Source organism: Pristiophorus japonicus, chromosome 2, assembly GCF_044704955.1.
Source record: "Pristiophorus japonicus isolate sPriJap1 chromosome 2, sPriJap1.hap1, whole genome shotgun sequence".
Classification (NCBI taxonomy): Eukaryota; Metazoa; Chordata; class Chondrichthyes; family Pristiophoridae; genus Pristiophorus; species Pristiophorus japonicus.
In genome coordinates, this window is record NC_091978.1 from 174,771,677 (window position 1) to 174,832,624 (window position 60,948).

Here is a 60,948-nt window from a genome sequence, read left to right on the forward strand (position 1 = left end):
GGTTCGTCTGTGTGCCGCAGCTTTGTCAGGTCCATATGTTTCCTGCATGTTTGCCCATTTTTGAGCTTGACAATAAATACTCTGTTACCCTCCTTGGCCATGACAGTACCAGCGATCCACTTGGGACCCTGACCATAATTCAGAACATATACAGGATCATTTACAGAAATATCGCGTGACACAGCTACGCAATCGTGATACCCTTGCTGACTTTGTCTTCTATATTCAACATGATTATTCAAGTCAGGGTGTACAAGAGATAGCTTGGTTTTAAAACCTCTCTTCATCATTAGTTCAGCAGGCGAGACCCCGGTAAGTGTGTGTGGTCTTGTCCTGTAACTCGGCAGTATACATGACAGGCGGGTCTGCAGTGACCCTTGGGTTACTCGCTTCATACTCTGCTTTATGATTTGGACAGCAAGTTCTGCTTGCCCATTGGATGCAGGTTTGAATGGTGCTGACCTTACATGTTTGATACCATTGAGTTTCATGAACTCCTGACTGGTGAAGCACGATCCGTTGTCGCTAACAACGATGTCAGGCAGACCATGTGTCGCGAACATGACACTGAGATTCTCAATGGCAGCTGTGGATGTGCTGGATGACATGATTATACACTCTATCCACTTCAAATATGCATCCACCACAACTAAAAACATTTTCCTCAGGAAGGGGCCTGTAAAGTCTATGTGGATCCTGAACCATGGTTTAGACGGCCACGACCACAGACTCAGCGGCGATTCCGCTGGTGCTTTGCTGAGCCGCATGCAAGTGTTGCATTGATGCACACATGATTCCAGCTCAGAGTCAATTCCCAGTCACCATACATGAGACCTGGCAATGGCTCATTACAATGCCGGGATGTGTGCTATGTAGCTCACGTACAAATTTCTCTCTCCCTTTCTTGGGCATAACAACACAATTGCCCCACAGTATATAATCCGAATGAATAGACAATTTGTCTTTACAACGAATGTAAGGTTTGGTCTCCTTGTATATTTGCTTGGGTATGGCAGACCAATCACCTTTGAGGATGCAACTCTTCACCACCGATAAAATTGGGTCCTGGCTCATCCTAACTTGTTGAGCCGTGACAGGGGTTCCTTCACTCTCAAAAGCATCCATAACTAACAATAGGTTTCCCGGTTGTGGCGTTTCCACCTCCGGTGTGGGCAACGACAGACGGCTCAAAGCATCAGCACAATTCTCGGTGCCAAGTCCATGGTGAATTATATAATCTTAAGCGGATAATGTCAGCACCCACCTTTGGATGCGGGATGAAGCACTGGTATTGATACCTTTGTTTTCAGAGAACAGTGAAATGAGCGGCTTGTGATCTGTCTCCAGTTCAAACTGAAGACCAAACAGATACTGATGCATCTTTTTAAGACCATACACACAGGCTAGTGCTGCTTTCTCCACCATGTTGTAGGCTCGTTCCGCTTTAGACAAACTTTTTGAAGCATACGCGACTGGTTGAAGTTTACCCGACTCATTAGCTTGTTGGAGTACACAATCAATTCCATGTGACAAAGCATCACAGGCCAATACTAAACATTTACATGGTTCATAATGTACCAGCAGCTTGTTAAAGCAAAGCAGATTAGTGGCTTTCTCAAAAGCTCTGTCTTGAGACGCACTCCAGACCCAGTTGTCGTCTTTTCTTAGCAGCATGTGCAGTGGTTCTAATAAGGTGCTCAATTTAGGTAGGAAGTTACCGAAGTAGTTGAGTAGACCCAGGAAAGAAAACAGCTCCATCACATTCTGCGGCTTGGGTGCATTCTTGATGGCCTTGGTTTTCGCGTCCGTGGGCCTGATGCCATCAGCAGCAATATTCCTCCCCAGGAATTCGACCTCTGGTGCCATGAAGACGTACTTCGAGCGTTTCAGTTTGAGTCCCACTTTGTCCAGACGATGTAAAACCTCTTCCAGGTTGTTCAGATGTTCCTCGGAGTCACGACCTGTGATCTTGGAACATGAAGGTTCTGGGAACGGACTTCAGTAGACTCTCCATGTTCCTCTGAAATATTGCTGCAGCCGAGCGAATTCCCAGTCCTTTATGCGTGTTAATGCACGTAAGTCTCTTCGACGTCTCGACCAGCTCCTGTGTCATGTAGGCCGACGTCGTCCAGTTTGGTGAACGACTTCCCCTTGGCTAGCGTTGCAAACAAGTCATCAGCCTTCAGTAACGGGTACTGATCCTATTTCAAAACCCTGTTGCTCGTAGCCTTGTAGTCTCCACAGATTCTGACTGTGCCATCACTTTTCAGCACAGGAACAATGGGGCTGGCCCATTCAATAAATTCAACCGGTGATATGATCCTTTCACGCTGGAGTCTGTCCAGTTCAATTTCGACCTTCTCCCTCATCTTATACGGAACTGCCCGAGCTTTATGATGGATGGGTCTTGCATCCGAGTCCACGTGGATCTGCACCTTGGCTCCCGTGAAGTTGCCGAACAACGAGGGGAACTTGCTCAGTATTTGGGCACATGTATATTTCTCCGACTACAATGCCTTGATGTCATTCCAATCACATCTGATTTTTTCAAGCCAGTTCCTGCCGAACAGTGTTGGGCCATTGCCTGGGACAATCCATAGCAGTAACTCATGAACTGCACCGTCATACGATACTTTAATTGTGGCACTACCAATCACCGTTATGAGTTCTTTGGTATACGTGCGCAACTTGGCATTGACTGGATTCCGCCTGGGCCTCATAGCCTTAGTGTCCCACAGTTTGTCGAATGCCACCTGGCTCATTATCGATTGATTCGCCCCCGTGTCCAGTTCCATCGATACCGGCACCCCATTAAATTTCACGTTGATCATTATTAGTTTGCTCTTAGTTAGGAATGAGTACAGTCCATACACTTCCTCCTCTGGTATTTCAGATTGCATATCTGGATCCGCGCTAGTCTGACCATCATCCTCCATGTGGTGTGTCGCAGCACGCTTGCTCATCTGCGAACACTTACGCTGGAGTTGGCCCACTCTCAGACAGCCTTTGCAACTATATTGCTTAAATCGGCACTGCTGGTGCCAGTGATTTCCCCCACAATGCCAACACGGAGAAATCGGATGCATTCCCGCTGGCGGACCTTTTTAGGCAGCCACAGGTTCAGTGTACGCAGTCGGGTAGGCGCTGCCATATGCCACACTGCCGAATGCCGAATCAATCATATTTACAATACTTGCCGAGTTTCTATTTTTCACTGATATCTGCTTTAGACTTCCATACGTCGTCATGCATAACTGAGCGATCGTGATGGCCCTGTTCAAGTCCAACGTCTCAGGTCGGCAATGAATTCCACCGCATTCTGGCCCTCTGAGCGAACGTGATGATGATGCCTTTGTCTGGCTTAAGCTGGTCCTGACACACGTGCGTGCAGCCCAATGGCCTCCAACAGTGACGCCATCTAGTGGCTAGCGATCCCAAAAGTACATACATGACACCGTGGCCGCAGCTTTCAGGCGACCACAGCTCTTATTGAAAGGGGAAATTTTGGCCCCTTAGAGTACTGTGCACAGTCCTGGCCTCCATATTATAATAAGGATATAGAGGCATTGGAGAAGGTGCAAATGAGATTCACAAGGATGATAGCAGAACTGAGAGGATATACTAATCAGGAAAGGCTGAATAGGCTGGGGCTCTTTTCTCTAGAAAAGAAAAGGCTGTACGCTGGGGAAGATATGAATGGAATGAAATGGTGCTGTGCTGTGGAGATGGACCACAGATGAAAGGCAGTGGACTGATCAACCACGTTGAAAATGATAGAGAAGTTGTGGATGACAAGGAGAAATAGCCCACAGCCCGATTTACAGAGAATATTATTGGTGACTTTGACAATCTTAATGCTGTGATTGGGTTAAAAGCAAACAGAAGGGTTGCAAACGTAGGAATAAGAACATTGGAACAGGAGTAGGCCATTCATCCCCTCAAGCCTGTTCCTCCAATCAATTAGTTCATGGCTGATCTGTATCCTAACTCCATTTACCGACCTTAGCTCCATATATCTCAATACCCTTGGCTAGCAAATATCTAACAATCCCATATTTAAAATTAATTGAACAAACATCTACTGCTTTTTGTGGGAGAGAGTTCTACACTTTTACCACCATTTGCATGAGAAGTGTTTCTTAAGTTCTTTTCTAAAAGACCTGGTTCTGATTTTAAGGATATGTCCCTTTTCCTAGACTACGTCCAGTAGAAAAAGTTACTCGTTATCTACTCTATCAATTTCTTCAAAAATCAAAAAAACCTCAATCAAAAATCCTTTTAACTTCGACATTGAAACCTAGTTTATATAATCTCTCCTCATAATCTAACTTATGGAGTCTTGGTAACATTCTGGTCAATCTGTGTTGCACTCCCTCCAAGTCCAATATATACCTTCTTAGGTGTAGTGCCCAGAGCTGTACACACTGCAGCAGAATTTCCTCCCCTTCATATTCTAGCTCTCTAGTTAATATTTCAATAATTTCAATAGAAACATAGAAACTTACAGCACAGAAGGAGGCCATCTCAGCCCATCGTGTCCACGCCTGCCAACAAAGAGCCGCACGGCCCCTGGTCAGCAGCCCTAAAGGTTACATATAAACCCATGAATAATGACGGAAAGGCAAAGAGCACCCAGTCCAACCAGTCCGCCTTACACAACTGCGACACCCCTTATACTGAAACATTCTACACTTCACCCCAACCGGAGCCATGTGATCTCCTGGGAGAGGCAAAAAACAGATAAAAACCCAGGCCAATTTAGGGAGAAAATATTCCAGGAAAATTCCTCTCCGACCCATCCAGACGATCGAAACTAGTCCAGGAGATCACCCAGACCGTATTCTATTCCCTGCAGAACTTACCATTATATCGACGCCGTCCAACAAAAGGTCATCCCAATTACCAGCTCTAGGTCCGTAACCCTGCAGGTTACTGCACTTTAAGTGCCCATCCAACTATCTCTTAAAAGTGGTGAGGGTTTCTGCATCCACCACTCTTCCAGGCAGCGAGTTCCAGATCCACACAACCCTCTGCATAAAGAAGCCCCCCCGTCAAATCCCCTCTAAACCTTCCACCAACCACCTTAAAACTATGCCCCCTCGTAATAGACCTCTCCACCAATGGAAATAGATCCTTACTATCCACTATGCCTAGGCCTCTCAATATTTTGTACACCTCAATGAGGTCTCCTCTCGACCTCCTCTGTTCCAATGAGAACAAACCCAGCCTATCCAATCTGTCCTCATAACGAAGATTCTCCATTCCAGGCAGCTTCCTAGTGAATCTCCTCTGCACTCTCTCCAGTGCAATCACTTCCTTTCTATAATACAGCGACCAGAACTGCATGCAGTACTCCAACTGTGGCCTAACCAAAGTATTATACAATTTAAGCATAACCTCCCTGCTCTTATATTCTATGCCTTGGCCAATAAAGGCAAGCATTTCATATGCCTTCTTAACCACCTTATCCACCTGGCCTGCTACTTTCAGGGAACTGTGGACAAGCACTCCAAGGTCCCTTTGTTCATACACACTATTAAGTGGCCGACCACTTAATGTGTATACCCTTTCCTTATTAGCCCTGCCAAAGTGCATCACTTCACACTTCTCTGAATTAAATTCTGAATTTGCCACTGCTCTGCCCACCTGACTAGTAGATTGATATCCTCCTGCAGCCCATGACTTTCCTCTTCATTATCAACCACACAGCCAATTTTAGTGTCGTCTGCAAACTTCTTAATCATACTCCCTATATTCAAATCTAAATCGTTGATATATACCACAAAAAGAAAGAGACCCAGTACTGAGCCCTGCGGAACTCCACTGGAAACATCCTTCGAGTCACAAAAACATCCATCAATCATTACCCTTTGCTTCCTACCTCCAAGCCAATTTTGGATCCAACTTGCCACTTTGCCCTGTATCCCATGGACTTTAACCTTCATGACCCATCTACCATGTGGGACCTTATCAAAAGCCTTGCTAAAGTCCATATATACTACATCGTATGCACTACCCTCATCGATCCTCTTGGTTACCTCCTCAAAAAATTCGATCAGATTAGTCAAACACGATCTTCCCTTAACAAATCCGTGCTGACTGTCCCTAATTAATCCTTGCCTTTCCAAATGTAGATTTATCCTGTCTTTCAGGATTTTTTCCAATAATTTTCCCACCACTGAGGGTAGGCTGACAAGCCTGTAATTACTTGGTCTTTTCCTTTCTCCCTTCTTAAACAAGGGTACTACATTAGCAGTCCGCCAATCCTCCGGCACCATGCCCAGATCCAAAGAGGACTGGAAAATGATGGTCAAGGCCTCTGCTATTTCCTCTTTTACTTCGTTCAACAGCATGGGATGAATTTCATCCGGGCCTGGGGACTTATCTACTTTTAAAGCTACTAAACCTTTGAATACTTCCTCTCTCACTATATTTATTTCATCCAGAATATCACACTCCTCCTCAATAGTAGTATCTGCATTGCCCCTTTCCTTTGTGAAAACAGATGCAAAGTATTCATTGAGAACCATACCAACATCTTCCACCTCTACACAAAGATTACCCTCATGGTCTCTAATAAGCCCTACCCTTTCTTTAGTTACTCTCTTACTCTTAATATATTTATCGAACATCTTAGGGGTTTCCTTAATTTTACTGGCCAAGAATTTCTCGTGCTCTCTCTTAGCATTCCTAATATCCTTTTTAATTTTGCCTCTTAACTTTCTATATTCCTCTAAAGATTCTATAGTATTTAGCCATTGGTAAATGCATTAGCGTCCCTTTTTTTCTTAATCCTCCCCTGTAAGTCCCTAGACATCCAGGGGGCTCTAGAATTATTTTTCCCAGCCTTTTTCTTTAAGGGCACATGTTTGGCCTGAGCCTTCCGGATCTCCTCCTTGAATGCCTCCCACTGTTCTGACACTGATTTACCCACAAGTAGCTGTTTCCAGTCCACTATGGCCAAATCACTCCTTAACTTAACAAAATTATCTTCTCCCCAATTCGGAACTTTTATTCCAGGCTTATCCTTGTCCTTATCCATAACCAACTTGAATTTGACTGAATTATAGTCACTGGCATCCAAGTGCACTCCCACTAATATTCCTTCAATCTGCCCAGCTTGATTCCCCAAAACTAAATGCAAGACCGTCTCCTCTTGTGTTGGGCTTGCTACATACTGACTAAAAAAGTTCTCTTGAATGCATTTCAAGAATTCCGCACCCTCTATACCCTTCACACTAAATTTGTCCCAATCAATATTTGGATAGTTAAAATCCCCTAGAAACATAGAAAAGAGGTGCAGGAGTAGGCCATTCGGCACCTTCGAGCCTGCACCACCATTCAATAAGATCATGGCTGATCATTCACTTCAGTATCCCTTTCCTGCTTTCTCTCCATACCCCTTGATCCCTTTAGCCGTAAGGGCCAAATCTAACTGTCTCTTGAATATTACTACCCTATGGTTTTTGGACTTCACAGCAATTTGCCTACATATTTGCTCCTCTATCTCCCTCCCACTGTTTGAGGGTCTATAATACATGCCCAGTAGTGTGATCGCCCCTTTTTTATTTTTCAATTCGACCCATATGGCCTCATTTGATGATTCCTCTCACCGCTGTAATAGTTTCTTTGATCAATACCGTGACCCCCGTCCCCCTTTTTAAACCCCTCTCTATCTTGTCTACAAATCCTGTAACCAGGAATATTGACCTGCCAAACCTGCCCCATGTTTTTGTAATGGCTATAATGTCATGCTCCCAAGTGTCTACCTGTGCTTTTAGCTCATCCGCCTTATTTGCTATACTCCTTGCATTAAAGTATATACCATTCAGCACAGGAAGACCTCTTTGCTTACTACTTACTAAGCCCTGTTTCCTCTGTCTTACAGATTCACTATCTAGATTCTTGCTATCCAATTTCTGCTTTACTTCCTTCCCTTTTGAATTCATTCTCAGGTTCCCATCCCCCTGCCAAGCTAATTTAAACTCTCCCCAACAGCACTAGCAAAATTCCACGCGAGGATATTGGTCCCGGCGCTGTTGAGGTGCAACCCGTCCGGTTTGTACAGGTCCCATCTCCCCCAGAAGTGGTCCCAATGCCTCAAAGAATTTAAAGCCCTCCCTCCTACACCAACTTTCCAGCCACGTGTTCATCCTCTCAATCCTTCTATTTTTATACTCATTAGCACATAGCACCGGTAGTAACCTGGAGATTACTACCTTTGAGGTCCTACCCTTTAATTTTCTTCCTAGTCCCTGAATTCTTCCTGTAGGACTTCATCCCTCATTTTACCTATGTTGTTGGTCCTGATATGGACCATGACCTCTAGCTGTTTACCCTCCCCCCGCAGGATGCCCTGCGTCCACTCTGTGACATCCTTGACCCTGGCACCAGGGAAGGATGACAGTAATTATTGTGTTTCTAACACAGACGAGACTGCACACAGGGAGGTTAAAGTAACAGTGACCTCAATCTTTATTAAGACACTCCAGAGTGAGGAACAGGCCTCAGGGGCCGGTTTATATACAGTGCTCCCAAGGAATGCTGGGATCCCTTGGGACTTCAGGGGATGCGCTCCCTGGTGGTGGAACATAGGAGTGCATGCTTTACAGATACACAACAGTAATATACACATGAACGACAACGATAAGGGGATAGTATGCAGGTACAGCAAGTAATCAGGAAGGCAAATGGAATGTTGGCCTTTATTGCAAGGGGGATGGAGTATAAAAGCAGGTAAGTCCTGAGACCACACTTGCGAGTACTGCGTACAGTTTTGGTCTCCTTATTTAAGGAGGGATATACTTGCATTGGAGGTAGATCAGAGAAGGTTCACGAGGTTCATTCCTGAGATGAAAGGGTTGTCATATAAAGAAAGATTGAGCAGGTTTGGCTTATACTCATTGGAGTTTAGAAGACTGAAAGGTGATCTATTGAATCGTATAAGATTCTGAGGGGGCTTGACAGGGTAGATGCAGAGAGGCTGTTTCTCCTCGTGGGAGAATCTAGAACTAGGGGGCATAGTTTCAGAATAAGGGGCCACCCATTTAAAACGGAAATGAGTTAGAATTTCTTCTCTCAGAGGGTCATGAATCTTTGGAATTCTCTACCCTAGCGAGCTGTGGAGGTTGGGGTCATTGAATATATTTAAGGTGGAGATAGACAGATTTTTGAAAGTTAAGGGAGTCCAGGGTTATGGGGAGAGGGCAGGGAATGGAGTTGAGGCCAAAATCAGATCAGCCGTGATCTTATTGAATGGGGAGCAGGCTCAATGGGCCAGATGGCCTACTCATGCTCCTATTTCTTACGTTCTTATGGTAGTCGGAGTGAATGAAAGGGTTCAGGGTGGGTCTGAGGAAAGGGAGAATAGTTACTGAACTTCATGTTCAACTTCACAATCTGGGTCAGTCCAAAGTCATAAACCGTTCTCAACGTCATTCGTATCCTTAAGTGGATCAGTTTCTGTGCACCACAGCAGCTCCAAGAGTTGTTGAACTTTGGGGAGGCGGGCCTGACTCCGTGGACGTCAGAGGGCTGGGCTGTGCTTTATCGCTTGTCAGATCATTATTATTCATTTCATACAGAAGCTTCAGGTCAAAAGTCGGCCAATCACCGTAAAACACGGAAGAGGCATTCGGCGGGGGGGGGAGCATGAAAGACCAGAATACGAACTTGAGAGATATTCCCCAACTCGGAGCTGACAGAAGGTAAACTTTGCTTCCACACTTCCCCGTTGCCTTGATATTCCTGACTTCCTTCTCAATCCAGGTATTTCCACGGGCGAGGCTCTGTGTCTGAGGGACTTTTACCGAACATCCCACAAGTAGTCTGGTCCTGGGTGGGTTGGCGCAACCCCTCTCCAGTGCACCAATTACATGCGGAAAGTTCATTTTGTTTTTCTATTTCGCTTGAGTGCACATTTCTAATCACGCTATTTTTATGCTTTTACAAGCATGAACCGTTCTGACGATCAAACCCACCCGCTTCTAGTTTAAAGATGCGTTTTGGTTTCTCTCGGAATAAATAGCTTGCTAAGAACGAACTTCTGTGGGAGGCCAGTAGAAATATGATTGATCCCTTTGAGGCAGTCCGAAGTATATATATTTTTTAAAGGGAGTATGGTTTTAACAATAATCACCGATTGCCATGAATTGTTCTGCTAGATTTGGGTGGGGCATGCCGAGATTTGGAATATTTGAACTGTACCCTAGAATCATAGAATCTTACAGCACAGAAGGATACCATTCAGGCCGTCGAGCCCATGCCGGCTCTTTGCAAGAACTGTCCAATTTAGTCCCAGCTCTTTCCCCATAACCGTGCAAATTAGTCATCTTCCAGTAAAAGTCCAATTGCCTTTTGAAAATCTGATTCCACCACACTTTCAGTTAGTGTGTTCGACATTTTAACAACCCTCTGTGTGAATAAATTTCTAATTTCCCCCTCTAGTTCTTTTGGTAATGACTTTAAATCTATGACCTTTGGTTACCAACCCACTTGGCAGAAGAAACAGTTTTTCCCTACTTCTGTCATAATTCTGAATACTTCTATTGGGTCTCCCCTTAACCTTCTCTGCCCCAAGGAAAATAATCCCAGCTTCTCCAAAGTCCCTTATCTCGCGTAAACTGCCTTTGTACCCTCTCCAAGTCCTTGACATCCTTCCTAAAGTGTGGTGTCCAGAATTAGACACCATACTCCAGCAGAGGCCTAATCAGAGTTATGTAAAGGTTTCCTTGATTTCCTTGCTTTGTATTCAATGCCAAGTATCCCATACACTTCCCTAACCACCTTAGGAACTTGCACTGCCACCTTCAAAGACTTGTGAATAAGTACCCCCACGTCCCTCTGCTCTTGCTCTACCCCGCCCTCAAAATAGCACCATTTAGATTATACTGCCTTACCATGTTGTTTCTCCCAAAGTGCATCACTTCACACTTATCCGCATTAAATTGCATCTGCCAAGCATCTGCCCATTTCACCAGTCTCTCTATGACCACCTGATGTCTGCTACTATCCTGCTCACTTTTTACTATGTTGCCAAATTTTGTATCATCCACAAACTTCAAAATTGTACTCCCTATACCCAAGTCCAGATCATTTTATATATAACAAGAAAAGCAATGGTCTTAATACTGACCCCTAAGGAACCCCACTGCATACTTCTCTCCAGTCAGAAAAAAATATCCGTTCACCCCTGTAAAGTCCTGTCCCCTCAGTACAGATTCACACGAGGCATGTAGTGAAGTCAAGGTCACTCTGGACCTGCACCTTTATTTCACAGCTCTGGAATGCTGCACTTGCCTGAGACCTGTCCTTATATACCTGTCTCTTGCAAGTGCACCCCTGGTGGTAAGGTATGTTGGTGGTTACAGGTCATATCTTATTACAGTCATGTATAGCATGTTAGGATACAGTTATATATAATAATGTAAGATACATGACAACCCCTACTCTCTGCCTCCTATCCCATAGCCAATTATGTACCCAAGTTACCACTGTGCTTTTTCGAATAAGTCTGTTATGTGCTATGTTATCAAATGTCTTTTGAAAGTCTATATATACATCTACTACACTACCGTCACCAGCCCTCTCTGTTATTCCATCAAAGAGCTCAATCAGATTAGTCAGACACAATTTTCCTTTCCAATCCATGCTGGGTGTCCCTTATTAACCCATGCTTCTGCAAGTGAGAATTAATTTTGCGCTTGACAGCGGCCTCTAGTAGTTTCCCCACCACTGATGTTGGGCTGATTGGCCTGCAGTTACCACGTTTATCCCTCTCCCATATTTTGAACATGGATGTAACATTTGCAATCTTCCAGTCCTCTGGCACCACTCCCATATCCAAGGAGGATTGAAAGATTGTCATCCGAGCTTCTGCTGTCTCCACCCTTGCTTCCCTCAGCAAACCAGGATGTATTCCATCTAGACCAGCTGATTTGTTAACTTTGAGGTATGCCAACCTATTTAGCACTTACTTTCTATCTATTTTTATCCTATCCAATATGCCTACTCCACCTATCTCTACTATGACATTACCTTCATCCTCTTCTTTGGTGAAGACAGATCACCATCCAGGACAAAGGAGCCAGCTTGATTAGTATACCCATCCACCACCTTAAACATTCACTCCCTCCATCACCGGCACACCGTGGCTGCAGTGTGTACCATCTACAAGATGCACTGCAGCAACTTGCCAAGGCTTTTTCGACAGCACCTCCCAAACCCACGACCTCTACCTCCTAAAAGGACAAGGGCAGCAGGTGCATGGGAACACCATCACCTCCAAGTTCCCCTCCAAGTCACACACCAGACTTGGAAATATATCGCCGTTCCTTCGTCGTCGCTGGGTCAAAATCCTGGAACTCCCTTCCTAACAGCACTATGGGAGTATGTTCATCATGTGGACTGCAGTGGTTCAAGAAGGCGGCTCACCACTACTTTCTCAAGGGCAATTAGGGATGAGCAATGAAATGATGGCGTTGCCTGTAATGGCCACACCCCAGGAACGAATGGGAAAAAAAAATGCAAAGTACTCATTCAGTAATAAGGGAAGTAAAAAGAACTCCGCAAGAATGGATTATCCATCTACTTGGTACATTTAAATCAAATTTTTGACAGTCTATAAAATGTCCATCAGGCTTTAAACTAAATAGTGGTGGGGAGAGATCAGGTGAGTGGAAATTTAAAAAGTCAAAGAGAAAGGAGAAGGAAATAGTGCAGGTTAGCGATAGGGGTAATGATAGCTAGAGTGTGACAGGAAGGGACAGAGCATATAAACATAAGAGTGCATCAGAAAGTGGGTCAGAGGAGGAAAACATGGTAAAAAGACAACATTAAAAGCTCTTTGTCTGAATGCACGCAGCATTCATAACAAGACAGAGGAGTTGACGGCACAAATAGAAATAAATGGGTATGATCTGATAGCAATTACAGAGATGTGGTTGCAAGGTTGGGAACTGAATATTCTGGGGTGTTTGACATTTCGGAAGGATAGGCAGAAATGAAAAGGAGGTGGGGTAGCTCTGTTAATGAAAGATGAAATCAGTGCAGTAGTCAGAAGATCAAGATGTAGAATCAGTTTGTGGAGATAAGAAATAATAAGGGAAATAAAAAGAAGTCACTGGTGGGAGTAGTCTATAGACTCCCTAACAGTAGCTGCACTGTAGGACAGAGTATAAATCAATAAATAATGGAGGCTTGTAAGAAAGGTATGCAATAATCATGGGGGATTTTAATCTTCATATTGATTGGACAAATCAAATTGGCAAAGGTAGCCCTGAGGAAGAGTTCATAGAGTGTATTTGGGATGGTTTCTTAAAACAATACGTTGTGGAACCAACCAGGGAGCAGATTAATTTAGATCTGGTAATGTGTAATGAGACTGGATTCATTAATGATCTCATAGTAAAGGATTCTCTTGGGACAAGTGATCAGAGCATGGTAGAATTTCATATTCAGTTTGAGGGTCAGAAAGTTAGGTCTCAAACTAGTGTCCTGAACTTAAATAAAGACAATTATTGTTGGGGTAAAAAGAAAGCTTCTCTTCTTCAAGGTGGATTCCCTGAAATAAGGAATTGACACCTGCCCTTATAACGACCACGGAATCAAACAAATGAAACCTTGGATTCTCTTTTAAGATCTTTATTCAAGCATATGCAGGGGAAGCTCACAGCCTTAGCCGCCTAAGACAGGATCTTCCCCGGGTGATGGTTTTACACACAGTTATACATTTTCTGAGGCGAGAAACCCTCATGCAAAGTCTTCTATGACCACCGGTTGGCCTACATTGATTCGTTAACCCTTATCAGACGGCTGCTGAATGGTTCCACAGATCTCCATCTCCCAGCTCAGTCTGCAGTTTCAACCTTGCTCTGAATTTTTAAGCTTGTTCTGCAGTTTTTAAAGATAAGCATACAGGCACGAGCTATGCCCTTTTAATCTGATTTCGTACCATATCCTTATTTTGATTTTAAGTATACTTTTTACCCCCTTACAATCCCCCCCTTATGGCCAACTTTCAATGACTGATGTACCATGACACGCAGGTCTTGTTGCACCTACCCTTTTCCTAATCTGTCACCATTCAGATAACATTCTGCCTTCCTGTTTTTGCCACCAAAGTGGATAACCTCGCATTTATCTACATTATACTGCATCTGCCATGCATTTGCCCACTCATCTAACCTGTCCAAGTCACCCTGCAGCCTCTTAGCATCCTCCTCACAGCTCACACTGCCACCCAGCTTAGTGTCATCTGCAAACTTGGAGATATTACATTCAATTCCTTTGTCTAAATTATTAATGTATATTGTAAATAGCTAGGGTCCCAGCACTGAACCTTGCGGTACCCCACTAGTCATTGCATGCCATTCTGAAAAGGACCTGTTTATCCTTACTCTCTGCTTCCTGTCTGCCAACCAGTTCTCTATCCACGTCAATACATTACCCCCAATACCATGTGCTTTAATTTTGCACACTAATCTCTTGTGTGGGACCTTGTTAAAAGCCTTTTGAAAGTCCAAATACACCACATCCACTGGTTCTCCCTTGTCCACTCTACCAGTTACATCCTCAAAAAACTCTAGAAGATTTGTCAAGCATGATTTCCCTTTCGTAAATCCATGCTGACTTGGACCGATCCTGTCACTGCTTTCCAAATGCGCTGCTCTTACATCTTTAATAATTGATTCAACATTTTCCCCACTGCCGATGTCAGGCTAACCGGTCTATAATTCCTTGTTTACTCTCTCCCTCCTTTTTAAAAAAAGTGGTGTTACATTAGCTACCCTCCAATCCATAGGAACTGATCCAGAGTCTACAGAATGTTGGAAAATGACTACCAATACATCCACTATTTCTAGGGCCACTTCCTTAAGTACTCTGGGATGCAGACTATCAGACCCTGGGGATTTATTGGCCTTCAATCCCATCAATTTCCCTAACACAATTTCCTGACTAATAAGGACTTCTTTCAATTATTCCTTCTCGCTAGACCCTCGGTCCCCTAGTATTTCCAGAAGGTTATTTGTGTCTTCCTTAGTGAAGACAGAACCAAAGTATTTGTTCAATTGGTCTGCCATTTCTTTATTCCCCATTATAAATTCACCTGATTCTGACTGCAAGGGACCTACATTTCTCTTCACTAATCTTTTTCTCTTCACTAATCTTTTTCTCTTCACTAATCTTTTTCTCTTCACAGATCTAGAGAACTTTTGCAGTCAGTTTTTATGTTCCCTGCTAGCTTACTTTCCTACTCTATTTCCCCCCTCTTAATTAAACTCTTTGTCCTCTTCTGCAGAATTCTAAATTTCTCTCAGTCCTCAGGTTTGCTGCTTTTTGTGGTCAATTTATATGCCTCTTCCTTGGCATATAAATTGGCCAAAATCCTAGCCAATTCACGTCTCATACCATCGAAGTTACCTTTCTTTAAGTTCAGGACCCTAGTCTCCGAATTAACTGTGTCACTCTCCATCTTAATGAAGAATTCTACCATATTATGGTCACTCTTCCCCCAAGGGGCCTCGCACAACAAGATTGCTAATTAATCCTCTCTCGTTACACAGCACCCAGTCTAGGATGGCCAGCTCTCTAGTTGGTTCCTTGACATATTGGTTGAGAAAACCATCCCTTATACACTCCAGGAAATCCTCCTCCACCATGTTGCTACCAATTTGGTTAGCCCAATCTATCTGTCCCGTTGATATATCGCTGGAACACATCTACGTATAGATCCATGTCCGCTTCCTCAAGCGGGGTTTCGCTATACCTTAGTTCTTTACACAGATTACCTCCTTCCCCGGCAATGTTTCAGCTCTAACTTGTAGGTGGTATTTAAAAGGAACTCACCCCAATAGCTGCCACATTGTCCGTGTTGGAGAGTCTGTAACCTGTTCGTGACGCCAATTGTTGGGGTAAAAAGAAGGCTTCTCTTCTTCAAGGTGGATTCCCTGAAATAAGGAATCGACACCTGTCCTTATAACGACCACGGAATCAAACACACGAAACCTTGGATTCACTTTTACGATCTTTATTCAAGCATGTGCAGGGGAAGCTCACAGTCTTAGCCACCTAAGAAAGGATCTTCCCTGAGTAATGGTTCTACACACAGTTATACATTTTATGAGGTGTGAGACCCTCATGCAAAGCCTTCTACGACCACCGGTTGGCCTGCAGCTTATCAGCGGAGCTACATTGATTCGTTAACCCTTATCAGACTGGCTGTTGAATGGTTCCACAACATCTCCATCTCCCAGCTCATGCAGAGCTGACCTCAGTCTATTGGAATGTGTTGTTCTGCAGTTTCAACCTTGCTCTGGATTTTTAAGCTTGTTCTGCAGTTTTTAAAAATAAGCACACTGGTACAAACTATGCTGTTTAACCTGATTTCGTATCATACCCTTATTTTGGTTTTAAATATACTTTTTACCCCCTTACAATTACAAAGGTATGAAGGCAGAGTTGGCTAAATTGGACTGGGAAAAAAGATTCAAGGATAAGATGGTAGTGACAGACATTTAAGGAAATATTTCATAACTCTCACCAAAGATATATTCCAGTGAGAAAAAAAGATGCTAAGAGAAGGATGAATCATCCGTGGCTAACTAAGGAAGTAAAGGATGGTATCAAATTGAAAACAAAGGCATACAATGCAAAGAACAGTGGAAGGCCAGAGGATTGGGACATTTTTAGAAACTAGCAAAAGGAAAACTAAAAAAAAATAGAGGATAGATTATGAGAGTAATCTAGAAAGAAATATAAAAACAGACAGTAAGAGCTTCTACAGGTATATAAAAAGGAAGCGAGTAGCTAAAGTAAACATTGGTCCCTTAGAGGATGAGACTGGGGAATTAATGGGGAACAGGGAAATGGCAGAGACTTTGAACAAGTATTTTGTATCGGTCTTCACGGTGGAAGACATTAAATGCATCCCGATAATTGATAATCAAGGGGCCACAGGGAGGGGGGAACTTAAAACAATCACTATCACTAGAGGAAAAGTACTAGGCAAACTTATGGGACTAAAGGTGGACAAGTCTCCTGGATCTGATGGCCTGCATCCTAGGGTCTTAAAATAAGTGGCTGCAGAGATAGTGGATGCCTTGGTTGTAATCTACCAAAATTCCCTGGATTCTGGAGAGGTCCCAGTAGATTGGAAAACTGCAAATGTAACGCTCCTATTTAAAAAAGGAGGGAGACAGAAAGCAGTAAACTATAGACTAGTTAGCCCAACATCTGTCAATGGGGAAAATGCTGGAGTCCATTATTAAGGAAGTAGTAACAGGACATTTAGAAAATCATAATACAGTCAAGCAGAGTCAGCATGATTTTATGAAAGAGAAATCATGTTTGACAAATTTGTTGGAGTTCTTTTGAGGATGCAACGAGCAGGGTGAATAAAGGGGAACCAGTAGATGTCGTGTGTTTGGATTTCCAGAAGGCATTCGATAAGGTTTCATATAAAAGGTTATTGCACAAGATAAGGGAAATGTGAAGTTATCCACTTTGGTAGGAAAAATAAAAAAGCAAATTATTATTTAAATGGGGAGAGATTACAAAATGCTACAGTACAGAGGGATCTGGGGGTCATTGTACATGAAACACAAAAAGTTAACATGCAGGTACAGCAAGTTAATTAGGAAGGCAAATAGAATGTGGCCTTTATTACAAAGGGGTTGGAATATAAAAGTAGGAAAGACTTGCTACAACTGTACAGGGCGTTGATGAAACCACACCTAAAATATTGCGCACAGTTTTGGTCTCCTTATTTAAGGAGGGATATACTTGCATTGGGGCAGTTCAGGGAAGGTTCACGAGGTTGATTCCTGCGATGAAGGAGTTGTCTTATGAAGAAAGGTTGAGCAGGTTGGGCCTATACTCATTGGAGTTTAGAAGAATGAGAGGTGATCTTATTGAAACGTATAAGATTCTGAGAGGGCTTGACAGGGTAGATGCAGAGAGGATGTTTCCCCTCGTGGGGGAATCTAGAACTAGGGCATAGTTCCAGAATAAGGGGTCGCCCATTTAAAACAGAGATGAGGAGGAATTTCTTCTTTGAGGGTCGTGAATCTTTGGAATTCTCTACCCCAGCGTGCTGTGGAGGCTGGGTCATTGAATATATTTAAGGTGGAGATAGACAGATTTTTGAACAATAAGGGTGTCAAGGGTTATGGGGAGCGGGCAGGGAAGTGTAGTTGAGGCCAAGATCAGATCTGCCATGATCTTATTGAATGGCGGAGCAGGCTTGAGGGGCCAAATGGCCTACTCTTGCTTATATTTCTTATGTTCTTATGTCCAGAAGTTCCAAGGGATCCCTGAGCACTTTATAAACGTGGTTTGACAATGTAGTGAGAGTCAACCTCTGCCAGTGAGCTCTCGGACTGCTTCCCTTCAGACTCTGTTTTGTTCCAATTCTGGATTTATATTCCAATTCTGCATTGTTGCAGAATGAAAACTGTTATGTATGTATCCGTCGGCAACCTGTATCATACCACCTCCAGAGGGCCTATCTGTTGGAGTCCCAAGGGATCCTACCATCCCTTGGGAGCACTGTACATAAGCAGGCCTTCCATTCTGTACCAGCACCCTGGAGTTTAAATAAAAGAGCTAAGGTCACACTTACTCATTGTCTACAGTACTTAGTTATGAGCGTAACAATTGGCGACGAGATAACGAACAACCACCCGAAAATGCAAAGAACTGTTGGTATCCTGGAGAAATTCTCAGAAGGGGATGATTGGGAGGCCTTTGTGGAGCGACGCGACCAATACTTTGTGGCCAACGAGCTGGAATGGGATGAGAACGCTGCCAAATGAAGGGCGATCCAACTTACCGTCGGTGGGTCAACAACCTATGGCCTCATGAAGAATCTTCTAGCTCCAGTGAAACCAACAACCAAATCCTATGAGGAACTGTGTATGCTGGGAAAACCTAAATCCAAAGGAAAGCGTTTTGATGGCAAGGTATCGATTCTACACATGTCAGCGGTCTGAAGGCCAGGAAGTGGCGAGCTACGTCGCCGAACTAAGGCGCCTTGCAGGACATTGCGAAATCGATGGATTCCTTGAACAAATGCTAAGAGACTTTTTTGTGCTTAGCATTGGCCATGAGTTAATCCTTCGCAAGCTATTGACTGTTGAAACACCGAATCTGAGCAAAGCCATAACGATAGCCCAGGCATTTATGTCCACCAGCGATTAACACCAAACAAATTTTGCAGCATAAAGAGGTTTCGGCAAGTACTGTACACAAAGTAATGTCGTTTTCAGGCAGGAATGTACACGCTGGCAGCTGCATGACCTCAGATAACCCAGAGTCCGCCATCAATCGTTAATGCGAGGCAGTTAACACTTTGTTGGCGCTGCGGAGGTGATCATCAAGCCCCTCAATGCCGCTTCAAACACTATGCGTGCAAAGGCTGTGGAACAATGGGACACCTCCAGCGAATGTGCAGGCTAGCTTCAAACCCTGAAAACCACCACGTTGCAGAGGAAGATCGATCCATGATGGATCAGGCTGAACTAGAGGCTCGAACCGAGGAGGCAGTAGTGTACGGGGTACACATTTTCACCACGAAATGTCCACTGATCATGTTAAAAGTTGAACTGAACGAAATTCCAGTATCCATGGAACTGGACATGGGTGCGAGTCAGTCTATCATGAGCAAAAAGGCCTTCGACAGGCTGTGGTGCAACAAGGCACACAGGCCCAAGCTTAGCCCCATTCATACCAAGCTAAGAATTTACACCAAAGAGCTGATCCCTGTTATTGGCAGCGCAAAAGTCAAAGTCTCCTGTGATGGACCAGTGCACCAACTCCCACTATGGATTGTACCAGGAGATGGCCCCATACTGTTCGGCAGAAGCTGGCTGGGAAAAATCCGCTGGAACTGGGACGACATTCGAGCGTTCTCGTCCATCAACGACGCCTCATGTGCCCAGGTTCTGAGCAAGTTCCCGTCGTTGTTTGAGCCAGGCATTGGAAGTTTCTCGGGGGCAAAGGTGCAGATCCACTTAGTTCTCGGTACACGACCCATCCACCACAAGGCACGGGCGGTGCCATATATGATGTGAGAGAAAGTGGAAATTGAGCTCGACTGGCTGCAGTGAGAAGGCATCATCGCGCCGGTGGAGTTCAATGAGTGGGCCAATCCAATTGTTCTGGTTCTCAAAGGTGACGGCACGGTCAGAATTTGTGGGGACTATAAATTAACTATTAACTGTTTTTCGCGACAGGACCAGTATCCACTACCCAAGGCAGACGACCTATTTGCAACTATTATGCTCATAATAAAGGATGAAACTGAGTACTGTATGCAATGAGTAAGTCTGATCTTAGCTCCTTTAATTAGACTCCAGAGTGCAGGTACAGAGTGGGAGGTATATAAGCAAGGTATATGGGACTCCAACAGGTAGATCCTCTGGTGGTGGTGTGATACAGGTTGCCAATGGTTAAATACATGACATCACTCCCTCGTAAAGTCAATAGTACACTTATTTACAGGGTGAGACGATCTGGGGCTTTTCGCTCTCTTGTCGATCGTCTCGGTACAAATGCAGGTGTGGGTGAGTTGGTTGGTTTTTCACTGGGCTGCTGAACAGCTGGCCTTGCTAGGCGGCTGGGGTTGGTGAGTTCAGCTTCATGGTCAACCATGATGTCGGTTGCCACGTGTGTGTGTGTGTGTGTGTGTGTGTCGGAGGGTCGAAGTTGGTGATGTCCTCTTCGGGTTGCTCGTAGCTGTTAGTGAACCGCAATTTGGTTTGGTCCAAATGCTTTCTGCACCTTAGTCCATTGGCCAATTTGACCTGAAACACTGTACTCCCTTCTTTGGCTATGACCGTGCCAGCAAGCCATTTGGGACCATGTCCATAATTGAGTACAAATACAGGGTTATTGGCCTCTATCGCGTGACAAGTTTGTGCGATCATGGTACATGCTTTGTTGATGCCGCCTGCCCTCGACGTGATCATGGAGGTCAGGGTGGACAAGAGAGAGCCTGGTTTTGAGCGTCCTTTTCATGAGCAGCTCAGCTGGGGGAGCCCCGGTGAGCGTTTGGGATCTGGTGTGGTAGCTGAGCAGCACTCGGGACAGCCGGATCTGCAGGGAGCCTTCCGACACATGTTTCAAGCTTTGCTTGATGGTTTGAACTGCCCATTCTGCCTGGCCGTTGGATGCGGGCTTGAATGGGGCAGTTGTGACGTGCTTGATCCCATTGCGGGTCATGAATTCCTTGAATTCAGCACTGGTGAAACACGGCCCATTGTCGCTGACTAGGACATCGGGCAGTCCGTGTGTGGCAAACATGGCTTGTAGACTTTCGATGGTGGCGGTGGACTTGCTTACAGACATTATTACACATTCAATCCATTTTGAATAAGCATCCACAACAACCAAGCACATTTTGCATAGAAATGGACCGCATAGTCAACGTGGATCCTAGACCACGGTTTGGAGGGCCATGACCACAAACTTAGTGCCTCTCTGGGTGCATTGCTCAGTTGAGAGCAAGTGTTGCATTGGCGCACGCATGACTGTAAAACTGAGTTGATGTCGGGCCACCACACATGGGATCTGGCTATGGCTTTCATCATTACAATGCCTGGGTGGATGCTGTGCAGGTCACGTATGAACGTTTCTCTGCCTTTCTTGGACAAGACCACACGATTACCCCACAAAAGAGTCCGCCTGTAAGGACATTTCGTCTTTGCGTCTGTGGATCGGCTTAATCTCTTCCTGCTTCTCCGCTGGTACGCTGGACCAGCTCCCATGGAGTACACAGTTTTTTACCAGGGACAGTAAAGGATCCTGGCTGGTCCAGGTCCTGATCTGGCGGGCTGTAACGGGTGACTTTTCATTTTCGAATGCATCCATCACCATGAGCAAGTCTGCAGGCTGTGCCATTTCCATCCCGGTGGTGGGCAATGATAGCCGACTGAGAATATCAGTGCAGTTCTCTGTGCCTGGTCTGTGGCGGATTACATAGTTGTATGCAGACAGTGTGAGTGCCCATCTTTGGATGCAGGCAGAGGCATTGGTGTTAATCCCTTTGTTTTCTGAGAATAGCAATATGAGCGGCTTATGGTCAGTTTCTAGCTCAAACTTGAGACCAAACAAATACTGGTGCATTTTTTTCACCCCGTAAACGCACGCCAGAGCTTCTTTTTCAATCACGTTTTAGGCCCTTGCGGCCTTGGACAAACTCCTGGACGCATAGGCGACCGGTTGCAATGTTCCCGATTCGTTAGCCTGTTGTAAAACACACCCGACCCCGTATGATGATGCATCGCAAGCTCGCACTAATCGTTTACATGCGATATACAGAACCAGCAGTTTGTTGGAACATAACAGATTTCTGGCTTTCTCAAAAGCAACCTCTTGTGAATTCCCCCATACCCAGTCATCTCCCTTGCGCAGTAGCACATGTAAGGGTTCTAGCAAGGTGCTTAACCCGGGTAGGAAATTACTGAAATAGTTGAGGAGTCCCAGAAACGACCGCAGCTCCATCACGTTCTGTGGTCTCGGCACATTCTTGATGGCCTCCGTCTTGGCATCAGTGGGTCGGATACCGTCTGCTGCGATTCTTCTTCCCAAGAACTTGAGCAAGGAAAACACACAAAAGTGTTTCAACCTGTGTCCCACGCGATCTAGCCGACTTAAAACCTGTTCCAGATTCTTCAAGTGTTCGATGGTGTCCTGACCTGTGACCGGTATGACTGGAAAACCACGGTGTGTGGAACCGACTTTAGCAGGCTCTCCATGTTCCGTTGGAAAATTGCCGCGGCCGAACGAATCCCGAACGGGCATCTGTTACAGATGAACAGACCTTTGCGCGTGTTGATGCAGGCAAGGCCTTTCGAAGATTCCTCCACCTCCTGCATCATGTAGGCCGAGGTCAGGTCCAACTTGGTGAACGTCTTTCCTCCAGCCAGGGTCGCAAATAGGTCGTCTGCCTTGGGCAGCGGGTACTGGTCTGTAGCGAAAAACGATTAATCATTACTTTATAATCCCCACAAATTCTGACCCTGCCGTCACCTTTGAGTACTGGGACAATCGGATTGGCCCACTCGTTGAATTCCACCGGCGCGATGATGCCTTCTCGCTGCAACCTCTCCAGCTCGATTTCCACTTTCTCTCGCATCATGTATGGCACTGCCCGTGCCTTGTGGTGGATGGGTCTTGTACCGGGAATCAAGTGGATCTACACTTTCACCCCCGAGAAGCTTCCAATGCCTGGCTCGAACAACGATGGAAATCTGCTCAGAACCTGGGCACATGAGGCGTCATCGACGGACGAAAATGCTCGGATGTCGTTCCAGTTCCAGCGGATTTTTCCCAGCCAGCTTCTGCTGAACAGTGTGGGGCCATCCCCTGGCACGATCCATAGTGGAAGTTGGTGCACTGGTCCATCATAGGAGACTTTGACTTCTGCGCTGCCAATTACAGGGATCAGCTCTTTGGTGTAAGTTCTTAGCATGGTGTGAATGGAGCTGAGCTTGGGCCTGTGTGCCTTGTTGCACCACAGCCTGTCGAAGGCCTTTTTGCTCATTATGGGCTGACTCACACCCGTGTCCAGTTCCATGGATACTGGAATTCCGTTCAGTTCAACTTTTAACATGATCGGTGACATTACATGTTGAAGGTGTGTACCCCGTACACTTCTGCCTCCTCGGTTCGAGCCTCTAGTTCAGCCTGATCCACCATGGATCAATCTTCCTCTGCAACGTGGTGGTTTGCAGGGTTTGCAGCTCGTCTGCACATTCGCTGGAGGTGTCCCATTGTTCTGCAGCCGTTGCATGCATAGTGCTTGAAGCGGCATTGATGGGCTCTGCAACGCCAACAAGGTGTTAACTGCCTCGCAATAATGATTGATGGCAGACTCTGGGTCATCTGAGGTCGTGCAGCAGCCAGCATGTACATTCTGCCATGTATATTCCTGCTCGAAACCAATGTTACTTTATGCACAGTACTGGCCGAAACCTCTTTATGCTGCAAACTTTGTTTGGTGTTATCGCTGGTGGACATAAATGCCTGGGCTATGGTTATGGCTTTGCTCAGATTCAGTGTTTCAACAGTCAATAGTTTGTGAAGGATTACCTCACGACCAATGCCAAGCACAAAAAAGTCTCTCAGCACTTGTTCAAAGAATCCATCAAATTCGCAATGTCCTGTAAGGCGCCTTAGTGCGGCGACATAGCTCGCCACTTCCTGGCCCTCCGACCGTTGACACGTGTAGAACCGATACCTCGCCATCAAAACGCTTTCCTTCGGATTTAGGTGCTCCTGGATCAGCTTATACAATTCTTCGTAGGATTTGGTTGTTGGTTTTACCAGAGCTAGAAGATTCTTCATGAGGCCATAGGTTGTTGCCCCACAGACGGTAAGGAGGATCACCCTTCATTTGGCAGCGTTCTCGTCCCCTTCCAGCTCGTTGGCCACGAAGTATTGGCTGAGTCGCTCCACGAAGGCCTCTCAGTCATCCCCTTCTGAGAACTTCTCCAGGATACCAACAGTTCTTTGCATTTTCGTGCGGTTGTTCGTTACCTCGTCGCCACTTATTATGCTCATAATAAAGGATGAAACTGAGTGCTGTATGCAATGAGTAAGTGTGACCTTAGCTCCTTTAATTAGACTCCAGAGTGCAGGTACAGTGTGGGAGGCCTGCTTATATACAGTGCTCCCAAGGGATGGTGGGATCCCTTGGGACTCCAACAGGTAGGCCCTCTGGTGGTGGTGTGATACAGGTTGCCAAGGGTTAAATACATAACAGCGACCCTGGCTGGAGGAAAGATGTTCATCAAGTTGGACCTGACCTCGGCCTATGTGAAGCAGGAGCTGGAGGAATCTTCGAAAGGCCTCACCTGCATCAACACGCACAAAGGTCTGTTCATCTACAATATATGCCCGTTTGGGATTCGATCGGCCGCGGCAATTTTCCAAAGGAACATAGAGGGCCTGCTAAAGTCGGTTCTGCGCACCGTGGTTTTCCAGGACGACATACTGGTCACAGGTCGGGACACCATCGAACACTTGCAGAACCTGGAACAGGTTCTAAGTTGGCTAGATCGCGTGGGACTCAGGTTGAAACACTTGAAGTGTGATTTCCTGGCGCCAGAGGTCGAGTTCTTCGGGAGAAGAATCGCAACAGATGGCATCTGAATCACCAACGCCAAGATGGAGGCTATCAAGAACGCGCTGAGACCACAGAATGTGATGGAGCTGCGGTCGTTCCTGGGACTCCTCAACTATTTCAGTAATTTCCTACCCGGGTTAAGCACCTTGCTAGAACCCCTACATGTGCTACTACGCAAGGGAGATGACTGGGTATGGGGGAACTCATAAGAGGCTGCTTTTGAGAAAGCCAGAAATCTGTTATGTTCCAACAAACTGCTTCTTCTATATAACCCATGTAAATGATTAGTGCTAGCTTGCGATGTGTCGTCATACGGGGTCGGGTGTGTTTTACAACAAGCTAACGAATCGGGAACATTGCAACCAGTCGCCCATGCGTCCAGGAGTTTGTCCAAGGGCCTACAGCATGATTGAAAAAGAAGCTCTGGCATGCATTTATGGGGTGAAAAAAAATGCACCAGTATCTGTTTGGTCTCAAGTTTGAGTTAGAAACTAACCATAATCCGCTCATATTGCTATTCTCAGAGAGCAAAGGGATTAACACCAATGCCTCTGCCCGCATTCAAAGATGGGCGCTCACGCTGTCTGCATACAACTATGTTATCCGCCATAGACCAGGCACAGAGAACTGCGCTGATGCTCTCAGTCGGCTACCATTGCCCACCACTGGGGTGGAAATGATACAACCCGCAGACTTGCTCTTGGTGATGGATGCATTCGAAAACGAAAAGTCACCCGTTACAGCCCACCAGATCAGGACCTGGACCAGCCAGAATCCTTTACTGTCCGTGGTAAAAAGCTGTGTCCTCAATGGGAGCTGGTCCAGCGTCCCAGCGGAGATGCATGAAGAGATCAAGCCGTTCCAGCGGCGCAAAGACGAAATGTCCATACAGGTGGACTATCTTTTGTGGGGTAATCGCGTGGGTTTGCCTAAAAGGCAGGGAAACGTTTATACGCGACCTACACAGTACCCACCCAGGCATAGTAATGATGAAAGCTACAGCCAGATCCCATGTGTGGTGGCCCTGCATCGACTCAGATTTGGAGTCTTGTGCGCGCCAATGCAACACTTGCTCTCAACTGAGCAATGCACCCAGAGAGGCACCGCTAAGTTTGTGGTCATGGCCCTCCAAACCGTGGTCTAGGATCCACGTTGACTTCGCTGGCCTGTTTCTAGGCATAATATTTTTGGTTGTTGTGGATGCTTATTCAAAATGGATTGAGTGTGTAATAATGTCTGTAAGCACGTCCACTGCCACCATTGAAAGCCTACGAGCCATGTTTGCTATGCACGGCCTGCCTGATGTCCTTGTCAGCGATAATGGGCCGTGCTGCACCAGTGCTGAATTCAAGAAATTCATGACCCGCAATGGGATCAAGCACGTCACATCTGCCCCGTTCAAGCCCGCATCCAACGGCCAGGCAGAATGGGCAGTCCAAACCATCAAGCAAAGCTTGAAACGTGTGTCGGAAGGCTCCCTGCAGACCCGCCTGTCCTGAGTCCTGCTCAGCTACCGCACCAGACCGCACTTGCTCACCGGGATTCCCCCAGCCGAGCTGCTCGTGAAAAGGGCACTCAAAACAAGACTCTCTCTTATCTACCCTGATCTCCATGATCACGTCAAGGGCAGGTGGCATCAACAAAGCATGTACCATGATCACACAAACTTGTCACGCGATATTGAAGTCAATGACCCTGTATTTGTACTCAACTATGGACATGGTCCCAAATGCCTTGCTGGCACTTTCACAGCCAAAGAGGGGAGTAGGGTGTTTCAGCTCAAACTTGCCAATGGACTAACGTGCAGAAAGCATTTGGATCAAACCAAATTGCGATTCACAAAGTCACGAGCAACCCGAAGAGGACACCACCAACTTCGACCCTGCAACACACACACAAGTGGCAACCGACATCACGGTTGACCACGAAGCTGAACCCATCATCCCCAGCAGCCCGGCAAGGCCAGCTGACCAGCAGCCCAGCGAAGAACCAACCAACTCACCCACACCTGCATTTGTACCGAGACGATCGACAAGGGAGCGAATAGCCTCAGATCGTCTCACCCTGTAAATAAGTGTACTATTGACTTTGGGAGGGAGTGATGTTATGTATGTAACCCTAGGCAACCTGTATCATACCGCCACCAGAGGGCCTGTTGGTGTTCCAAGGGATCCCAGCATTCTTTGGGGGCACTGTATATAAGCAGGCCTCCCATGTTGTACCAGAACTCTGGAGTTTAAATAAAGGAGCTAAGGTCACACTTACTCATTGTCTACAGTACTTGGTTGCATCACTTTATTATAAGCGTAACAAAAATCACTTAGTAGTGATGCCCAAGTTGCAATATAAACGCACCCTAAGTCAAAACACAATTTCTGCTATAAAACAAATTTTATTTTGTTTATAAATTGACATAGCTAAAATAAATCCTCAGCATCATAATAATGTCGCTTTTAGATGTAAATTAAAATAACCTTCATTTCTTTTAGAAGGAAGCATTATTTTTAAAATAGCATTATTACTGTAGTGCACCCCTAACCTACCTGGCACATCCTCTCTCCGGATTAACTGGTGTCTGATGAAATTATGAACCTGAATTATTGGGCCTGAGACTGGTCTGTTTGGTGACTAGCTGCAGGTTGATGAAAATACATAGATGTAGTCTAATCAGAGAGTTAATTTTGAAAATAATTCACTTTTTTTTAGAAACATATTTATTTGTAATTGGCAGATTGGTGGTAGTTGCATTGTGATATTAGTGATTCTAATACTAAACAAACAATGCAATTTCTCCCAATTGGTTTCCCTCAATTTTTATTGTATTTATACCTTCTTTCTCCCCACCCTGTTTTAATTATTTGTGCATGTTAAGTTCGCTCCATGTCACGCACCATTTGTTGCTTGAGGGGATGAGCAGATGGCTTGTTTCTAAGCTTTGACCATTCTTGTGCTGTAGACACTCTTTTATATTGGTGTTGGGGCTCCAGGAGGTAGTACTCAAGTGGAGATCAGCAACCTCTGGGAGTATATGAGCAACACACTCAGTAACACTAGTGGCAGAGATGAAACATTTGTACTATGTGGAACAATAATGTAATTAACATGTTTTGAGATTTATAACTTTTTCCACAGGAAGGATCGGGAAAAGAGTTACATTTTAATGCTGGGGTTTTAACGCATGCATTTTGGGGGTGGGGAGCAGTCAGAAAAAAGGTGGTTAAAACGCTAATGAGCTAGACTTGAAGTTGTTTCTCCAAAGACTGAAGGCAATCGTTAGCATGTTTGGTAATCAATAAACATCTCAGATCCGTTATGTTGGGAAGTCCTTCTTCCTGGCTTCTCTGAAGGTGTTGTCTGGTATAAAAACTTCTCTCTTGTTGTGAACATGAGGAGATAGGAAAAGTGGGAAAAAACATGCTGTCAGTCAAGTTTGATTGTTGTCTATAAAATAAAGCAACTGAAAGATTTATATCTGGTCTTGTCTTACCAAATCTTTTCTCGATTTGCTTTCAAACAGACTGAAGGGCACGTGGAGCATGTGTGAAAGGTGCATATATTCAGTTTGGATCACCTAGGAATACTATTGTTCCATCCCTGGCTTATGCTATCATATAATTAGATATTGGGCAGTATGTGCACATTCTATACATAAGGTGTTCAGACTGCTTACGAGAGTGATCCACTGTACTTGAGATAATATCGAAGGCAAGACCCAAATTTGTAACAGAAATATTGGTGGTAGTAGTTGTCCTGCTGGACAGACTGGGACTGAATCTGGGACTTTCCTTGCCTGTATACTTCAGCAACTCACTGGGTACACTTGTTGAGACACCGGGAAGGCCCCAATCCTGGGAGTCTAGGATATTATTGTGGGGAGGGCGAAGGCTTCATGGACATGTTTTGTTAAAGCAGCAGATCAGAAGATCCCCCATTACCAATTACCAATAGTAAAAACAATGTAGAACACAATTGTGGAATGAGTCCACTGCAATCTTTTCATTAAAAGATTTTGATAAAGTAAAGTTTCATTGTAAGAGTTTCATTATTTTAAAAATTTTGGCACATGGGTAGCTAACACATTGGTGTCATGATTACAGTTTCCCAAGCATGCTGTCCAGCAGAGGGATAGCAGAGTCATCTGGATGGAGAAAGCACAGGAGATACAGCAGATGGCCGACAGCCATGATGTGCGAGGATTCTTCATCGCAGTCAAGGCCACCTACGGTCTAAACTCCCAAGGCCACACCCACTGCTGGCCAAGAACGGGAAACACTCATCAAGGACACCGAGGCTGTCAGGGCCTGCTGGAAGGACCACTTCGAAGATCTCCTCAATCGAGACTCTGCCTTTGCCTCGAGTGTTCTCAACTCCATCCCACAGCATGCTACCCGCCACCACCTCAGTAAGACCCCAACACTGCACGAGGTAGAAAAAGCCATAAGACAGCTTAAAAACAACAAGGCTACGGGTGCGGATGAAATTCCTACTGATGCACTGAAGTTTGGTGGAGAGGCACTGTTGGCACGAATACACGATCTCATCTCTCTCATCTGGAGGGAGGACAGCAAGCCAGGAGATCTCAGAGATGCAGTGATCGTGACCATCTTTAAAAAAGGCGACAAGTCCGACTGCGGAAACTACAGAGGAATCTCCCTGCTATCAGCCACTGGGAAAGTCGTCGCTAGAGTCCTCCTCAACCGTCTTTTCCCTGTGGCCGAGGAGCTCCTCCCGGAGTCGCTGTGCGGATAAGGGGCACAACGGACTTGATTTTTGCAGCGTGACAGCTGCAGGAAAAATGCAGCAAACAGCGCCAGCCCTTATACATGGCCTTCTTTGACCTTACAAGGGCCTTTGACACTATCAACCGCGAGGGTCTATGGAGTGTGCATCTCCGCTTCGAATGCCCCCAAAAGTTCATCACCTGCTCCACGACGACATGCAGGCCGTGATCCTTGCCAGCAGGTCCATTACAGACCCAATCCATGCCCGGATCGGGGTCAACAGGGCTGCATCATCGTCCCAACCCGCTTCTCAATCTTCCTTGCTGCCATGCTCCACCTCACAGTCAACAAGCTCCCCGCTGGAATGGAACTAAACTACAGAACCAGTGGGACTCTGTTCAACCTTCACTGTCTCCAGGCCAGGTTCAAGACCACCTCTACCTCTGTCGTCGAGCTACAGTACGCAGACGACGCCTGCGTCTGCGCACATACAGAGGCTGAACTCCAGGACATAGTCGACGTATTTACTGAGGCGTACGAAAGCATAGGCCTAAACATCCGTAAGACAAAGGTCCTCCACTAGCCTGTCCTCGCCGCACAACACTGCCCCCCAGTCATTAAGATCCACGGCACGGCCCTGGACAACGTGGACCATTTCCCACACCTCGGGAGCCTCGAGCAGGCATTGACTATGAGATTCAACACCGCCTCCAGTGCGCCAGTGCAGCCTTTGGCCACCTGAAGAAAAGGGTGTTTGAAGACCAGGCCCTCAAAACTGCCACCAAGCTCATGGTCTACAGGGCTGCAGTAATACCTGCCCTCCTGTATGGCTCAGAGACATGGACCATGTACAGTAGACATCTCAAGTCGCTGGAGAAATACGACCAATGATGTCTCTCCAAGATCCTACAAATCCCCTGGGAGGACAGACGGACCAACATCCCCAGCATTGAAGCACTGACCACACTTGATCAGTTCCACTGGGCGGGCCACATTGTTCGCATGCCTGACACAAGACTGCCAAAGCAAGTCTGAACTCCTTCACGGCAAACGAGCCAAAGGTGGGCTGAGGAATCTGATATGTCCTTACTATACAGTATAAATGCACACGCGGCCCATACTTGAGAGAAGCTCACTCTGTGACCAGTTATCTTTATTACCAAGAGCTCAAGAGACTGAAGGTGGGTGGAGCTTCCCCTTTTATGTCGGAAAGTCCAGGTTAGGAGTGTCTCCCACAAGTTCGCCCCCTGTGGTCAATGTTCTCAAGGTGTACAACTTAGGTCAGCTTATACATGGGTTACAATGCTGGTTGAATACATGACATCACCTCCTCCGCAAAGTCTTATTGGGATCACAGATTAAGTGTCTCTGGTGGTTTACGCTCCCTTGTAGAGCGCCTGAGTTGGGGCTCCAGTTGTTGGGCGCTGTTTGCGGTGCCTCAGGCCTGTCCGGACTGCCCACAGTGACTGGGTTATCCTCCACTTGGTTCCGGTGTTCAGTCACCTGTGATGGAGTAAACGCTATGTCGTGTTCTTCCTCTGCTTCTTCTATGGGGCTGCTGAACCTCCTTTTAGTTTGATCCACGTGTTTGCAGCAGACTTGTCCATTGGTAAGTTTAACTACCAAAACTCTATTCCCCTCTTTGGCAATCACAGTGCCTGCAAGCCATTTGGGCCCTGCAGCATAATTAAGGACAAAAACAGGGTCATTGACATCAATACATCGTCGCGCCCTCGCATTCCTGTCATGGTAGTCACATTGTGACTGACGCCTGGTCTCAACAATTTCTTTCATAGTAGGATGTATAAGGGATAACCTGGTTTTGAACGTCCTTTTCATTAGTAGCTCTGTGGGTGGAACCCCTGTGAGCGAGTATGGTCGGGATCTATTGGCCAACAGGAGGTGTGATAAGCGGCTTTGTAGGGAACCCCCTTGGATTCTGAGCATCCCCTGTTTGATTATCTGCACTGCTCGTTCTGCCTGGCCGTTTGAAGTCGGCTTGAATGGTGCAGTTCTAACATGGTTGATCCCATTGCCTGCCATGAAGTCCTGGAATTCAGTGCTTGTGAAGCACGGGCCATTGTCGCTGACCAAGACGTCCAGTAGACCATGGGCGGCGAACATTGCCCGTAGACTTTCTACCGTGGCAGAGGATGTGCTTGAATTTAAAATGGCACACTCAATCCATTTGGAGTAGGCGTCTACTACAACCAAAAACATTTTTCCCATGAAAGGACCTGCGTAGTCCACATGGATGCGTGACCATGGCTTGGCAGGCCAGGACCAGGGACTAAGGGGGGCTTCCCTGGGTGCGTTGCTCAGCTGAACGCACGTGTTGCACCTGCGAACACAAAGTTCCAGGTCTGTGTCTATCCCTGGCCACCAAACGTGTGACCTGGCAATTGCCGTCATCATGACAATGCCCGGGTGCTCATTGTGAAGTTCTCTGATAAACACCTCTCTGCCCTTCTGGGGCATGACTACTCGGTTTCCCCACAGTAGGCAATCGGCCTGAATCGAGAGTTCATCCTTGCGCCTATGAAACAGTTTAAACTCCTCAGGGCATGCCCTGTACGTGGCTGCCCAGTCCCCATTCAGGACACATTTCTTAACTAAAGACAATAGCGGGTCTTTATTTGTCCAGACTTTAATCTGACGGGCTGTCACAGGTGAGCCTTCGCTTTCGAAAGCTTCAACAGCCATGACCATCTCAGCATCATGCTCAGTTGCCCCCTCAGTGGTGGCTAGTGGGAGCCTGCTGAGTGCATCAGCACAGTTTTCAGTGCCCGGTCTGTGCCAAATTGTGTAGTCATAGGCGGCTAACGTAAGTGCCCACCTCTGTATGCGGGCCGATGCATTCGCATTTATGGCCTTGTTGTCGGCCAAAAGGGACGTTAGGGGTTTGTGATCTGTCTCCAGCTCAAATTTCCTGCCAAACAGGTACTGGTGCATTTTTTTTTACTGCATATACACATGCTAGCGCTTCCTTTTCTACCATCCCGTAGCCCCTTTCTGCCTGGGACAGACTTCTGGAGGCATAAGCTACTGGCTATAACTAATCATTGGCATTCACATGCTGCAATACACACCCGACTCCATAGGACTACGCATCGCACGTTAAAACTAGTTTCTAACACGGGTTATATAACGTTATGCTCCATCAAAAGCCCTTTCCTGGCTGTCCCCCCAGACCCAATCGCGACCTTTGCATAGGAGCACGTGTAGCGGCTCTAACAGCCTGCTCAATTTGGGAAGAAAGTTGCCAAAATAGTTCAGGAGCCCCAGGAACGAACGCAGCTCCGTCGTGTTATGGAGTCTGGGTGCTCTCTGGATCGCTTCCGTTTTGGACGCAGTAGGTCTGATCCTGTCTGCTGCTACCTTCCTCCCCAGGAATTCTACCTCTGGAGCTAAGAAGACGCACTTCGCCTTTTTCAGTCGCAGCCCTACCCGGTCCAGTCTGCGTAGCACCTCCTCCAGGTTGTGGAGGTGTCCTTCAGTATCACGACCCGTGATGAGGATGTCATCTTGAAAAACCACCGTCCTTGGAATCGACTTGAGGAGGCTTTCCATATTTCGCTGAAAGATCGCGGCGGCCGAATGAATCCCAAACGGACATCTGTTATACTCAAACAACCTCTTGTGTGTTGTGATGGTGGTCAGCTTCTTCGACTCACTCGCAAGCTCCTGGGTCATGTAAGCTGAGGTCAGGTCCAATTTTGAAAAAAGTTTGCCACCGGATAGCGTCGCAAAGAGGTTCTCCGCTCTCGGTAACGGGTACTGGTCTTGGAGTGACACCCGATTGATGGTGGCCTTGTAATCGCCACATATCCTGACCGACCCATCCGCCTTGAGCACCGGCACAATCGGGCTCGCCCAGTCACTGAATTCGACTGGCGAGATGATGCCTTCCCTCAGCAGGCGGTCCAATTCACATTCTATCTTTTCTCGCATTCTATCTTTTCCCGCATCACGTACGGCACCGCTCTGGCTTTGTGGTGTACTGGCCTGGCGTCCGGATTTATGTGAATCCCTAACCTGGTCCCCATGAAAATGCTGATACCGGGTTGAAATAATGAGTCAAATTTGTCCAGGACCTGTGAACATGATACTTGCTCCACAGAAGAAATTGCATTGACATCGCCCCATTTCCAGTTCATGACAGCAAGCCAACTCCTCCCCAGTAGTGCGGGACCGTCCCCCAGGACAATCCAGAGTGGCAACCTGTTCTCCGAATCTTTGTGGGTCATGACTACCATGGCGCTGCCTAGCACCGGAATGATCTTTGTATATGTCCGTAGCAGTGCGTCAATCGGCAATAATTTTGGCCTCCTGGTCTTGGACACCCACAACCTTTCAAACTGTTTGATACTCATCAGGGACTGGCTGGCCCCGTGTCTAGCTCCATTAATACTGGGATGCCATTGAGGAGCACTTTCATCATTATCGGTGGCGTCCTGGTATATGAAGTTTATATGTGCTCCACATGAACTCACTGAACTTCAGCTTCCAGCGATTTCCCCCAGTATTCATTTGGCCTCGTAGGGCTTACATCGGGCCCGTCCTCCTCGTACATCAACCTGGCTGCAGGCTTCCTGCACATACGTGCCAAGTGACCGCTGACGTTGCAGTTTCTGTAGGTATATTGCTGATACCTGCAAGTTCTGGCTGGGTGTTTGCTTCCACGCCTCCAATGAGCTGAAGGCCCCATTGTTGGAAACAAAAGGTCCATTACCAGTCGATCGTCTCTGACTGTCTCTGTAACTGTCCTTAAGCGCACCATTAACAGGTGTTGATGGCCCCATTACTGTCCGCATTGTCCATTGCGATGGCATGAATCGCCATTCAGTTAGCCATTGTCTCTGTTGAATTCCCCCTTTGGGTTCAGCTGCATGCTGGGACATGTCCGATTGTCCTTGTCTGCCTAGAAAACTGTGTGCCGCGTTAACAATGTTGACTCCCTGGTCGTTTGCCGCATATGAGCCAAGAGTTTTGCTATAAATCATTCTGGTCTCTTCCTCCCCTGATATAATTATCAGAGCCGCCGCTTCCAAGGTCAAGTCTTTGGTCTCAATCAGTTTCCTGAAAACCCCAGCATGCCCGATGCCCTCAATAAAAAAAGTCTCGCAGCATCTCCACTCTGCATGCATCTGGGAACTTACATATGCTCGCCAGTCACCGGAGATCTGCCACGAAGTCAGGAATGCTTTTCCCTTCTCACCGCCGGTGTGTGTAAAACCGGTGTCTTGCCATGTGCATGCTGCTTGCCGGTTTGAGGTGTTCCCTGATCAACTTACTGAGCTCTTCGAACATCTTGTCTGCCGGCTTCTCTGGCGCTAGAAGGTCCTTCATCAGGGAGTAGTTCTGGATCCACAAACAGTCAGGAGATGAGCCCTCCGTTTGTCGGCCGAATCCTGTCCCAACCTTTCCTCCTTAGTGACAAAACTTTGCTGTAGTCTCTCAATAAAGTCATCCCAATCATCACCAACACAGTACCTCTCTTCTATGCTGCTAGTGGCTATGCTCGCATAGTTTGAAAAGTCAGTTTCTCGTCGCCAATGATATGTCCTTACTATACAGTATAAATGCACACGAGACCCATACTTGAGAGAAGGTCACTCTGTGACCAGTTACCTTTATTACCAAGACCTCAAGAGACTGAAGGTGGGTGGAGCTTCCCCTTTTATACCGGAAAGTCCAGGTTAGGAGTGCCTCCCACAAGTTCGCCCCCTGTGGTCAATGTTCTCAAGGTATACAACTTAGGTCAGCTTATACATGGGTTACAATGATAGTTGAATACATGACAGAATCGTTACAAGGGCACCCTCAAAGCCTCCCTGATAGAGTGCAACATCCCCACCGACAACTGGGAGTCTCTGGCCAAAGACCACCCTAAGTGGAGGAAGTGCATCCGGGAGGGCGCTGAGGACCTCGGGTCTCATCGCCAAGAGCATGCAGAAAACAAGCACAGGCAGCGGAAAGAGCGTGCGGCAAACCAGTCCCACCCACCCCTTGCCTCAACGACTATCTGTCCCACCTGTGACAGAGTCTGTGGTTCTCGTATTGGACTGTTCAGCCACCTAAGAACTCATTTTAAGAGTGGAAGCAAGTCTTCCTCGATTTCGAGGGACTACCTTTGATGATGGATGAGCAGAGCCAAAATCCTTCCTCATAGGGAAGAAGAATGAGAAAGTCAGAAGGCAAATTGGTCTAGGTGAGCTTAAGTGCACTGGCAAGAGGCCCAAGAGCAGGTTTCTTTCCTCCCTTCTTGGTAGAGAATGATGTTTGGTGCAAGGCCTTCAAGTGGAGCTAGAAACTAATTAAGGGATGGGACCACAGGTTATGACAGTCTTATGCGTTATCAAATGAGCGGTTTGTTTACATCAAACTTTTCTTGATTTGACAAATGCATTCTGATAATTCTGTGCAAGCAGAGCAAAACAAAAACACAGGAACAAAAATAGCGATGTCTCTGTTTCACCATTTAGTAGTGTGCTTCTTGCCACAGGATAGCAGCGGCTTACAAAACTCTGTACCTTGGTTTACCCCCTGTTTCTACCAGGACAGGTCATGTGGGAGAAAATGAGATAAAATCAAGGAGGTAGACAACAGTGAGAAATTTCTGATTACTGAATTAAAAATCTAATTTCCACATTGACTTTTTTTCCTTTTTCCACAGATATCATGTTTGAAATTAAGAAGATCTGCTGTATTGGTGCTGGATACGTTGGTGGTCCAACATGCAGTATCATTGCTCACATGTGCCCTGAGATTCGCGTTACAGTTGTTGACATGAACCAGGCGAGAATAGAGGCCTGGAACTCAAACACCCTTCCAATCTATGAGGTAAAATACTGAAACATTTATGCGATCTATTGCTAACCCTGTTTCATAAAGCTTTTTAGTGCTTGCCATTCTGTTGGTATAAAATTCTAGTTGTTCTTTTTATTATTTTTCAGCCTGGTTTGAAGGAAGTAGTAGAGTCATGCAGAGGGAAGAACCTTTTCTTCTTGACTGATATCGATGCTGCCATACAAGAAGCTGACCTTATATTTATTTCGGTAACTTATTTCCCCAATTTCCTCCCCTACTCTCCTGAATACAGTGCTGCTTGCAGGGGTACAATTGGCCAAGTGGCCATCCTTTATGTGTAAGCACATTCATGAGTGTTAGCAGGCTATGCATCCATGGAAGGCATCACAACTCAACTCTATCCTACTCTCACCCAACATTCACCAACCACCCCATACTTTTTAGCAGGGGTCACTAGATAACGATGAAGAATGGAAGCCCATGCTGATTTTTTTTCTCTCCTCTGCAGATGCCTTGAGCAGTGAGAGGCCAGTGGAGTGTGAAGGATCAGTAGAGTGTGGAGTTTAGCCTCAGCGGTTTAGACGTAGAGGGAGTTCAGTCTTGAGTTACATTTGCCATAAAGTTTTCCTGTTTGATTTCATTAAGCCTTTTAGAACTTTTTAGTTTAGTAAGCGGGAACAGCTGAAGACTATGACGTGTGATCCTTTCATGATGTGGGAGGTCCTGGATGCTGCTTGTCTCCTGGTCGATCATAAGTGGGAGGTGTTTCTGACTACTTGCCCTCAAGTTCAAAGCTTCTGTGCTTGAGGATTTGGGAAGCTGAAGAGCTCCGGGAATGCATATTCCAGGAAGTGGGCACTGTACAACCAGAGCAACTTAGAGAAGAAGGTACACTATCAGTCAGGATAAAGAGAAGATGGGAGGTGGTGCAGGGATCCCCTGATAGTGTTAAATGCTAAATGTTAAATTCCTGTGGCAACTCGGAGGAGAGCAACCATGAGCAATGCCATGGCCCCATGGAGGAAATGATTGCCGAAGGAAAGGAGAGGAAAGTGGAACAGCATCATGTTGGAACCAATGACTTTGGAACTGAATAGAACTGAGATTCTGAAAAGGAATATTCAGGAATTAAGAGATAAAGGGCTAGGTTTTCGGTTGTCGGTGAAAACGGTAATTTTACGCCAAAATTACCATTTTTGCTGCACTACTGTTTTAAGGCCTAAATTTCGGCCTTTACTTCTGTGCCATGGGCGCATCGGTAAAGTTGGCGTTACACGAGGATTCGCAGCGCTAACCACGAGTTTCCGCAAATTTAGTCCGAGCTGCTGCGAGAGAGGCTTTGGGAGGGGGGAGAAACAAAAAAAAGCTAAAAATATTCTCAAAACATTCACAAAACCTTTATCTACCAAATCACTGAAAAAGAATTAAAAAATAAAAACTTTAACTTACCTTTTTTGCAGGTCTTCATACTTACCGCTGCTGGCAGGGCTGCACCGCAGGGTTTGACCTGTCTGTATTCTGGGCATGGCGGAGAGAGCCGAAAGTACGACGGTAACGCAATCCACAGCGTTGCACGTCATTTCTCGTTGGCGCACCTCTCCCTGGCAGTACGTGGAAGCACCGCCGCAAAAAGGTGCCTGAAGATCCCGCCGACTGGGTTTTCGCCGCAGAGAGTCAAATCACAGCGAAAATCTGGTCGCAAAGTTGGCAAAATTCTAGCCCAATGAGCAGGACCTTGAGGGTAGTAATCTCAGGATTACTCCCAGTGTCAGACAGTAGTCAGTATTGAAATAGTAATATAAAGCAGGTAATTGCATAACTGGAGATTTAGTGCAGGAGGGAAGGGTTCCATTTCCTGGGATATTAAGACTAGATCTGGAACAGGAGTGGTCTATACTGGATGGATGGGCTTCACCTGAACAGGACTAGGAGAAATATCCTGACTAGTAGAGTAACCAGTACTGTGGGAGAGGGTTTGAACTAATATGGCAGGAGGGAGGAAGCAGAAAAGAAGGCAAAAGGGGGTAGGAAAGATAAGAGATAAAGAGGGAAGTTACAAAGAACAGATCAGGAGGAGGGATTAAAAAGAGTAAGATGGCCAAACAGACTGGCAGGCTTGTGTTGTATGTATGTAAATGAACAGAGTATTATAAATAAAATTGGTGAGCGAGAGGCCAAAATTGCTGTGGGCAGCACGATATAATAACATTAATGGATATGTGGCTTAGATTAAGGGTGGATTGGCAGCAGAACATTTCTGGTTACCAAATTTCAGGAGAGATAAGTAAGATAAAAGGGAGGAGGTGTGGCAGTGTTAAATTTCAGCTACAGCACTAGAACATGGGGAAGGTATAGGGGATGGTGCAAGTGTCAAATCTATTTGGTTAGAGTTAAGAAATACGAGGGGAAAATGGTTATTCTTTTGGGAGTATATTACAGACCAACGAACAGCAGAAAGGAGACAGCAAGGGACATGTAGACGAATCAGAGAAAATGCAGAACTATTTGAATGTAGCTGGTTTGAATGGACAGGGACATATGTTTTGTTCTACAAAAGCTTTATTTTTTTGTTCGAAGTCTTGCACTTCTCTACAGGGAGAGGGAGGGAAATTCAGAAGTGGGCGGCGGACAAACCCATGTCACTCTTGTGCACCCCCCTAGTAGCAGGTTTGAGAGTAACAAAAATAGAAAATGCTGGAAACACACAGTACATCAGTCAGCATCTGTGGAGCAGACATGTTAACATTTTGGATGTAACATTTCATCAAAACTGGAAAAAGGAGCAATATTTAAATAGGATCAAAACAAAGAGAAGGGTAGGAAAATAAAAAAAAGAAAACAGTGCAGTATCTGGTGGTCTGAAGAGAAGCAGGCTTACACCTGACATCCAACCCACACTGGGTGTCTGCTGCTTCTTTTTCAGACTGCTGGATCTGGCTGTTTTGTCAGCTCTTCCTGTTTCCATTTCAGACCTGCCAATAGGCCTCCCCCGAGCAGGCTCAAGGGGCCGTATGTCCCACTCCTGCTCCTATTTCTTACGTTCTTTCCCACGATCGCCCTCCCCTCCCCCACAACCCTCAATTATTTACATGTTCATTGTCTCTCAAGTCTTAAATGTTTTTAAATGATGCTTCTTCCCATCATATGTTAATATAATCTCTGCCATCCTATCATCTCCTGCTTTTCTTTAAAGATCAATTCACCTATATTTTCCTGTGTGTATGTTTTCCTTTTATTCTCCCTCCTCTTTGTTCTGATTCAATTTAAATGTTATTTTTTAGTTTTCCATTTCTGGTAAAAGGTTACACCCAAAAGATCAACTTGTCTGCTTTCTGCAAAGATACTGCCTGACCTGCCGTCTGTTTCCAGCTGGTTTTTTTTGTTTAAGATTTAAAGTTTGTTTTGTTTTTTTTAAGGTTTTTGAGCAGATTGTTTGGTTACTTTCTTGTTGCAGGAGTAGTACATGTCACTGGGAAGATAACTGGAAAGCAAGTTTCTTTTTGTTGTTGGTGAAAACATGTAAAGGCCAATTTCCCGACGTGCGCTTCTGGTGGGTGAGGCCTCCTGCTGTGAGTGTACAGTCGCTCCTGTACTATAAACCTGTACAGTTATTGTTACTATTGACTATGGCTTCATGGTTTACTTTGATGACGGAAAACTGGGTGCATGAGCACGAAATCTGACGGAATGAGCACTCTGCCAGAGAGGAACAATTGTGTGATTGGTGTTTGGTAAAAGCTTCATACGGGCATATAAGTCACACCCCTGCATATAAAGTGGCAACTTGTACACTAGAGCTTGCAGTAACTTTATTTAATAGATCTTCATTTGTGTACAATACATTAAAATGAAGAAATATTGGTTCTGTACAACTCAACAGTTGGTAGCGTGCATGAGGTTAGGAGCAGATTTCCTGGCCAGCTTTACGGCTAGTGAATAGTATATTCTGCAGTGCGATGGAAAGAAACAAAAAAGTGACACCAAAAAGAAAATCCAAGCAGAGGCTTGGCACGTTACAATTCTACAAGATATTACCATATAAAGGGCCCAAGTTTCCACATGATTTGCGCCTGATTTTTAGGAGCAACTGGTGGAGAACGGACTATCTTAGAAATCGCAATTCTCCACATTTTTTTTTCTGCAGTTCTAGTCAGGTAGAACAGTTCTACTTTGGAACAGAATTTTTTCTTCAAAAGGGGGCGTGTCCGGCCACTGACGCCTGATTTCAAAGTTTCCACAGTGAAAATGTACTCCAAACTAACTTAGAATGGAGCAAGTGAAGATTTTTGTAGAACTGAAAAAACCTGTTCTACACATTAAAAAATCAGGCGCAGGTTACAAATTAGGCGTAGGGAATGAGGGGAGGAGGGGGGGGGAAGGGAAGTCATTAAATTCTACGATAAATCCTTAGTTATACTTATACAAATATTATACAAATAAATCCAACCTGAATAAACATTTATAAGCAAAGAAAAGATTAAATAAACCATGTTCCTACCTGTGTGAAAGTTCTTCAGGCAGGCCTTTAGGAAGCGGTTTGCCGTCTGGACCGAAGGCTGAACGGGCTGGGCCCGAGATTTCGGGCAGGGCCCGTCCCCAGCACCAGAGGTAGGTGGCGTTGGGTCGGGTCGGGGAGAGAGGTTCGGTTCGGGTCGGAGGGGGAGAAAGGGGGAGGGAGAGAGGGAGGGGGAGGGAGGTCAGGTCGGGGAGCGGGAGGTCAGTCGGGGAGGGAGAGGTCAGGTCGGATCCAGTCCGGGGGCGAGAGTAGAGTCGGGTGGGGGCAGGAGCGGCAGACGCAGACGGGTCGAGTCGGGTCCCGTCCGGTCGGGGGGGGTGGGCGGAAGCAGGAGCGGCAGCGACAGGCGGGTCGAGTCCGGTCGGGGGGGGGGGGGCGCAGAAGCAGGAGCGGCAGTGACAGGCGGGTCGGGTCCGGTCCGGTCGGGGGGGGGGGAAAGCAGGAGCGGGAGTCGGCAGGAAGCAGGAGCTGGCCGTGGGAGGAGCCTTATTCATGCAGCCCCAGTGAGGCCATTCGGCCAGGGCTAGGGGCTGCGTGCTTCGGGCCCCTCCCACACAGTTTCGGGCGCCTGGAGCTACTGCACTTGCATGCCCACTGTAGCGCGCGTGCAGAGGTCCCGGCACTATTTTCGGCGCAGGGTCCTAGCTCCGCCCCCTACAGCTCCTGCTGCGCCGCGCCGAGGGCCAGAGGACCTGCAGGGAGGTGGAGAATACGGAGGGTTTTTTTAGGCGCACTTTGTGGCTGGGCGCCCGTTTTTTATCGTGTGGAAACTTGGGCCCAAAATACTGAAGTATAAAATCTTGGTGACAAAAATAAACATCTTATTCAAATCAAAATTGATTGGAAACCATGCACATGTTGACTTTCATAGATTACAGGAAAAATCCTAACCACGAATGCTCTGTTTATTTTGTAATAGGTGAACACCCCCACTAAAATGTATGGAATGGGTAAAGGTCGAGCCGCAGACCTGAAATACATTGAATCCTGCGCTCGGAGAATAGTGGCAGTCTCAAACGGATACAAAATAGTCACAGAGAAGAGCACTGTGCCCGTGCGTGCTGCTGAGAGCATTCGCAGGATATTCCATTCAAACATAAAGCCAGACCTGACTCTACAGGTGAACCCAAGCATTGTTCTATTGGCTAATGCAGCAACTCAATAACTATTATGTTTATTTGTATTAGAAGGAGCTTTATAGTATATTTATCACTAGAATACAGCACAAAATTAATTGTGTACATCAATGGTAGGGGGCAATTTCCTCTCTGCACTAGATATAGCAACATTGCAAATGTTTTTAACGTGCAGATTTACAATTTTACTACAGGTTGCAGAAAGGAAATCCTCACCCCAGGTTTAAAAAAAACATAGTACAGTCCATCCTTGCTCTTGCTTCTGGTTTTCACCAGGTTGACTGAACCTAATCATGGACATATTTATAATGTAGGTGCTATCAAACCCAGAATTCTTGGCTGAAGGAACAGCTGTTAATAATCTGAAGAACCCAGACCGAGTGCTGATTGGTGGAGATGAAACACCAGAAGGTCAGGAGGCGATTCAGGCACTCTGTGCTGTGTATGAGCGCTGGGTACCAAAAGACAAAATCATCACTACTAACACGTGGTCTTCGGAGCTTTCCAAACTGGTACACTCACTTTCAACTTTACCACAATCTGCTGTCAAATTCTGTCTGATAATGCTCCTGTAAGACAAGGCCAAATACAAATTTTCCTATGTTAATGCTGCTATATAACTGCAAATTGTTGTTAAAGGTCATTGGCTTCATTTGCAATTCCATTTTGGTAAAAACTTTGTAACTTGTATTGATGTATAAGTCACACTTCTGCCTACAAAAAGTAGCAACTTATACACTAGAGCTTGCAGTCACTCCATTTAATTAAGTCTTCAATTATATAAAATGCAGAAGTATTTTTGTTTTAGTATCTGTTGATTTATACAATAGCCTCATTGCTGAATATAGTAATGGAATTTATGAGGATGTCTGCACAATGCTTTAACTTTAACTTGCATTGCTGTTTGTAAGATAAGAACATAAGAATAATAAGCAGGAGTAGGCCGTACTGCCCCTCGAGCCTGCTCCACCATTCAATAAGATCGTGGCTGATATTAGACCTCAACTCCATTTTCCTGCCATATTCCTCGATACACCTAGAGTCCAAAAATCTATCTATCTCAGACTTGAATATATTCAGCGACTCAGCCCTTTGGGGTAGAGAATTCCAAAGATTCACAATCCTGAGTGAAGAAATTCCTCCTCAACTCAGTCTTAAATGGCCGACTCCTTATCCTGAAACTAGGTCCCCAAGTTTTAGACTTTCCAGCCAGGGGAAACAGCCTCTCCGCATTTACCCTGTCAATCCCCCTCAGAATCTTGTATGTTTCAATGAGATCATCTCTCATTGTTCTAAACTCCAGAGAATATAGGCCCAATTGACTCAATCGCTCCTCCATTGGACAACCTTCTCATTCCAGGGATCAATTTAGTGAGCCTTCATTATACTGCCTCTAAGGCATGTATGTCCTATCTCAGATAAGGAGACCAAAACTGTGCACAGTACTCCAGGTGTGGTCTCACCAAAGCCCTGTACAATTGTAGTAAGACATCCTTACTCTTGTACTCCAAACCCGTTGCAATAAAGGTCCATATGCCATTTGCCTTTCTAATTGCTTGTTGTACCTGCATACTAACTTTCTGTTTCCTGTACATCTACATCTCTGTCAACATCAACATTTAATAGTTTCTCACCATTTAAAAAATATTCTGTTATTCAATTTTTCCTACAAATGTGAATAACCTCACCTTTCCTCACCTTATACTCCATCTGCCACCTTGTTGCCCGCTCACTGAACCGGTCTACATCCCTTTGCAGGCACTTTGTGATTGGTTGGTCATTGGCAAGTAGTTTTTCTTTTTCAGTTCTTTATCACTAAGTAACCTTTAGCATTGTTGTTGCCAATTTAAGTTTATCTAAGAGTTAAGTCATGGCAGGACAGCTCGGACACGTGTTATGCTTCTCCTGTAATATGTGGGAAGTCAGGAACGCTTCCGGTGTCCCTGACGACTACGTGTGCAGGAAGTGTATCCGCCTTCAGCTCCTGACGGACTGCATTGTGGCACTGGAGCTGCGGGTGGATTTACTCTGGAGCATCCACGATGCTGAGAATGACATGAATAGCACCTTGAGTGAGTTGGTCATACCGCAGGTAAAGGGTACACAGTCAGATAGGGAATGGATGATCAACAGGAAGAGCAGTGCAAGGAAGGTAGTGCAGAGGTCCCCTGCGGTCATCCCCTACAAAACAGATACACTGCTTTGGGTACTGTTGGGGGGATGACTCATCAGGGGAGGGCTGCAGCAGCCAAGTCCATGGCACCATGGGTGGCTCTGCTGCACAGGAGCGCAGGAAAAAGAGTGGGAGAGCGATAGTGATAGGGGATTCAATTGTAAGGGGAATAGATAGACGTTTCTGCGGCCGCAACCGAGACACCAGGATGGTATGTTGCCTCCCTAGTGCAAGGGTCAAGGATGTCTCTGAGCAGGTGCAGGGCATTCTGAAAAGGGAGGGTGAACAGCCAGTTGTCGTGGTGCATATAGGTACCAATGATATAGGTAAAAAACGGGATGAGGTCCAACGGGATGAGGTCCTACAAGATGAATTTAGGGAGCTAGGAGCTAAATTTAAAAAGTAGGACCTCAAAAGTAGTAATCTCAGGATTGCTACCAGTGCCACGTGCTAATCACAGTAGGACTCGCAGGATAGCTCAGATGAATACGTGGCTTGAGGAGAGGTGCAGCAGGGAGGAATTCAAAGTCCTGGGACATTGGAACCGGTTCTGGGGAAGGTGGGACCAGTACAAACCGGACGGTCTGCACCTGGGCAGGACCGGAACCAATGTCCTAGGGGGAGTGTTTGCTGGTGCTGTTGGGGAGGAGTTAAACTAATATGGCAGGGGGATGAAAACCTATGCAGGGAGGCGGGGAAGTAGAATGGGGGCAGAAGCAAAAGATAGAAAGAAGGAAAGTAAAAGTGGCGGGCAGAGAAACCTAAGGCATAAAGCAAAAAGGGCCACATTACAGCAAAATTCTAAAGTGGCAAAGCGTGTTAGAAAGACAAGCCTGAAGGCTCTGTGCCTCAATGCGAGGAGTATTCGGAATAAGGTGGACGAATTAACTGCGCAAATAGCAGTTAATGGGTATGATGTAATTGGCATCACGGAGACATGGCTCCAGGGTGACCAAGGCTGGGAAGTCAACATCCAGGGGTATTTAGGAAGGATAGACGGAAAGGAAAAGGAGGCGGGGTGGCATTGCTGGTTAAAGAGGAAATTAATGCAATAGTAAGAAAGGACATTAGCTTGGATGATGTAGAATCAGTATGGGTGGAGCTACGGAATACCAAGGGGCAGAAAACGCTAGTGGGAGTTGTGTACAGACCACCAAACAGTAATAGTAAGGTTGGGGACAGCATCAAACAAGAAATTAGAGATGTATGCAATAAAAGTACAGCAGTTATCATGGGTGACTTTAATCTATATATTGATTGGGCTAACCAAACTGGTAGCAATGCGGTGGAGGAGGATTTCCTGGAGTGTATTAGGGATGGTTTTCTAGACCAATATGTCGAGGAACCAACTAGGGAGCTGGCCATCCTAGACTGGGTGATGTGTAATGAGAAAGGACTAATTAACAATCTTGTTGTGCGAGGCCCCTTGGGGAAGAGTGACCATAACATGGTAGAATTCTTTATTAAGATGGAGAGTGACACAGTTAATTCAGAAACTAGGGTCCTAAACTTAAGGAAAGGTAACTTGGATAGTTTGAGGCGTGAATTGGCTAGAATAGACTGGCAAATGATACTTAAAGGGTTGACGGTGGATAGGCAATGGCAAACATTTAAAGATCACATGGATGAACTTCAGCAATTGTACATCCCTGTCGGGAGTAAAAATAAAACTGGGAAGGTGGCTCAACTGTGGCTAACAAGGGAAATTAAGCATAGTGTTAAATCCAAGGAAGAGGCATATAAATTGGCCAGAAAAAGCAACAAACCTGAGGACTGGGAGAAATTTAGAATTCAGCAGAGGAGGACTAAGGGTTTAATTAGGAGGGGGAAAATAGAGTACTGGAAGAAGCTTGCCGGGAACATAAAAACTGACTGCAAAAGCTTCTATAGATATGTGAAGAGAAAAAGATTAGTGAAGACAAATGTAGGTCCCTTGCAGTCGGATTCAGGTGAATTTATAATGGGGAACAAAGAAACGGCAGACCAATTGAACAAATCCTTTGGTTCTGTCTTCATGAAGGAAGACACAAATAACCTTCCGGAAGTACTAGGGGACCAAGGGTCTAGTGAGAAGGAGGAACTGAAGGATATCCTTATTAGGTGGGAAATTGTGTTAGGGAAATTGATGGGATTGGAAGGCCGATAAATCCCCGGGGCCTGATAGTCTGCATCCCAGAGTCCTTGAGGAAGTGGCCCTAGAAATAGTGGATGCATTGGTGATCATTTTCCAATAGTCTATCGACTCTGGATCAGTTCCTATGGACTGGAGGGTAGCTAATGTAACACCACTTTTTAAAAAGGGAGGGAGAGAGAAAGCGCGTAATTATAGACCGGTTAGCTTGACATCAGTAGTGGGGAAAATGTTGGAATCAATTATTAAGGATGAAATAGCAGTGCATTTGGAAAGCAGTGACAGGATCGGTCCAAGTCAGCATGGATTTATGAAGGGGAAATCATGCTTGGCAAATCTTCTGTAATTTTTTGAGGATGTAACTAGCAGAGTGGACAAGGGAGAACCAGTGGATGTGGTGTATTTGGACTTTCAAAAGGCTTTTGACAAGGTCCCACACAAGAGATTGGTGTGCAAAATCAAAGCACATGGTATTGGGGGTAATATACTGACGTGGATAGAGAACTGGTTGGCAGACAGGAAGCAGAGAGTCAGGATAAATGGGTCCTTTTCAGAATGGCAGGCAGTGACTAGTGGATGCTGCAGGGCTCCGTACTGGGACCCCAGCTCTTTACAATATACATCAATGATTTGGATGAAGGAATTGAGTGTAATATCTCCAAGTTTGCAGATGATACTAAACTGGGTGGCGGTGTGAGCTGTGAGGAGGACGCTAAGAGGCTGCAGAGTGACTTGGACAGGTTAGGTGAGTGGGCAAATGCATGGCAGATGCAGTATAATGTGGATAAATGTGAGGTTATCCACTTTGGGGGCAAAAACGCAAAGACTGAATATTATCTGAATGGCTGCAGATTAGGAAAAGGGGAGGTGCAATGAGACCTGGGTGTCATGGTTCATCAGTCATTGAAAGTTGGCAAACAGGTACAGCAGATGGTGAAGAAGGCAAATGGTATGTTGGCCTTCATAGCTAGGGGATTTGCGTATAGGAGCAGGGAGGTCTTACTGGACTTGTACAGGGCCTTGGTGAGGCCTCACCTGGAATATTGTGTTCAGTTTTGGTCTCCTAATCTGAGGAAGGACGTTCTTGCTATTGAAGGAGTGCAGCGAAGGTTCACCAGACTTATTCCCAGGATGGTAGGACTGAGATATGAGGAGAGACTGGATCAACTGGGCCTTTATACATTGGAGTTTAGAAGGATGAGGGGATCTCATAGAAACATGTAAGATTCTGGCGGGACGGGACAGGTTAGATGCGGGTAGAATGTTCCCGATGTTGGGGAAGTCCAGAACCAGGGGACACAGTCTTAGGATAAGGGGTAGGCCATTTAGGACTGAGATGAGGAGAAACTTCTTTACTCAGAGAGTTGTTAACCTGTGCAATTCCCTGCCGCAGAGAGTTGTTGATGCCAGTTCATTGGATATATTCAAAAGGGAGTTAGATATGGCCCTTACAGCTAAGGGGATCAAGGGGTATGGAGAAAAAGCAGGAAAGGGGTACTGAGGGAATGATCAGCCATGATCTTATTGAATGGTGGTGCAGGCTCGAAGGGCCAAATGGCCTACTCCTGCACCTATTTTCTACGTTGCTATGTTTCTATGTATCGTGAACAAACTTGGATACATTGCACTTGATCCCTTCGTCCAAGTCATTAATATAGTTTGGAATTGCTGAGGCCCCAGCACTGATCCTTGCGGCACCTCACTGATTACAACCTGCCAATGACCCATTTATCCCTACTCTCTGTTTTCTATCCGTTAACCAATCCTTTAACCATGGTAATATATTACTCCCAACCCCATGAGCCCTTGGGGCTGAAATTGCCCCTACCCTGAAGGCCTGTTAGCGCTGGAAATCGGTGGCCACGCTGCGGAGTGCAATGTCCACCGATTTTTCGTGGAATGGCCACCATTTTGAAAATTCCACTGCTGTTTTATCCCGGGGGTGACCCGCTCCGCTGCTACCGATCCGTCCTAAGTGTGTCATCAGAGTGTGCAGTGCCAATGCTCCCCCCGCCCCGATCGCAAAATTTCGCCCAGAAAATCTTCCTCCAGCCGCTCGGTGCCACTGGTAGCTTTTTCTGCTGGAGCACTGTGCTTGGGAGTACTTGCAAAATGGCGGTGCGGCTGCCATTAAAGGGGAGGACCTACTGCCGCGGCTGCCATTTTTTTTTGTCAGTCGGCTGCCATGTCGGGCCGACAATGATGTCCCCGGGTTCGGCTGGATGGCCAACAGGCGGCCTGGGCACCCCCCCTCTCCTGGGTGCCAGGCCGCTGGCCCGGCCGAAATTCTCCCTGGTGGCCCAGTGGACCTAATGTAAAGAATTGCAGCATCTCTCCCCCTTAAGTGAAGGGGAGAGACGTGGTGACACGGCACCGTGATGACATCATCAGCGCTACACTGATGAGTGACCGTGGCGGACACACCTCCGCCCCTCTAGTGTGCGAACTTCTGCTCACTGACATACATCCGCCCCCATTATGACCGACTTCCAGTCCGCTGAATAACAAAAGCCAAAGAGCGTAATTTTGCTCAAGAGGCCACCGCATCAACTATACTGGTAAAAACAACTGAAACAGGGTAGGTGCACCATGTTTCCAGCGATGGATAATTTCGGCCCCTTATCTTGTGCAGCAACCTTTTATGTGGCACCTATCGAATGCCTTTTGAGTCACATTTGCCTGTAAAATAGCAGCCACACTTGAAAAGTAATTGATTGGTTCTGAAGCACTTTGAGACATCTCAAGGACATGAAGGGCACAATATAGATGCAAGTTATCTTCTTTCTTTCAGTAAGGTCCTTTTTTGGCGATGAAGAGCCTGAACTTACAAAGTTATTCTTCATAGTTCCTCTTTCTAACACTATCAGCCTTGCTGCTCTACTCTGCACCATTTCCAGAGCCTCGACAGCCTCCTTATGCCTCAGCAAACAGAAGTGTAACTGCCTGTCCAGGGCACGGTACAGCCTCTGTATCACCTCTGGCAACTGGGCAGAATGCATATGGACAAAAATGATATTTATCAGTATTATTGATTGTTTTTTCTTTATCATTAGGCCGCCAACGCATTTCTCGCTCAGCGAATCAGCAGTATCAACTCAATCAGTGCTCTGTGTGAGGCGACTGGTGCCGATGTTGAGGAGGTAGCTCGTGCTGTAGGCATGGATCAGAGAATTGGAAGCAAGTTTCTCAAAGCCAGCATTGGTTAGTAATGTGTTTTTTGTGTTCCAGAATTTTTTTACAAAATTTGGTTGGGATTCATAGATGCCTTTAATATGCAAAGCCTTTATTCTATTTCAGGATTTGGAGGCAGCTGTTTCCAGAAAGATGTTCTAAACCTGGTTTATTTATGTGAAGCATTAAACTTACCTGAAGTGGCTCAATACTGGCAGCAGGTAAATTCTTGGGATGTGTTGGAGAAATTCTATGATAAACTTGGTGCACAACAATTACATGTTAAAACATGACAAATTAGTTATTTAGCAAGATACGATAACTGGAATTTTCCCCTTTTAAAAAAAAACGGCGGGCGTGGGGGCAGTTAAAGTGTTAAAAACGGAATTCCTGACCTAAATCCTGCCTCCAACCCGCCCACGTCCGGTTATACCGGAGGCGGGATGGGCAACGAACCCGCTCCCAGGGGGATGTTACCTCAATTTAAATATTGTAATGAGGCTGGAAGCCTCTTTTTTTTTTTCCCCTCCCTTTTGTTTTTAACTGACTGTGGGCGGATTTCACACAATTCTGCAACCCAACAGTTAAACTGAGGCGAAGGTAAGTGGCTTTATATCTACCTCCTGGTTCCAGTGATCCTATCTTACCTATCCGCTGCAATCAGAGACCTCCCGCGAGGTCTCCGATCACATTCCCAGGCCTCCCCACACCCCAACAATGATGCTGAGGCCAGCCACAATCCTCCGGTGGCCGGCCCGATCCTCCGGCCCCCAACCCCAGTCCCCGACCCCCCCTCCCCCCGATCCCTGAGCCATCCCCTCGATCCCTGACTCTGCCCCCACAATCACCCAGGTTTCCCACCCGCCTCGAGACCCTCTGCCGCCAACCCGTCTACCTGGATAATATCCCAGCCGTTATTCTGGCTCCCGATTTCCTTATTCGTGTCAATTGGAGTGAATGGAATAAAAATTTGTTTCCAAATTAATTAAAACTAATGCACAGCAGACAATATCAGCCTCTGTTTCTTGGAATAGGTATGCAGACTCCACTGTACTCAGAATCATTCAGCTGGTGGCTGTATGTGGTGCAATGTGAGGGAGCTGAATTGGTATCAGTGTGTCACTGGTTTCATTTTTCTAAATCTTTTCCTGGATGCTTTGCAACAGTTAAGCGACATTCAACCTGAATTACGAAAATTAAAATTTGAAAGAATGTCTGATATTTTTTTTAATCAGTTGCTTGTATCATTTTGTCATTCAAAGTTTGATTTCTTTTAGGTGATTGACATGAATGATTTTCAGCGGAGGAGATTTGCTTCCCGCATTATTGACTGTCTCTTCAATACTGCGACAGACAAAAAGATAGCTCTTTTAGGGTTTGCTTTCAAAAAGGACACTGGGGACACACGGTAATTTTATTCCTCTGACATGCTTCAACGTTTCTGTGCTGTTATAAAGCCACACGTGCAGTGCTGTAATGTTGAGAACAACTTTATCTTGACATTTTATATTGGAAAATATTTATGGCAGCAGCATGTGTTACGACTACAACAAAAAAGAAAATGCTGGAAATCTCAGCAGGTCAGGCAGCAACTGTGGAGAGAAACAGTTAATGTTTCGGGTCAATGACCCTTCATCAGAACTGGAAAAGTTGGAGATGTAACAAATTCTTAAGGAAGTGCAGGAGCAGGGAAAGGGGGAGGGGAGGAAAGAACAAAAGGGAAGGTCTGTGATAGGGTGGAAGGCAGGAGAGATTAGAGAGACGAAAGGGATGTAGAGCAATAATGAGATGGTAATGGCACAAGTTAGGAAACAAAAGATGAGTCTAGATGGGGTGTGAAGGGCGGAATCATCACCAGCTACCATGGGAAAGAGAGGAAAAAAGGGGGGATTTGTTTTTTTTAAAAAAAGGGAGGAAAGGGAAAAATAAAATGTGGGCAGAGGTTAAGGTCTGAAATTGTTGAACTCGATGTTGAGTCCAGAAGGCTGTAAAGTGCCTAAATGAAAGATGAGGTGCTGTTCCTCGAGCTTGAGGTGAGCTTCGTTGGAACAGTGGAGGAGTCCGAGGACGGAGAGATCAGAGTGGGAATGGAGTGGAGAACTAAAGTGACAGGCGACCGGATGCTCAGGTCACACTTACGGACTGAACGGAGATGTTCCGCAAAGCGGTCACCCAATCTACGCTTGGTCTCCCCAATGTAGAGGAGACCACATCGTGAGCAGCGAATACAGTATGCTAAATTGAAAGAAGTACAAGTAAATCGCTGTTTCACCTGGAAGGAGTGTTTGGAGCCCTGGGCAGTGGGAAAGGAGGAGGTAAAAAGGCAGGTGTTGCATCCCCTGCACTTGCATGAGTAGGTGCTGTGGGAAGGGGAGAGGGTATTGGGGTGACTGCAGAATGGAGCAGGGTATCGCAGAGGGAGTGGTCCCTTTGGAATGCTGAGCGGGGAGGGGAGGGGAAGATGTGATTGGTGGTGGGATCACGCTGGGGGTAGCGGAAATGGCGGAGGATGATCCGTTGAACATGGAGGCTGGTGGGGTAAAAGGTGAGGACAAGGGGAACCATGTCGTGGTCTGGGAGGGAGGGGAAGGAGTGAGAGCAGAGGTACGGGAAATAGAACAGACACGGTCGAGGGTCATATTAACCACGGCGGAGAGGAATCCTCGGTTGAGGAAAAAGGAAGACATGTCAGAGGCACTTGTGTGGAAGGTGGCGTCGTCAGAGGAGATGCGATGGAGGCGGAGAAACTGCGAGAATGGAATGGAGTCCTTACAGGATGTGGAGTGGGAGGAAGTGAAGTCCAGGTAGCTGTGGGAGTCAGTGCTTGTCAGTAGACTATCTCCAGAAATAGAGACAGAAAAGTCGAGGAAGCGTAGGGAAGGGAAGCATTGGAGATGGACCATGTGAAGTTGAGGGAAGGGTGGAAATTGGATGCAAAGTGAATGAGATTTTCTAGTTCACGCCAAGAGCAGGAAACGGCACTGACCCAGACATCAATGTACTGGAAAAAGAGGGAGGGAGGGGACTCGAGTAGGACTGGAACAAAGAATGTTCCACGTATCTCACAAAAAAGCAGGCATAACTAGGACCCATGCTGGTTCCCATAGCAACACCTTTAATTTGGAGGACATGAGTGGAGTCAAAGGAGAAGTTGTTCACTGAGAACAAGTTCAGCCAGGCAGAGGAAGGTAGTGGTGTAGTGGATAGGGACTGGTTGGGCCTCTGCTCTAGGAAGAAGTGGAGCTCCCTCAAGCCATCCTGGTGGAGAATGAAAGTGTAGAGGGATTGGACGTCCATAGTGAAAAGGAGACAGTTGGGCCCAGGAAACTGGAAACTGTTAAAGTGACAGAGGGTGTCGGAGGAGTCGTGGATGTAGGTGGGAAGAGAGTGGACAAGGGGAAAAAAGGGGCAAGAACAGGCAGAAACGATGGGTCTACCGGGGCAGCCCGTTTGTGGATCTTGGGAAGGAGGTAGAAGCGGGCAGTGCGGGGTTGGGGAACTATGAGGTTGGTGGCTGTGGAGGGAAGATCTCCGGAGGCGATGAGGTCAGTGACGGTCTGGGAAATTATGGCTTGATGTTTGGTGGTGGGGTCATGGTCCAGGGGGAGGTAGGAGGGGGTGTCACAGAGTTGGCAATCAGCCTCTTCAAGGTAGAAGTCGGTTCGCCAAATAACAATAGGTTTAATGACAAGGTTGGGGTTGGATCTGAGCGAGCAGAGTGCTGCAAGTTCAGAGGGAGGTCGGTTGGAGTGAGGGGAACAGAGAAATTGAGACGGCCGATGTCCCGTCGGCAGTTCACAACAAAGCGATCTAGCGAGGGTAAGAGGCCAGAGGGCGGGGTCCAGGTAGAGTGAGAATTCTGAAAACGGATCAGCTGTGCGTTTGGGGGGTGGGGGGTGCAAGACTCCTGGCCAAAGAAGTGGGCACGGAGGTGAAGGCGGCAGAAAAAGAGCTCAACATCATGCCGAGCTCGAGATTCATTGAGGTGGGGGATGGAGCTCAGGCCTTTGCTGAGAACTGATCATTTAGGGTCAGAGAGGGGAAGGTCAGAGGGGATAGTGAACGCCCAGCAGGGGGTGAGATTGGAAGAAGAGATGGGATCAGAGGGAAGTGAAGGGGAAAAAGGTTCCGGAGAAGCATTGGTGTCCAAGAGTTGTTGAAGCCTATGATCCTTGACACCTGAAAGATAGGAAAAGTTTCTTGTTAAAGCACCGGATGAGGCGAAGGATGAAATGGAACTGCGGACTGGAACAGCTTAGAGATAGAGGTCGAGAGCATGCATGTGGCAGCGCATAGCGTTGAGTGTAGTTCCAAGGATGTGGTGAGAGCAGTGGTTCGAGGAATGCTGAATATAGCGGAGATATCTGTAATCCTGGGTGGATCCAAAACATGAAGGGTGGAATTTCAGTTGGAATTCATGTGGATTAAGTCAGAGATGGAGACAGTTGACTATATCTTGACAAAGTATTCACCTAGTAGGAATTTTATATCTTTAACTGAAATCAATATGACAAATATTGATAAAAGGAGTGTTCATTTCTGTGCACCTGGTGGAATTAACCATGAAAATAAAATGCCCATGCAGCTGGTGGTTGCTTTTCCAACTGATCATTATTCATTAATTCAGGAGTTGATCTTCTCTGGTTCAGTCCTAACCAAGAGAACCAATATGGTATGTTCATATTGGCTGCTTTGGGCCCAATGCAACTGAGAATCTCTCATCTCAAAACAGGTCCTTTGAATGAGGAATGTTTTACACTGAAAGTTTTTCTCCCAACCCTACCCCAGTGGGTTGACATTCTATTTAATTGTTTTAACTTCACTTAAATTCATTTTAATTCTTCAGAATTTTAAATTGACTTGTAGCTAATGACACTTTCTTTTATTTTAGGGAGTCTTCCAGTATCTACATCAGCAAATACCTACTGGATGAACGTGCAAATGTTCACATCTATGACCCCAAAGTTCCCAAAGAACAGATAATTCAAGATCTGTCACATCCCAGCATTTCCCCGGATGCCTCTGATCAAGGTTTAATATGACAGAGTTTTTTTCTTTTAACTCTTCATAAGACCAGACTGGGACTGCTTTTTTAAACTGAGGTTGTGTTCCCCATACTCTAAGTCCAGTCTTCTATATGCACTGAGAACCAAAGTGGCCTCAGCACTGACCCTTGGAGTATACCACTTGCAATCCTTCTCCACTCTGAGCAACACCCAGCCCTAACTCAATTTCTCGTCAGTCAGTTTTCTATCAAGCTGCTACATTTCCTCTTATGCCATGTGCCTGAATTTTTCTATTAAACCTCTTGTTCAACACCATATCAAACAGTGTCTAAAAATCCATATGTATTGCTGCCCTGAATTTCAGCAGGGATTTTCCATATTCCAACCATAGCTTTGGCAGGAGATCAGCACAACCCCTGGAGAAATGGTGTAAATGGCCTGAAGTTACAGCAAGAGGCAAAACCAACATATCTAGTTCCACCAATGAGAACCAAAAAGGATCATGCAATGGCATAAGTGATGGGAGGAGTGTGGGATTTCATTTAATGCAAATAGAATTTTATTGCACTTAAATTACAGTTAAAAGTTGCTTTCTTTGTAGCACCAGAATTTAAGTCTGTACAGGATGGAAAATATTCAATTATTTTTAACAACTTTGCTAATGAACTTAAAGAGAATTCCCAAATTTGCTATTTAAGTAATGTTGTTGACCAATTTAAAATAGCAGTCAGAATAATTTCTAGCCCTACCCGTCATTTAAAACTTTTATCACATTCTATGCGCAGGATTTTTTTTAATGTTTTCTTGTATCAGTTGTTCATTATTTTCAGTCATTTCAGTTTTACACTGGGTGATATTACCCTGTTCATTGACATTAGCATATAACTAAAATCCTTTAAATTAGCCCTTGTTGAATATTTTAGCGCTTTTAAGAAATGATAAAACTAACAATTCGAGCAATGATTAGAAATTTTTACAATGCAGTAAAATAACTATGTAAATTTAAGTCAGTGGTACAGATACGAGTTACAATAACCGAGGTAAACCTTTTCCTAACATGCAGTGTCTCGCTTGGTCACCATCTGTACTGATGCTTATGAAGCCTGTGACAGAGCTCACGCCATTGTCATCTGTACTGAGTGGGATGAGTTCAAGGTAAGAGGAAACCCTGTGAAAGATGAGCTCCTAATCAGATCCTGCTCACAGCATTCCAGATTATCTTGCACAGAGAACGCGTGTTAAGAAACTCCAGAAATAGAATGCTACAAGGCACCTGGACCAGATCAGACCCACTCTAGAATCATCAAGGAAATGACAGAAGAAATAGGCAATGTTCTGGTTAATGATTTTATGAGCTACATAAATACAAAGGTTTTTTATGGTAGAGGCTAGCAATTGATGATTCAAGTTTTAAAAATACTAACAAGCGTGGATTATGTAGATATACAAAAGAGGACAGTGTGGTCTAGTGGATAAAATGCTGATCTTTCATCTCTATATTCAAATCTAGCCCCGATTGTTTGAATGAGACTCTCATCTGTCTGCTGTAAGGGTCCTATGTGAAATAACTTCCATTCTTAGCACAAAACCGCCCATAATTTGACACTAAATTGTCAACCACTCAGAAGGAAGTCACATGATGGCTGGTGGAGGTAATGGAAAGATAATACACTGATGTAGTAGGGGATGCTATTGGATAAGACTGAGACACATTGATATTCGTAGTGCTTGTTACTGACACTAAAGGGATAATTTTCTCTCTTCACATTACTGCATTGCTTACTGGAAGTGCATATTGAAAATTTTGCTGCTCAGTGAGTAGGTAGGTAACTAGGGGTCGTAAATCTAAGGTTATCACCAAAAGGATGAAGGATGAGGTAAGGATTTTTGTAGAGGGCTGTTAGGCTGTGGGATGCTTTACTAGAAACAGTGGTGGAAGCAGAATCGATTAACATTTGAAAATAATTTTTTTTGAGGATATGGAAAAAGGGCAGGGAAATAGGCAAGGTGGGTTGCTCTTTCAGAGAGCAATGGATCAAATTGCAACCTTTATTCCTGTAAAATTCTTTAATAACTGGATAAGTATCTGTTTAAAAGTTGACCATGTAGTTTGTGTATCATGTCAGTTCCTAATGGATAAAAGCCAGTAGAACCAGACTGTCCTTTATGTTGAATGAGGGAAAGAATTATTTTAAAAAATTAGAAAGCATTTTTAAATAATACTTTCCAGAAGTGATGCAGTTATATAAAACCATTCCTTTGGCCCCCTAGGGCCTGTGTTTCTACAGTAATTCACAACATCATTGAAGAGTAGGACATGGTAGATCTCAATACATTCCTTTCTGAGCTGGGTCATATGGGAGAGGTGGCCCATGAAGCAAGGTTCTATTTCAGAGAGGATAAATGAGAGAGCATCGTTAACCCACTGCACTCTAGTGTGTAGTAGTGGTAAAGACCTGGTACTAGGTCACATAGGCACCACCTCGGCCTGTGAATGCCCGGTGCAAAGGTGAGCAAGGCACCCTGACCAATTGGAACAAAATGACTAAAATGGGAAGCTGGAAATCATTCTTTTAAATGGATGAAAAATTGTGGCCCACAAAGTCCAGATATCCATGGCTTTTGGGAGAGGCTTCCTGCTAGTACCGCAAAGTCAGAAATTACCCTCAATGAGTCTTTATCTGACATTTATGTATCTTCATTTTTCCAGGTGCTGGATTATGAACTCATTTATAAGAAAATGTTAAAACCAGCTTTCATCTTTGATGGTAGGCGTGTGCTAGATGATCTGCATCCAAAACTCCAGAAGCTGGGATTCCAGGTACAAAGGGGTTGACTTTTGTTCAGTAATAGGAAAGCAGTTCTTCTGATATTTGCAGATATCTGTTTGTTAAACCAGCTTGAGAAGGATTTGAATTTCAGGGAAACAGAATTCAGACCATCCTGAATCTTCAGTCTCAGTTAATATCAAATGTTTTTGGATCTTTTTGTTTCCAGGTTGAGACCATTGGCAAGAAGATAACTGGGCAGAGGCTTCCTTTCACACCCACAGCTGAAGTTCCTAAATTCAGACTACAGGAACCTCCACTGAAGAAAGTCAAGGTGTAAATATTCAGACAAATATTAGCCATTTTTTTTAACGTGAAATTTCACCCATAGAATAAATGTTGTGTTTATATTTTAAAGGGGCTTTTAAATGATCAAAAAGATGATCGATATATTTTCTGTGTTAATGAAACAATTATGTTACCCAGTAGTTTTTCACTGATTATATTTTCTTTCCTCTAACATTTAGCCCACTACCCTGCAGGTACTAATTTGCACTGGGGTATGGTGCAGGTACTGGCTGCCCTGTGACCCTTCTTCATGTTCATGTCTAGGCAGAAAGTATCAACAAGTTAGTTGATCCTGGAGACCAATTTTATCCTTACTCAACCACTATGTATGTGCACTTTTCAGCAGGGCCCCTTGAATTTTTCCCCATCCTTAGCGGCCCTATTGCTACCTTGGCTGAAATCAAATGATTGAGCACAGACCAGGGATCTCACTGGAGAACTTCCTGGCTCATATGACTCAGCTCCACATATCTGCATGATATTTAATGTGCAGTTAATTTTGTTGGCAAATATTTTAACCATATTACATTTTGAGTTTAATATGTATGTAAAGTTTTCACCTTGCTAATAAAATATAAAAATAATGTAATATTTTAGCACTTTCAGAATTCGAGTTGAAAATTGGAGAAAAGCTACTGGTGAAATTTCCAAAGGCTAAACTAGTATTATACATGTATTGACTTTAAGTATTACCAAAAATGTTACTGAAGTGGGCTGATACAGAGATGGAGCCAAAAGGATTATTTAGTTTGAGATAAATCTTCTCACCCTTCTGAGCAATTGTTGTTCCTTTCTATTGCCTCTGCTGAGTTTTTGCTCAAACACATCAAAAATTCAATACATTTAGAGAGAAAAGTCTAGGGATTGGTCTGACAATCAAGCATACACATACCGAGGCTACCTGTTGACTTATGCAACCGCACCCCCCCCCACCCCCCCCCCCCCCCAGTACATCACTTTGTAAAAGGAAATTTAAAGAAAAAGTATATCTATATAAAATTCTTGCATTCAACATACTTCAGCTGGCACATTTCAAAGCGTGAAAAAAGGAAAAAGCCAGTGATTTGCTAATAACCTGGCTTCTCCACAAGAACAGAAACAGTGGATTTACAAAAGACTTTCCTAAACAATTGGCTTCAGGATCTATCTATTAAGGCTACCTCCCCACAGGGAAGGCCTGATAAATGGCCTAAAAAGACAGGCTGTGCTAAACACAGATCCACGACCTAAACATCACAGCCATGTTTCAGGCACCAGAACAGCTATGAGCAGAGCCATGGAAAATTAACTGGTCGAAAAATAAACTTGGGACAGCTGGTTTAAAAAAAATCAACTGTTTACTGCCATTTTACTGAGATTTCACCATAACTTTATGGATGAATCTCCAACATTGCAGTCTACTATTTATTGACATCAGTAGCTGGTGGTAGAGAATATTCCTCATATACAACGGGCTTTTAGCCATCAGTTGCATTTAGTATTTCAGCCATCATAAAGCTAGACACGGCCTCGTAGTTGACCACACTGTTGTTTCAAATGTTGGCACTTGGGTTGAAATCCAGCCCACACCATTGGAATGAACATCTCTCTGTTGGCAGTAAAGATCATAGAGATGATCTTACACAATCACACCTTCAGTTAGAAACCTTGTTCACTGGGAGCACATTTAGGGGAATTATGGAATAATTTTAAATGGATGGAAAAATCAGGGAAGCATACCAAGATTTCCCAATATGTGTTCCTGGCAGCTGAGGCCACTTGCCACAAGTGCGATTTGTAAAATTTGCTTATGCATGAAATATTTTGGGAAGCCAATTCAGTTATCGGTGATGTGTGTCCAGAGCACAAAACTAGCCATGATTGGGCACAAATTGGCAAATTCATTCAGAAGATCTAAGGATACTGAGACTATTTAAAACCGTATTATTGTAACTCTAAAATAATCATTGAGACATGGCTTTCATCTCCTCACAACAGCAGGGTTTAAATGCAATGGAATTAGTTGTAATCTTGAATCTTGTTAAAACAGTTCAACAAATGTTTCCATATCCAATTATTGAACTGTTTGTAGCACTGGATAATCCTCGCTAACATTGACAAATATTCTTTCATCAACTGTAATTTGAAGAAGAACCAAAGCTTAGCGGAAACCTTTGTGTCAAGGTCATTGTAATAATTAAAGAATATGACTTGTGTTTTGTTCATTTTTCTAAATGATAAATGGTTGACATTTTTCCATTTGGTACTGACACCAATACATTATTCTAAAAATGTATTCGAAATATTATTGAAACACCTGTGAACTCGGCGTGGAAGCAAGTCATCCTCATTTCGAGGGACTGCCTATGGTGATGATTCTAAAAATATTCTTGCTGTTGTAAAAGTCTTTGGGGTCAAAATTCGGATTGTTACACCATCCGTTAGCGCCGGAGACGGGCGGCTAAGGACTTACCGTCACTGCGGAGCGGGTTCTTAGCCTCCTAAAAAAATCTAGTTGGGCGGTGGGGACGATGCCATCATCACCATCATCATCATCATCATCATCATAGGCAGTCCCTCGGAATCGAGGAAGACTTGCTTTCACTCTTAAAATGAGTTCTTAGGTGGCTGAACAGTCCAATACGAAAACCACAGTCTCTGTCACAGGTGAGACAGATAGCCGTTGAGGGAAGAGTTGGGTGGGACTGGTTTGCCGCATGATCATTTGGAAAGCAGTGACAGGATCGGTCCAAGTCAGCATGGACTTATGAAAGGGAAATCATGCTTGACAAATCTTCTGGAATTTTTTGAGAATGTAACTAGTAGAGTGGACAAGGGAGAACCAGTGGATGTGGTTTATTTGAACTTTCAAAAGGCTTTTGACAAGGTCCCACACAAGAGATTGGTGTGCAAAATTAAAGCACATGGTATTGGGGGTAATGTACTGACGTGGATAGAGAACTGGTTGGCAGAAAGGAAGCAGAGAGTCGGGATAAATGGGTCCTTTTCAGAATGGCAGGCAGTGACTAGTGGGGTGCCGCAAGGCTCAGTGCTGAGACCCCA

At 45.4% G+C, this 60,948-nt stretch overlaps 1 protein-coding gene across 4 annotated transcripts; it reads left to right on the plus strand.

The window, feature by feature from the left end:
- Window positions 1-9,629: 9,629 nt before the first annotated feature.
- ugdh (UDP-glucose 6-dehydrogenase) lies at window positions 9,630-60,063 on the plus strand. 4 transcript variants are annotated; one of them, XM_070863287.1, is made up of 12 exons: window positions 9,630-9,707; window positions 36,524-36,690; window positions 36,804-36,905; window positions 42,093-42,293; window positions 42,624-42,821; window positions 49,667-49,814; window positions 49,911-50,005; window positions 51,062-51,192; window positions 54,676-54,815; window positions 55,854-55,945; window positions 57,501-57,611; window positions 57,788-60,063. In XM_070863287.1, the coding sequence occupies exons 2-12, from the start codon at window positions 36,529-36,531 to the stop codon at window positions 57,896-57,898; spliced, it is 1,491 nt and encodes a 496-aa protein (XP_070719388.1). In that variant the 5' UTR covers window positions 9,630-9,707; window positions 36,524-36,528; the 3' UTR covers window positions 57,899-60,063. The 4 variants fall into 4 exon arrangements, with proteins under 4 accessions (XP_070719388.1, XP_070719402.1, XP_070719410.1 ...); XM_070863294.1 differs by lacking the exon at window positions 9,630-9,707 and adding an exon at window positions 9,713-9,768; XM_070863301.1 differs by lacking the exon at window positions 57,501-57,611.
- Window positions 60,064-60,948: the final 885 nt, after the last annotated feature.

Bases quoted from the DNA above. Each gene is read 5' to 3' on its own strand.
- ugdh (XM_070863287.1), top strand. From the start codon at position 36,529: ATGTTTGAAATTAAGAAGATCTGCTGTATTGGTGCTGGATACGTTGGT. The intron at 51,193-54,675 runs GTAATTTTATTC...CTTTTATTTTAG, and splicing joins AAGGACACTGGGGACACACG to GGAGTCTTCCAGTATCTACA. The intron at 55,946-57,500 runs GTAAGAGGAAAC...TCATTTTTCCAG, and splicing joins CTGAGTGGGATGAGTTCAAG to GTGCTGGATTATGAACTCAT.